This window comes from Echiichthys vipera (assembly GCF_963691815.1).
Source record: "Echiichthys vipera genome assembly, chromosome: 9".
NCBI lineage: Eukaryota > Metazoa > Chordata > Actinopteri > Perciformes > Trachinidae > Echiichthys > Echiichthys vipera.
In genome coordinates this window covers 13004871-13071575 of record NC_139834.1, presented here as the reverse complement: position 1 = coordinate 13071575, position 66705 = coordinate 13004871, and the positions used below count along the sequence as shown (strand labels likewise).

At 41.2% G+C, this 66705-nt stretch overlaps 6 protein-coding genes across 6 annotated transcripts; 3 read left to right on the top strand and 3 right to left on the bottom strand.

Annotated features, from left to right (window-relative positions):
* Positions 1-2630: 2630 nt before the first annotated feature.
* LOC310951997 (uncharacterized protein) lies at positions 2631-16542 on the bottom strand. The gene is made up of 7 exons (XM_083920484.1): positions 16279-16542; positions 14085-14159; positions 13875-13978; positions 13528-13742; positions 6156-6214; positions 4216-4374; positions 2631-3170 (listed from the first exon to the last, which is right to left on the bottom strand). The coding sequence occupies exons 1-7, from the start codon at positions 16315-16317 to the stop codon at positions 2988-2990; spliced, it is 834 nt and encodes a 277-aa protein (XP_083776610.1). The 5' UTR covers positions 16318-16542; the 3' UTR covers positions 2631-2987.
* Positions 16543-18244: 1702 nt separating this feature from the next.
* Positions 18245-23261, top strand: LOC310951147 (receptor-type tyrosine-protein phosphatase V-like). Its single transcript, XM_083919265.1, has 11 exons — positions 18245-18374; positions 18892-18984; positions 19848-19947; positions 20149-20239; positions 20328-20404; positions 20519-20653; positions 21710-21832; positions 21965-22125; positions 22278-22413; positions 22830-22891; positions 23017-23261. Exons 2-11 carry the CDS (start codon positions 18980-18982, stop codon positions 23249-23251), a joined length of 1125 nt encoding a protein of 374 aa, XP_083775391.1. The 5' UTR covers positions 18245-18374; positions 18892-18979; the 3' UTR covers positions 23252-23261.
* Positions 23262-25017: 1756 nt separating this feature from the next.
* Positions 25018-32019, bottom strand: LOC310951146 (transcriptional regulator QRICH1-like; the record flags this gene model as incomplete). The annotated part of the gene is made up of 12 exons (XM_083919264.1): positions 31846-32019; positions 30375-30664; positions 29575-29664; positions 29332-29472; positions 28446-29213; positions 28167-28344; positions 27878-28032; positions 27639-27753; positions 26863-26971; positions 26518-26666; positions 26320-26410; positions 25018-25204 (listed from the first exon to the last, which is right to left on the bottom strand). The coding sequence occupies exons 2-12, from the start codon at positions 30627-30629 to the stop codon at positions 25018-25020; spliced, it is 2238 nt and encodes a 745-aa protein (XP_083775390.1). The 5' UTR covers positions 30630-30664; positions 31846-32019.
* Positions 32020-33433: 1414 nt separating this feature from the next.
* On the bottom strand, positions 33434-40869 carry qars1 (glutaminyl-tRNA synthetase 1). Its single transcript, XM_083920390.1, has 23 exons — positions 40698-40869; positions 40238-40388; positions 39959-40068; positions 39791-39866; positions 39630-39694; positions 39447-39500; positions 38981-39044; positions 38826-38900; positions 38608-38693; positions 38430-38516; positions 38250-38349; positions 38068-38146; positions 37217-37456; positions 37031-37123; positions 36798-36935; positions 36054-36141; positions 35814-35960; positions 35612-35713; positions 35419-35511; positions 34955-35082; positions 34800-34866; positions 34180-34305; positions 33434-34017 (listed from the first exon to the last, which is right to left on the bottom strand). The coding sequence occupies exons 1-23, from the start codon at positions 40806-40808 to the stop codon at positions 33967-33969; spliced, it is 2331 nt and encodes a 776-aa protein (XP_083776516.1). The 5' UTR covers positions 40809-40869; the 3' UTR covers positions 33434-33966.
* A 492-nt stretch (positions 40870-41361) lies between these two features.
* On the top strand, positions 41362-45281 carry ogg1 (8-oxoguanine DNA glycosylase). The gene is made up of 7 exons (XM_083920809.1): positions 41362-41606; positions 41741-42090; positions 43499-43678; positions 43938-44116; positions 44215-44362; positions 44468-44517; positions 44611-45281. Exons 1-7 carry the CDS (start codon positions 41497-41499, stop codon positions 44755-44757), a joined length of 1164 nt encoding a protein of 387 aa, XP_083776935.1. The 5' UTR covers positions 41362-41496; the 3' UTR covers positions 44758-45281.
* Positions 45282-50901: 5620 nt separating this feature from the next.
* Positions 50902-66446, top strand: LOC310952226 (uncharacterized protein). Its single transcript, XM_083920778.1, has 4 exons — positions 50902-51033; positions 57928-58827; positions 58935-59231; positions 62194-66446. The coding sequence occupies exons 2-4, from the start codon at positions 58002-58004 to the stop codon at positions 64203-64205; spliced, it is 3135 nt and encodes a 1044-aa protein (XP_083776904.1). The 5' UTR covers positions 50902-51033; positions 57928-58001; the 3' UTR covers positions 64206-66446.
* The last annotated feature ends 259 nt before the right edge of the window (positions 66447-66705 follow it).

Sequence of the window (66705 nt, the reverse complement as noted above, 5' to 3'; positions counted from 1 at the left end):
AAGGCCTATTTTTTGTGCCTGTGAGCTTACACAACTCTACACCGGGTAGTGTTTGTTTACACCTACACAGAATGATCTAATCATAAGAGGAAGCTCAGCTGGCTTACACAACAGAAATGTTTACAATGATAGAGACCAACTCCTCTGATGGTACCAGGAAGTACTGATGGCTGATTTGACTACTAAATATACCGTGGTCAAGGTAAATAACATGATGTCTGTGCGTGTCTGTGTGTGAATCTATGTTACAGAGAGAATGAACAATTGCTTTACAGTTTGAAAAAGAGAAACTGTCAAAATTGCAGCGATATGACTCTTCATGTCGCAGATCAGTGATACAAGCCCTGGGCAGTCAAACTTATTCTATGTGGACAAACAACAACAAATTGTGTTGGGATAGTGAAAGTTACGTGCTAGATTCCAAGCTATGTCATTGTTTACCTCAGTGGAATCCAAATGCTGCTGGAATATAGTATTGGCTCGCTAGCCCTGTTATCACCTTGTACAAATAGTCTGTTGAACTTTGTGCTCTACATAGCCAGCTCTCCATGCTTTACCAAGGACAGAGTGCCGGACAGCCTCTGCTCCTTGATCATTCAGGCACAGTAACGTCAGGTGTGGTCCCGTTTTCTCTTCTGCAACATGCTTTGTTTTTTGAGAGTTACCCATAGATAATTAAGAACTGAAAATAATAACAATAATAATAATAATGCTAACAATAATAATGCAAATACTAATTATGAGAATATTAAAGAATAATACCTGTTAAATGTATATATAGTAATAAACTTAATAAACGAATGGGTGTAGTAATGTAAATGTTCTGTACATATGGTCTTAAATATTTATATATTTTGTAACTAAAGAATCATTATTTGTATAACATGATGTAGAGATAGGGAGACTTGCATGTTGATTTGTTGTTGTTGTCTCATACTGAAAATAAAGTGTACTTCAATGAACAACCAGTAAGTTGTATCTATAAGTTGTTCTGATTGGTCAGCTTCGTGACACATCAGCTGTGCCCCAGATTCATACTGCACACTGGTAAGGAAAAACAGTCACTATGACTTTAAGACTAGACTTTTTTCACAGCAGACATTTTGACTTGTCATAGCGGAAAAACACAAGTGAAAAACATTGAATCAACAATGGCACAGCAGGTGTCCCAGGGAGCAAACCTGCACAATACCAGGAACCGGCTCACCTAAATTGAATGCAGTCATTTTCAGTTTGATTTCAGTTTCAATTATACCTGCCAGTTTTCCTGGCATGACACGCAAAATTGTCTGTTGTGAAAAAGGTCTACTTTCCCACAGTTAAATTCTCAAGGGAAATGGAGCAGCTGCTAAGTACAACTGAGGCTGATGAGAATGTCATTAGTTTTGCAGGTGTTTTGCCATAAACCAAATACTGGAGAAATTAACATTTTGACCTGATGACGGAGCTAGAGGAATACCACCGTAAGATAATAGGATTCATCCTCTGGTTAGTATTGGTGTCTGTATCAAATGTCATGGCAAGCCATACAATAGTTTATGAGATATTTCAGTCTGGATCAAAGTGGTGGACTGACTTCAGTGGTTTTCTAAACTGCCAGATTGACCGACATCTGTGCACATTTTCCTGGTGAATGTATACTAATGGTAAAAAAGAATGGTGCTATAAACAAATAGTTTACAGTGTATAGCATGTACAATTAGTAAGCAGTATGGAATTGGGACACAGCAGTTATATCCCTGCTAACGTTAGCCAGTGATCAAATCAGAGCCCGACAGATACTGGATTCTTTACAGGGCTGATACTGAACAAATCATCCGATATTTTTCTGAACATAAGACAGTTCTATATAAAGATTCCTAAATGTGTTAGTTTAGAGGGGTACTTCCATGATTCAATAGGTCACTTCCATAAAGATCGGAAACTCTAGTTGAAAAATAAAAGTCAAAATTGAGGTATCCCAACTTTAAGGCCATGGTTTGGGTCAAGCTCCAAAAATACGACTGTCCTACAATTCCCATAATGCAACTGGACAGCATCTTATATTAGACCCTCCAAGCCTGATAAACACCCATATTTCTCTCCATGCCTCCAGTTTGTAACAAAGGCTTTCTGTTCTGAAATTTGTAGTCCCAAAGACTGAGCCAAGGTAACCCAGATGACATCACCATGACATCATCAGGGTTATTTTTTCAGACTTGGCAAAGGTCCTCTAGACCCAAAAAAATAATGATGGAGCAATGTTTACATGCCGAGTAGGACAACTCATGAGACAATTGAACTTAATGTGCAAAATCGTTGGAGTGCCCCTTTAAGAATTGTGACCAAAATATGTACAGAGCAGAAGATTTTACAGTTGATAAAATAAACTTGTCAGTCTGGTGTGTTCCTGAATAACCTCAAACATATATTTGGCATTTCTTGTTATTTATCAGCTGACATTTACACAGATATCGATATTTCTATGATGAGCCAATATTGGCCGTGCTGATGTATTTGTTGGGCTTTAGGTCATACATCAAAAGGACGTCTTCAAAACGAAACAATGTGTGGCCTACTTACCTACTGACCCATCAATGTTTTTTTTTTCATTCTTGTCTGTATGGATAAATCACTGAAAATATTTATTATATATCATATATTTATTAAAAATCAAATAATTAAAAAACAAGTGATAAAAAAGAACATGTCAGTCAGCTGTCAAATTAACTTTTGACTGCTTTGTAAAGACAATTAAAGCGATACAACCAGTGTATTTTTCATTATAATCATCAAATTATTATGATTAGAATCAGTAACAAATGTCAAAACCACAAAGTTTACTTTTTCATTTTTTTCAACTTCGTCCAGGCAGCAGACAAGAATGTATGAACGTATTACTTCTACTGGCAAACACAAACAGCAACAAAGGCAGCGTTCAATCGCATGAATTCAAATTTTCAACACGTTTACCAGTAGGATCAATGCTAGGAAGACTGTGTGACGGATTAGTGACACAGCTCCCTGGAATCATAGTCCTCTATAAATTTCTTCATGCCCTCCACACAGCGCTTGCCGATGTCCCTGAGGTTCTCCTGCAGCGCGGACTGGATGGGGAGCTCCAGGGTCGGATCCTTCGCTATCAGCATCTTTGCCACAAGGCCAAACATTTCACATTCTTGAAAGTACACCTGCAAGACACACACACACACACACGCACCGACACACCGACACACACACACACACACACACACACACACACACACACACACACACACACACACACACACACACACACAGACACACACACACACACACACACACACACACGTTTTAGGGCATTTGGGATGGAAGGGCGAAGAGTGAGACGGAGCCGGAGAGAAGGCGAAACAGAAGAGAACTTGTTAAGAGGGGAAGGAAGAGAGCACAAGTCTTTTTATGAGTCTCCAATTACGACTGAATGGATTAACAATCAGTAAAAATCCTCACATGCAAACTGTTCACAAGTATCATGTGCGCCTGTATGCAGAGTTCTGTGGACATTTTTGCATCAGCTACCTGTTGCCAGACTGCTTTTTCTCACATTGCCTCTATAATCCTGCAACCATGGAGATATGAAAAGCAAGGGGCCATCTTTCTGTCAAGTGGGTGGAAACACGCACACACACACACACACACACACACACACACACACACACACACACACACACACACACACACACACACACACACACACACACACACACACACACACACACACACACACACACACACACACACACACACACACACACACACACACACGCTCTCTCTCACACAAACACACCGCCGATGAGCAGAGCGTCATGTGATGTCTGTCACATTGACGACAGCATTAAGGCACGTGTCGGAGCCTCTTGTGATACAGGTGAGCTGAGATAAAACAGTTTCATTTTGAGTTTTTGCTCAGTTAGAGACTAAAACCCTATCAATCACTTCAAACATGAATAAGACCTTTTGTTGTGCACGGTAAAGTGAATACAAAAATGTCGCTCAAGTTGCCTCAGGCTCAGCATTTCAAGATAATGTTCAGACCACAGAAAGCAAATCTTTTTTGTTTGTCTCGTGTCTCCCGGCGCTTTCAAAGATCTTTTCCTGTCACTCTCTCTAATCCCAGCTTCTCTTATCTCTCCTCTTCCTTTATCTGTTTATAACCTTTCTCCCAAGGTGTGTGTTTATGTAATGACACTCCTCTACCTCATCTATCTCTTTCCTCTTCAGTTGGATGGCTCTGTCTCGTGTCGCCGTCTGGCTCGCAGTTGAAGGGAGCTCCCCGTCTCTGCTTCGTTCTGTGTCTTTGCTTCTCGTCCCCCTGTGATCTTTCTCCCTGCTTTGGTTCCTGTCGCTCTGACAAGCCTGCAACAAAAAAAACGAGACAGGAGTTGGATCGGAGTAATTATCAGACAGTTGGCAAAAAAACATGGGTGCAAACACTGATGATTAACACTGCAGAGTAGATTATAAATTCAATGCAGTCAATGGCAAAACATGGTAATTAAAAAGGGTGTTCAGTAACAAAAGCCAAACTAGGACACTTCCTAATGAGCCATAGTTTACAGGTTTTATAAATTGTGGTTATTTGCTTTATTCATGTTCTATACATCATTTGTTAATGATTTAGAGCTCAAGTCGTTTTTGGCTAGCTCCTCCAGAATAAACAAATATATTTACACACAAATGCAACACCCACAACTCTATTAAAGCTAGTATTTTTATTTTAATAGTGTGACAGAGATATTATCAACCGACTCCATTTCCTCTGAGCTCTATGACGCGTTTTAGCATTTTTTCAGTGCACTTTTTATCAGGTTGTATATTGCACAGGACAGAAAATAGCACTTCCACCAGATCCAAATCAGTCAGATCAAAATTCTTAAAGCTCTGATACATCATATCACAATGACAACGTTGAGACTGTGCTACCCAACATCACATCTACAGTGCTCTCATCTTGTAGAGGAGCCCTGTTGCTGCATTGGCACCATCTGGCAGGCTTGCCTCTCCTCAACTCCTGCTCGCAACTCCTCGGGGATCAGTGAACTCCTCTCTTTCCCCTGCCCCTTGTCATAACAAGGTGTTCTTCTGCTGCCTTGGCCAGCTCTCCCTTGTGCCACTGTTCCCACCAACACCCTTTGCCGTAGCTTTGACTCTGCAATGTCCACAGCCTCTGCAGCTCTCCATTTCCGCCCTGTCCTGACTTCAATCCCAGCCTGGGCAACCTTTGGGTCACTGGACTCCCGATATTGTAGGAGGTCCCTGGACCACGTCCAGATTCTGATGCCATGTGGAAAAAGGTTATATGGTCAGATGCGACCAAAATTTAACTTTTTTGGCTCAACTCCAAGCGCTATATTCGGTGGAAACCAAACACAACACACCATCCCTACAGTGGAGCATGGTGGTGGCAGCATTGTGTTGTGGGCTTGTTTCTCTTCAGCAGGGACTGGGCAGTTGGTCAGGATTGAAGGGGAAATGGATGCTGCGAAGTAAACCCAAATTCTTGGGGAAAACCTGCAGCCCTCTGTTAGACACGTGAAAATGGGCAGGTGGTTACGACCCAAAACACACCGCCATAAAAACAACACAGTGGCTTAAGAACAAAATGTGAATGTCCTAGAGTGACCCAGTCAGAGTCCTGACCTGAATCCTACAGAACATCTGTGGATGGACTTGAAGAGAGCAGTCCATCACCGCACACCACGGAATCTGACTGAACTCCAACAGTTTATAATAATAATATTTTCCCACTCTGGGTGCACAAAGCTGGCAGAGACATATCCAAACAGACTGATGGCTGTCATTAAAGCAAAAGGTGCCTCCACAAAGTATTAAATCTGGGGACTCATCACTTTTCCATCCTTGCCATTTTAGTGTTACATTTTTTCTTAATTTTCCAAAATTTTGAAAAGAAAATTCACTTGAATGTTGTAAGGTAAAATGTGTAAATCACGCTGGAAAAATATCTATTTTATGTATTATCATTTCAGGCTGTAAAACAAAAGAAGTTCAAAAGGGTATCATGACTTTCTATAGGCACTGTATATTTTTGATGGAAACTATTGGACTGGACTATTCTATTTTTATACATCATTTGAGAAAATGGAAAAGCAGAGCAGGTTTTATACTTGTGAACTTACCATGAACTGCATGTCTTTGTCTCTGCTGGAAGAGGATCTGGGAACGAAAGGCCTGGAAGCTGGAAAAAAGAAACCACAGGGTCAACACAACAACACAAGAGAATGAAGGGATGGCCTTCTTTTTCTATTGACCATCACCAGAAAAGGATTTTTTTTTCAATATACCTTCAAGCAGAATCTGCTGATATTTGGGAAGTTTACATTGTATTATTAGACTGCAGTATTCCGACATGAAGCAATAGTTTTGTTATCTCTCTTTCTCTCTCTCGCGCTCTCTCTCTCTCTCTCCCTCCCTCTCTCTCCCTCTCTTCCTCTCTCCCTCTCTCCCGCTCTCTCTCTCCCTCTCTCATATACACACAAATCAGAGATGAGTCACCGTCATCACACCATCACTCAGGCACACAAAAAAACCTGTTCTACACTCTCACATACACAAACACACACCTCCACAGTGCTGCAGTGTGCACACACATACAGTGCCTGGGTGCAAGAGAAGATAAAAACATACAGTGCCAACAGCTCAGTGGTTAGAAACAACACAGCATATCACTCAATACCAGGAAAATATCAACAAAAACATTCAGTTTGTGTTAAAAAACAACAACAAGGAAACGTGATCATAACAAATTCTAACCCCTCATGTTTACTTCCAGACTCCCACCTACAAATGGTGAAGTAGTATCTAATAAATCAACCTGTCACTAAATTACATACATTAACATACTGAGACATGCAATGTATAATGCAGTGACTACATCACATCACTACATAATCCATCTACTGAGTCCAGGAAAAGCTTCTTAGTGGTCAGCATTATGCAACACTGCTTTGTTTCTACCACAGTGTGACTACCTACCAAATACCAGATACCACAATGAGCAAATGCCCTCAAAATATTTGTAATGCAAAGTGTCCATGAAAATGTTGACGTGTGTCTCTGCTTGCTTATACTGACACCCGATGGTCATTTAACAAACTACTGCATATACACTTTTAAAGAAGATGTTTTAAATATACTTGTGCATGTACAGCCAGTGGCAACAAATATATTAGGATTTTGGATTTTATATTGTTTTTTTGTTGGAAGTGAGCCAGGGAGTTATTTGTTTATCTAACTGTGACAATTTTACAGCATTACTCCTCTAACTCATTGCAACTCATAAGTGTATAACCATGTGGCCAAGAGTTTGTTTACAGGCAAACATTGACATCTCATTCCAAAAACATGGAATAAAAAAAGGAATAGTTCAACATTATGGGAAACCTGTTTATTCACTTTCTTGCTGAGAGTTAGATTAGAAGTCTGATATGGCTCTCTTCTCTGCTCTCTAAATATGAGGATTATTTTAATTTAGCATAAAGACAGAAACAGCTAACCTGGCTTTGTCATAGGTATGTTAAAATCGGTCTTCCAGTGTCTTTAAAGCTCACATATTAACAGCTCATTTGTTTAAAAGTGTTAAGACAAGTTTAAAGGGGGTTATTTGCAGACTATTTCTTGACTGTATTTAGTCACTTTCTGGGGTGTTTGGTGGATGCCTGCAGGGATTTGCTCCCATTCAGCCACAAGAGCATCAGAGGAAAAGGTCCAGCTGACAGTCAGTCAGTGCACTTGGTAAAATGTGCTTAACAAGCAGTTGGGCCAAAGCAACTCTTATCTATCATACTCACTGTTACACTTCCAACCAGTGTGTGTGAAAGATGCTGTAGGAAATCAATATGCTATTTTGGCAGGGGGTATGGGCTTATGTGAAATCTACTACTTTTAATAGTCATGAATCAAAGTTATGGAAAAATAATCCAATGGTATTTTCATTGTGCAGGTTGTTTTTTTTGACAATAGCTTTATACCACTGCAGACATTCTGACACGTCACAGTAGGAAAGCATAGGTGTTACTAACAGCATTAAAGATAGAATCAAGCCAACATTCATTTCATTATTTATGGTTGTCACTTAATGGTAACTAAAGATTTCTTAATGTATTGCCAGATGATCAGGTTAGGTATTGGCCGTGAATGGTTAGGTTAGTAAAGATCATTGGAGAGGGGGTTGTAGTGGATTCTGTGGTCTGGACAGGGACCAGTAGTTACTGTCACTAGGGGCACTACAGTAACTGGGCTCTGGTCCCTGAGGTCGCGACCAGCTCCTCAGTGGTCTGAGCTGTGGTCCCTGTGGTCTGTAAAGCGGCTTTAGTATTTCCTCCTCTTTCCGGTCGATTTGGCAGCACTGTTAGCTGGATACATGTCAGAGATCATAATCTTTTGTCTATACAGTACGATGCGCTATTAACTACAGAAGCCCGAAAGGGTCATACACTACATCCTCTGTTTTCCAGTGATAACGAAATAATTTTGATCCGTTTTCTCATGATAACGTGATGATTAATCTGAGATCTGAGTCTAGTCTATTAAATAATTGCAGGAAAAATCATCCAGTGTATCAATGTCAGAGGAGCAGGAGAATATCGATCACCGCATCACATATCTCTTCAATCAAGGCATGACACGGTCGGAAACGGCTTTATTCTGTTACAGATAATGTTCACATTAGTGTACATTTATCATCTAAGAAGACAGTAAACAAGGCTTCGGCCTAATAAAGCTTAAATAAAGTTATTATTATTATCGGAGGCCTGAGTGAGCCTGATGTCCTCATTAACTACGTAGCTTGTTTGTTTGTTTTTTTAAAACAAACTTTATTGTCAACAATGTAATGTTATAACAACATAAATACCGGTACAAGGAGGAGTTTTACAATGTGCACATAAATATACAGATTACAGTTTAATTTTATAACAGTAAATAACCAACTGAAATCATCTGTCAGTGTCAACAGTGTTCTTCAAGATAATGGGTTTTCTTTACAAGGCATGACATGTCACTGTGATGGAAATCTTAGGCCTATCATGTTTCATTCATTATTTCTCAAATTAATCATCTTGTTATCTTGAGAAAACGGATCAAAATTCCTCCGATATCACAAGAAAACAGAGGAAATAAAATGTATATGTAATGTATGACCTTTAGGGCTCCTGTATTATATCACATAAAGTATGATTAAATATTGTTATTAGTATTATAAAGATCCATGTGGTTTCTGGCACAGACCTGTGGTCACAACCACCAAGACACTGGTCAGGACCAGTGTCACAGCCATCATGACCTTCTTACTGGCACAAAGGGCACTAAAATGACTGACCACCTCTTTTGTGACCTGTTCTGTTGTTTGGGCCAGTTGAGTGATCCGGGGAGTGTGTGTTTGTTTTGTATTCATTTTGAATACATCTTTTACTGTTTCTCAATCCTAGCAGATTTGCCATAAACGTTTGACCATCCAATGTTAATGATCACTATTATTAATAGAAATTATAATAACAATGATTACATTATTAATATTAGTCGTAATTGTATGAGTAGTACTATCGATTATGCTGGTCAGTGTGTTCATGACCTGACGCACAGTCCTGGCCAGCTCCTGGCAACCAGCTCCAACCTGGCATGGACCAGTGGTCACTACCGCTATGGGCGCTGAAGACACTGGTCCGTCCTGTGGTCCTTGTCACCTGCCTGTTGTCTTGACCAGTTACTGCGAGTTCTTTGGAGTAGTTATTTTACATTTAATACACTTTCTCCCAGTCGCACAAGCCTTGCGCTGGGCCCACGTGGTTAGGTAAGGGCAGTGCTCCCTGTGCAACACATCCCCCTCGCACGAAAGCACGACACAAGATTCCACTGCTCGTCTGACATCCTATGACTTTCTCATATAACACAGTCATGGTGCAAGCCCTTCACTTGACACAAGCCCCTGGCTTGACGGAAGTGACGTCTAATACCAGAAAGTACGCGGGAATTTGAGGATACTCGCTGTCACTGTTTGGAAAATGATGGAGATGTTTAAAAACAACGTAAGCTTTGCTATGTAGATAATTTTGCTAACTACGAGCTAACTAGCAGCTTTTGATGCAAAGCCACTGCCTTAATAAATAACACGCAAACGGCATCATTGTTTGATCGATCCCGCCACAAAAAGTCTTGGAATTCTGTCCAGAATGGTTTCAGTGTGCCATAAAGACTTTTTTGATGTTTAATTATTACCAATTAAATAGATTAAATAAAAAAAGCTATTACAAACTGGTTAATTAATTTTGCCTCAATAAAATCGAAGTAAAATAGTGACAAAATAACTGTTTTATTTATTGTTGCCTAGATGATTATTGATTATTGAATTCTAAAATTGGACCACAAATTAATATTAAAAGGCTATTAAATTAAACTTTGTTAATCCATACTAATGTGTCTGCTGGTCAAACTCTGCACGATCTCACAATTTGTCTGCTTTAACATTTACAGTTTCCATTTTGTGATTTCTTTAAAATTAACTGACCTTTCTAATTACATATAGTTATTTATTATTAATATAAAAATATTGAAAAGTTTAGCTTTAATTTGAAGCAGCTGGCATTCAGATTGGCCATCTGTTACGTATGTTTAGTCAATCAGAGCTTTCTACTGTTCTGTGGGTTGGACATCTTTCAACTTGTAGGTGGCACACTACTTACACATCTTTAAATTAATGAGTAGAAACCATGTATGAAACCATACATTTATTGTAATTTTATACACTCTGGTGGCACACTCTGTAATGGTTTGTTTAGTCACAGACAGTATTGAATTCAGCAGTGGCATTTATAATGTTACTTTGAGCAATTCTATGATTTACTCTATAAATATACAGCAGGTCTGAATTCATATATATAAATGTTTGTTTCTGCCCAGAATTAATGAGATTACGACTGTAGCAATTAAATGTCCCCATAATTTCTATAGTCGCCACATTTCAGTTCAGTGTTTATGCTTCAGTACGTACTGGATGTAGGTCATTTAAATACAATTTTATAAATGTGTGTGTGTGAGTGTTGGATGCAGCATGGTTTGCATGATTCTGTATTCAGTGTAAACGTCTGGTTGCGGTCTTTGTTCTAAACAAGCAGAGATGCGTTGTTCAGGTTGGATGTTCATCGCCTGCCAGGAATTTTTTTTTTTAATCTTGTGTTATTTTGCAGATCAGATGTTTATGCTTTCAGTTATAGTTGACCTTTCTAGAGGATGCATCTTTATTGGCAGTCACAGGACTGTTGTGCTCTTGGAGTGACTTCAAGTATCGTCCTTTTCTACAGCAGACTACTTTTATTTTGAAATTTCACGTCACCCTGTTATAAAGGGCTTTATATAAAATTTTTATTAAAGTTGCATTTAATTTTTGTTCCCATTAAAACTTTTCAGATGTCTATCTTCACTAAAACATCCACATTGTAATATTTGATTTTAAATTTAATTTTGGTAATCGTCACAATATTCAAGACTAAACGAGGGGAATTGTATGTTCTTTTGAAAAAAAACAAATACTTATTTTTGCAAAAAGGCCATTAATAAAAGGATTTCCTTTAACTGTTGCTATGTTTTGTACTTTTTCAATAAAGTAAAAAAACAACAACTATTGCGTCACTTTCGACAAGCCAGGGGCTTGTGTCAAGTGAGGGGCGTGTGTCAAGTGAGGGGCTTGTGCTCCGGTGCTGCAGCTGGATAGTATTGAATTTCTTTAATGTATGTTTATTTGGTTTCAGTAATGATACTTTGGACGTCATTAAAAAAAATCATAATCACAATTACTTCATTTTTTTTGTTTTATTCTAAACATTAACAAAAGAACATGGCCTGCCGGAAAAATCTGTTTCGACCAATGGTTGAAGAATGGTAAAAGTAACAAAAGTAACAGTCAAATCATCTTGATTCATCCAGTACCTGATCACTGGACGATAGTTCTAAGGATTTTCTCTGGATAAAATCTGGAAAAACCCTCAAATCTCACCAGGGTGTCAAGTGTGGTCTGCATAAATGAAAACATTTTAGTTATAAAAAATAAACAAGGAAGAGGACACATTCCCAGCTTTATTAATGTTAAATGAACAGATGTAATTATATTTATGAGTGATCAAGTAAATTGTCGATAGTACCACTCATACAACTACGACCAGTAATAATAATTGAATCCTTGTTATTATGATTTCTATTAATAATAATGATCAATGAACATGATTTTCAGGCAGAGAAAGGTACAAACTACATTAAAATCCTTTACCATGCCATGTCAGGGTGTCAGACAATGGAATGATCTAGATGAGGAAGTCAAAAAATCAGCAAAACTGAGTTTCTTCAAAAAAAAAAGTAAATACGACTATTCATCGTTACAGAATAACCCAGGATGAAGGTTGATAAAGGTCAAAGGCAGGAGTCAGCAGACGCTGTGTTGAGACGAAATGGGAGTAGAAACAAAAATCACTTGTACCCAAACATTAGTTGACACTGAAAAGCACCGTACGAGGCAAATATCAACTTGTGCGTGAGCAAGATGTTTTTTTTTTCTTTGGGACATGCCAGGCAACAAGACCAGACTGTTGTTCACTCATGACGGACTAATATGGACACTTGTGCATACACACTTGTAGTCTGTTTGACTGTCTAAAGCTGGACGGCAGCTCTGATTACTACCTGCTGTTGAAACATGTTAAGTCAATGTCATAAGAAAAATAGCATGATGAAGATAATGTATTTTGTGGGTAATGGGGCAGGACTAGATAGGCTTTTGCTTCTCCCGCTTTCCCTTTCGGTCATGTGAATTGTATGATTTAAACTAAGATAATGTGTGATGATGATTGATCTCACTGACGCAACAAATCTGCCAAGAGCGATAAACTGTCGTAGGCTATAAAACGTCCTGAAGCCGCACACATTGAACAACACAGAAGAGAAACAACATCTTTAAAACAAACACAAAAGCTGTGTTTTAAGCACTTCTTAAAAATGTATTTAATGTTATGCCCTCAAGGCATAAAAAGGGATGCTGTGAAAACCCAGCCTGTAACATCCCAGCTGTGAAACTGTGAGTGCTTGAGAGTGTGTGTCTTTGCATGGATTTTGCATGTGATTCGAGGTGAATAAGGCCTGTAAAATAAATCTTGCACTGGGGCTTGTCGTTACAAGTCGATGCCACTGAATATTAGTGAGGTTGTGCAGACACAGCAAGTACAAAGAATAGTTGAGGCCGTAATATCCATTGCCAAATACATTGGATGGGGCGGACGTCCAGTCAAGTTCTTCCACGTCGCTCTCCGAAATAAAACATGTCTTTATGGACCTCACATTGCGCAACGGAGTTGACATGTTGAAACCAGAAAGGGCCTTTCCCAAAAGCATATTTTTGGTCCTATAGTGAACATTTTGTCAAGTTCTCTACATAAATGTTCAAACACGATGAAGGTAGAGGGTGTATAATCATTGTTTTCACGGACTTTTGCTGTGTCATTAACTTACTGTTGTTTTGTTTTGGGGGTGAACCTCCATCAGCGCTCTCTCTTTGCGCGTACCGCTCCTTTTCCTTCTCCCATTCCCTCTCCCTCAGTGCGTTGTGATGAGGTTTAGGCTGGAAATGATCTCTCCGGTGGAAGTAACCATGGGGGTGGAAGTGATGGCTCCTCTGGTTGCCAATGCCGGGTTTGTAGAATTTATGGTGGTCATCCCTTGGAAAACTGCATAATTTTAAAGGGAAAAAAAGCTTTCAGAGCAGCCAGTATGTCCGTCGACGTAAACATTTTGCAGGTAAATTCTTGTGAGGAAAACAAAATACAAAGTGCTCCCTGGTGTCGATCCTTCAATCTTACCAGGGTTTGTAGGAATGCCCCCCAAGCTTCGGTTTGTAAGAATTGGACAGCCATGCTCTCGGTCCGGATGGACTTCTCACTCTTCTGATCAGCCTCTTCTTATCCTGTACTGACACAGGTAAACAGATTTATCATACTGTGATGCTTTACAAGAGCGAGCAGAGTAATCGTGGAGTCTAAAATTCTAAGACTATGGCAAATAGGATGTACCTGTGAGTCAGACACGTCAGTGGGCCTCTTGTCGACAGACTCACCACATTGTTCCCTGTGCCACAACATGGCGCCCTGAGGACATAAAGCCCCATGTTAATCACAGTTATTATGGTATGGTATCATAATTATTATTAGAGTGAACACAATTAGGGGATTACAAAAATAATTGGCAATTATTTTGATGATTAATTAATACATTTTTTAACACATTCCCATGTTACAGCTTCTCAAATGTGACGCTTTGTTAGTTTTCTTTGTCTAATGTGACAGTAAACGCACATATCAGCGTAATACTTGTACACAACACTTAAAGTATCACACGTACTTATTATGTAGAATGACCCATCTCAGAATAATGCATACTATACTATAATTATTGATGGATTAATGTGTTTATCACTTATATATTGAAGCTGCTTAAAGGAGGTAATTTCATTTACTTTATACCCACTGCTGGGCAGTTAAACCTATAATAATACATCGGAATTTATTAGGTGATTTATATTTTTGAGTTAATAATCTCAGTCGGCAAAGTAACTTGTAATGCTATCAAATAAATGTAGTGTAGAGTAAATATTTGGCTGCCAAGTGTATGGGAGTGGAAGTATGAAGTATCATAAAATGAAAATACTTCAGTAAAGTACAAGCAGGCTACCTCATTGAACTTAAGTAAGTCAAGTTTATTTGTATAGCACCTTTCAACAACAAGGTAATTAAAAGTGTTTTACATAAATCTTTAAATGCATTGGAAAAACGGATAAAAATGGCCTTCAGATATAAAATGACATTAAAATAATTATAAGAAATAAAAACAGTCACACAAAATGAAAATAATAGCTAAAACCAAGAATACCCAAGGAATAGAAGATGCAGTGCTATACAAGCAATTAAGCAACTGATAAATGAGTTTGTTTACTGAAAGGCAGCAGCGAACAGAAAAACATTCAGTCTTGACTTAAACTGCGGTCAAGTGAACCGCCGTTCGTCTTTTCGTGTTCAACCCACATTTCAAGTGCGCCCGTATTACAGAATGTATGCGAAATGCACGGAACAAGCTAACTTCCGGTTTTCAAAATAAAACGATTATTCGAAGGCAGTAAACATAGAAATGCGGCCTCAAGGTTCCTTATTTTGCATTGATAAAATGCGTTGTGTGCAATATTTACTCCCTTTCATCCATAATTTCTGACAAATAGTGATACAGTTGACCTCAGGACTATCCTGACTATTCACTCAGTCAGTATCAAGTATATGTACTGTATAGTTTTTGAGAAACCCTGCCTCAAGGTTCTTTATTTTGCAATGAAAAAGGCGTTATGTGCAATATTTACTCTTTTATCAAATCATGGATGAAAGGGATTTTACAGTAGAGGAAATATTGCACATATAACGCCCTTTCCATTGCAAAAGAAGGGGCTTTGAGGCAGACTTTCTCAAAAGATATATAGTAAATATGCTTGATACTGACTGAGTGAATAGTCAGGATGGTCCTGAGGTCAACTGTATCAACCTTTGTCAGAAATTATGGACGAAAGGGATTTTACAGTAGAGTAAATATTGCATATAATGTATTTTATGCCTTTCAAAAACCATACAGTAAATATGCTTGATACTGAGTCAGTGAGCCCAAACGTAGTATTAAAGTGCAAAATGTCATTCATTGTAAGGAATTAGTATGAAAGCATCAGATCACAGCATTTTAGTTCATTGACACGTCTGTTTTTGCTGCCTTCGAATAATCCACCGGAAGTTCCGTGCGTTTAGCATACATTCTGTAATACGGGCGCACTTGAAATGTCGGTGCGGCTGGTTTGACCACGAGAAGACGAACGGCGGCTCACCTGACCGCAGTGAATTAAAAGAGCTGGAAGTTGCAGCAGACTTGCCGTTTTCAGGAAGTTTGCTCCAGATGTGTGGCGCATACAGTACATTAGTAAAGGTGTTACTTAGTTACATTCCAGCCATGGTTTGCTAATGACACTTTTCTTAATCTCCTGTGATGTTAATATTTGTATAACAAGGCAGGTGTTGTTGGTGTCCCGCCCTGGCCCCGTGTTAACGATTCATTAAGGTCGAAAGTAAAAGTATACAGTATGTTGGTGAACAGGGGGGTTACAAGAGCCCATGAGGCACTGAGGATCAGTATCAGCAACTCTTTACTCCCAGGAAATGTTGGGTTGTTTTTTTTTACCTTGTTTAGCTGAGTGTCGGGCGGTCGTGCAGGGTCCATTCCGTCTTATTTGCAGCGTCCTTTGATCTGCGCGACTTTAAACTTCAAACTGCGACGGACCAGGAAGCGCGCGTGACCCGTCAAACGACTCTCTTGTGATATTTCAGGAAAGTGTGAAGTGAAGAGGTATAAGAAGCCTACATGTCTGCCCCTCACCTCGGCGTAACTGACAAGTTTAAAAGGGTTTATCTTGTAGCTGGATCTCGCATTGACCCGTCTCCTCTGGTTTCCGCTGGAAAATAACGCAACATGTGTTTACTTCCCCTTTTTCTGCAGCCACCCAATCAGATCTGCTTATCAAAAAATGAAAACGGAGAACACGCACGCGCAGTCCACTGTACATGCTTGCTGTCACACCTGTTTACACTCGGCCTGCGTGACTGGTTGTAGGCTTAGACATGTACCTATGTGTCTATTGCTGCAGGCGACACTAGTTTCGTTTTACCAAATGATGGCGCAATTTAACGTGCGTAGTGGAAAATAAGCTTTTCATCAACACAATAATTATGATTTAGACTGTGGTTGTATGAGGGAAGGCACCAAACAGTCAGTCTTCTATTCTCTGTTATGATACAGCCCTCCTGTGAGTGAAACTTGTGAAATAAAACTGATTATTAGGCATACACTCGTTTCTTCAAGGACATGCTGAAGGCAGGTCCTCAGACTCCAGTTTTGGAACACAACATACTTTATTTACATGTTTTCTAAGAAATAATTACCCACAAATCTGAATGAAAAGTAGGATAGACCCGGAGCATTTCCTTATCAGGACGTGTGTGCTCAAACTCACAAACTTGGACTAAAAATACACTAATTATACTGCTGCAGTGGTGAAATATTGCTAAAACAATAAAACATATTTTAAGATTTCAACGTAAACATCCCCCAAGCATCAACCCAACATTTCCCCTTGTACATCATGAACACTCTGCACTGAGCATTACAAATATCACACTGTAGAGACCATTTATGTATGTATTTTAGGGACAATACACATTTCTGCAAACGTGCCATGTGTTTAGCCAGCTGACTCATTTTCGTCTGCCGTCCATTGGTGAGAGGTTTTGAAACCAGTCAGGTAATGGTTCAAATTTTCAATAAGACAATATAAAGACAGTGCATGCAGAGCAAGATGTAGCAGCAAATAGAGCCAAACAGTACTGATCATTGCCAATTTACAACACATGCAGAAAGGCAAGGCAGCAATAAGCAATAGGACGTTGAAAAATGACAAGTTGGTGGTAAAACAGAACGAACACCTAAGCCACAGCGTTGTAAGACACAACTGTAAAGGGTCATACCTCATTGTTATAAAGTGCTTGTGAATATTCCATACATACATAATTTCATTTACAAGATTAAAGCAAAACCACAGGGGTTTGAGAATCTCATAAAGTTGCTATCGACAAGACAGGAATTGTGCCTTTAATCATCAAGTGCTGATCATTTAGGAGAATTGAAGTAAAACACCATGAAACATGACAGACTGATGCAACATGTCAGCAGGGACACTGGGGGTAGAGTGGGTCGTCCACTAATGGGAAGATTGGCAGGTCGGATCCCTGGCTCCTCCAGTCCACATGTCCAAGTGTCCTCGGGCTAGGTACTGAACCCCTGAAGGCTGAAGGCCATGAGTGTATGAATGTGTGTGTGAGGATGGATGAATGTGGCCTGTACCGTAAAAGCACTTACTCTCTTTCAAACACACAACACGTGTCAAGACACAAAAGTTGGTAAAGTCAACTCCTTAACTGTCAATTAAAAAATCATAAGGCTCCACATGCTTCAGTTACAGTAACTCAACATTTTGTTTTCCAGAGAAATGACATAAGAATAGTCGATGCCATCATATAATGACATCCCTCCCATAGTTTGAGTGTTCCTCTCTCCACCCACAGTCTCCACCCAGCACACTTCCTCCTCCCCTGAGAGAGAGACACACAGGGTGAGAGAGAGAGGGGAAACAAATTAAAACCAGACAAACTTAAGAGGATTTGGAGCAGTTTGGTCCTGTTCTCTTCTCTTCAAAGCATTCAACAGAGGCCACATTTAGAAAGGTAACACTGAAACAAACATACTGAAGCTGTTTGACTCTGTTTTCTCCTTCCGCTGTTGGTGTTTGGAGTTCAAAACTTGTTGGAGCAGGTTTTCTTTCTTGTCGGGTCAGTTTTACTATAGTGTTGTGTGAATGTTGGGCTGTGCATGTTGTAGGTATGCCCTTCCACTACGTGGAAAGGTAAAGTGAGAATGTAAAATCTTCCTGGTTTGACGGTAACATCAGATGAACTCAGCTACCTCAGTGCAGAAATAAACGCAAATACATTTGTGAAAGCACCAAACTCCATACATGTGTGACACAGCTGCCCTCATTTTCACAATTGTTGTTCTCTGGTGTCAAATACTTTTGTTAAGGAGGAAAACATTAAGCAGCCGGGGGAGGGGGGAATGAGAGATAGAGAAAATATGTTCTCAGCTTTTCAGTTTCAGTTTGCTTGATCAATTTCCTATTGATTGATTTATTCATATTTTATAAAAGTCTATATTATGGGATATCATTTATTGTCTTTTTCACAGCACCAACACTGAAATCATCCCGGCATCATTCAACACCCCAAGTTTGAGCTAAATTTCCGTTTAAAGTAGGTTGACCGCAAGATAAGACATGAGGTAAGGAATAAATTCTTTGAAGCATCCTGAGACTATGCTTAAAGGATAGGGTTCTTAAACTTAAAGTGAGTGCACTTTTTGATCTTGCATCGCAACGCTTCAATGGTGATGGCAAAAATAGCATGCATGCATGAATCATACATCGTCTATCTGCACGCATAATCCATGATGATGACACAGAAAGATAGAATTGTGTGGCAATAATAGCATATTGTCAATATTTTAGAGACCCCCAAATCATGTTTTTTTAAGAGCCAAGCTCCCCCTGGCTCCCCTGTAGTTTGCTACCTGACTGGGTGCACGTTATAAACTGGAAACTGAGTGTTTACTTCCATTTTTAAAAGCTAAACCAATTCCTGAAACAGCTGGGCACTGTGGATTTTTTAGAACATCGCATTTATTTGGGACTTTTTCCATCTGCAAATTTGGTGTGCTAGTGAGTATTTATGACAGCAGGATGGAGGATGCAGGATCAATCCAAATAAATAAAGTGCACATGTTCATTGTAAAAGGGGAACATGTCAGCCAGTGAAATGCTGTTGCTCATCAATGCGCTTTGCACACATACACACATACACACAATACTAATACAATACAATGTCAATTACCCACTGTCTGCATATACGTTCGCTCTATTACTCTTTATATTGTACACAGTGTTCTTTATAATTGTCTTATATGTATTTATCTATACCTCATATACATTTGTGAATTGCATTCAGAGTGGAAGGCAAAGGAGAAAAAATGTATATCAAGATTTAGGGAATACTTAGGGTTCAGTAATTGGTTGAGAAAAATTCAGCAGAATGTATGTGCATCAATGGTCTTTAAATGGTTTAATGTAACACAGTCATGTCTCACAGGGTGCAAACCTTCTCAAGGCCGCAAATACTGCAAGATTTTAGTCTGCAATGCCAGTCGCTCGCAGCCAATGACAACAGAGGCTTTAAACAGGAGTTTGAGGTAACTAGTATGTTTTAAAGCTTGGATCAGATTTGTGATTTGTGAAGCTAGAAGCATTTTCCATGTGCTGATGTTTGTTGTTTGTTGGTTTGTTTCAGATTTTGGTTATGTAAAACAACCTCTAGCAGCATGCATTGTTGAATAATTGTGTGTATCTGTACTAGAGGACAGTTATTTTTAAATGTCTTTGGCTCTTTAAAGGAACTGGAGGAAGTTGGCAAAGACCTTCCCACCAGAGCAGGGGACGCAGAGATCAACAGAGAAAAGAACAGATATCCCTACGTAGTGCCATGTAAGTGCAAAAATGACTAAAAACAGATTACAGCAAGTATGTGTGGCAAAGTATGACTTTTTTTTTTCTGCTTTGCATCTGGTTACAGATGACCACTGTCGCGTGAGGCTGTCAATCCAAAACTCCCAACCACACACTGACTACATAAATGCAAATTTTGTGCCTGTAAGAATTCATTCAACTCCTCAACCAAGTTGATTTAGTAAATTACATTACCTGGTCCTCCTGCTTTACCACCTGTCTGTCTGCATCTGTTAATGACTGTGTGTCTGTATTCAGGGTGGAGGATCAGAAAGAGACTTCATCTGCACCCAGGGTCCTTTACACAACACTATAGCTGACTTCTGGAGGATGGTGTGGGAGCAAAACGTCAGGATTATCGTCATGGTGACAGCTCTGAGACACAAGGACATGGTGGGAATGACACACTCAGTTACTATGTGTCCTGTTGCATGCTCATCTATAGACTCTCTTGTTTCTCATGTTAAAGGAATTGTTAGAAAAAAAAATTTGATTTTGAAAATTTGAATTGTACCACTCTCATGTCTGTACGCTAAATATGAAGCTACAGTCAGGAGACTGTTAGCTTAACTTAGCATAAAGGCTGGAAATAGGGGAAAACAACCTTGTAAACAACTAGTCAAGACTGTCCTCCCATCAAGAAATATGAGATTAAGTCATTTTAGCAGATGCCCAAAAACTATTTATTTCTGAGCTATTTTGGTGCCAGTATAGGCTGATTTTGTTGGACAGAGCTAGGCAAGCGACAACCACTGGAGCTAAAAAATGAAGGCCACTTGAATGAAAAATAAAGGCCACTTGAGGCTGGCTCCAAATGCGACTCAATCCCCATACCCCCATGTTAAAATGCACAATTTTACGGGAGAAATAAACATGTTTACAGCCTGGTACACCATCACACAACACATTACATTCATAATACAGATTATTATACAGCTTGGTCTTTGAACAAAATATTCATTCTTCTTTCCCAGGCTTTACCAAGAAACTTTGCTACAAAAAAGGTTCCCTTTTTAAAGCACAATAATAGTACAATTATTTGAGTGACAGGTGGGTACCGACACAGAGAAAATAGGCTTCATTCGTCCTGCCTCAGCTCCATCCACGCTCCACCTCTTTGCCTCTTTTTGGATTAGCCAGGAGTTAGCCAACGTCAGACAATGCCAAGATGGCGAAGGTCAGTGCCACCAACTTTGAGCTTCGTTTAGTCTCTTCAGAAGCCTATGGGGGATGTCACAGAGACTATGCCTATATTTCATCTTTTTATCTTACTGACATGAGAGGGGTATCAGTCTTGATAAAAGTGAATACAAGTGAATTCCCAAAATGTCAGACTATTCTTTAAATATATTAAACACATCACACTATCAGTTAAGGCCTTTTCATGTGTGACCCTGTCCCTTATTTCTTTTCTTTTTTTTAAAATTCTTTCTATTTCTGTCTGTTCAGGTCCTGTGTGATAGGTATTGGCCTCTGGAACGGAGGACAGTTTATCATGGACTGATCCAAGTGACAACAGTGACCCACAAACAAGGTCCAGATTATTTTATCACCACCATTAACCTCAGACAGGTGAGCAAAAGAAAAATCCATCATCCTCTTTGGCACCTTTAAACTGCCGCCGTTGACTTCTTTGTGCACCTGTAATCAATCAAAGAAGACGTCCTTGTGGTTGGATTGAACAAAAAGTGTTTTGTGTTTCAGAGAGATTGTCCAACAGACAGGATGATCACACACTACTACTACCCTGCCTGGCCAGACCGGGGCGTCCCTAAAGACTCGTCCTCACTCTGTACCTTCACTGAGCAAGTGCGGCAGCAATTGGAAGCACTTCCACGCCTTGGACCGGCTGTGGTGCACTGCAGGTGTGACCTCTGACCTCCAGCCCACCACCCTCTCCCTCAGGAAACACATTATTTGCTTTTGTTTAAAAATGTGACCCCCTGTAGAGCTTTCAGAGGTTTATCAATCAGATAAGACTGTGTTTAAAGTCAGTCCCCTTGTTTGTGTGGTTCAGTGCAGGTGTGGGGCGTTCAGGGACATTTGTGACTTTACTGTGGCTGACTCAGCTGTGTGCGAGGGGTATCCAGCCTGATATACGGGCTGCTGTGGAGGATCTACGGCTACATCGAATGTGGATGGTCCAGAATCTGGTCAGTGTCACCTGCAGTGGTGGAAGAAGTATTGAGACCTGTTTCTTAAGTAAAAGAAGCAATAACAATGCAAGAACATTGAAATGTTACTCAAGTACAAAAGCATAAAAATACACTTTAAGCATCATAGGTAAAAATACTCATTATACAGGTAGGTAAAGCTAATTTTAAATTTTAATTATTTTTGGCTAGTTTCACCTACAGTTTTATTATTTATAAGCTGGGTGTCATAACCCTGCTAACATAAAATGTACTTAATGTTTCGTTAAATTGACTGTATTCCTGTGTAGACTGTAGTGTATTTAAAAAACATCGGTAATTCAGTCCCATTTCCTTTGCTTTCTTACGCCATTCATAAATCTGTTTTGTTCCAAAGATGAGATCCTCATTACCTGCTTATTCCTTTGTGTACCTAGGAGCAGTACATATTTGTTCATAAGTGTCTGCTACACTGGCTCAGTGGAGGAACTTCAGCACGGTGAGAATACAGAAATAAGCTCCCAGTGAGCACCAACCTGCCAAATTCAATTCCGGCACAGGCAGCGTATAATTAGTCATTGTAACGTGAGATGACATTTTAATTAGGTGTCTTCTCTTTCCCAGCAACCCACAAATTCAGGGAGCCAGTTCAAATATTAACCACCACGCTCAAGATCAACCCCAAGGCTCATCGGGACAAGGGGGGCGTGAAGGGAGGAGGAGACATCACCGTCATCGACAGACGGCTCCATCAGACCAACCACAGAACACAATGCAGCAGATTTTAAACCCTGGGAAGCTACTGAGGAGGTTACTGCCTTCCTCGTCACTGTTTAATCCAGGCTCACACGCCCCCTGATCTCACAAACTGAAAAACAAGCAAAACCCATTTTGCATGCATCATACATCACCGGAGAAGGAAAGAGACTGCAGAAATAATGCTGTGTGCTGTATGACAACAAGCCCTGCAGGTGGAAAACTGGCCTTGCGACATGCAAACAAATGCTGGTGAAGAAACCACAGATGCAGCAGTTTGTGTTGTCACCAGGAGGAAAGATTAAGGCAATAACCCACCAGACAGGTCAAACCCGTTTCTCTACTATGGATCACTTTACATGAAATTCAGAGGAACAAAGATAAGGCTGCTCCCTGTGTATGCAGTTAAATACTGAGGGTGTACAGCTACCGGCAATCAACTATAATTGTCATTTAATCAGGAGATTATTTTTTGGATTAATCGATTAGTTGAGTCTTTAAAATATCAGAAAATGGGGAAAATGTCAATCAGTGTTTAAAAGCCCAGTGATATTCAGATATTCAGTTTACTTTCATAGAGGGTTAAAGAAAATATTCACATTTAATAAACTGGAATCAGAGAATTACTCAAACTGATCAAAATAGTTGGCAATGAATTTAATAGTTGACAACTAATCGATTAATTTTTGCAGCTCTACTACCAAATGTTTTTTAATGAACAGGTTTTTGGGAAAAATCACTGTCATTTTATATCACATACTTAAGTATTGAAGGATACATGTGCAGAATTGATAGCAGACTTGCTAGAAAGGCAGACACATGGTATAGTGGCTGTACAAAAAAGGTCATGTTTCAAAAACACACAGGCACTGCCATTCTCCTTAGATGACTGAAACCCATTACAGTACATGAAGGAGCTATGAGTATTATACATTATAGAACATAAAGGGCTACCCCACTTTTAAGAGTCTTTCATCTGTCATGTAATAAACACGTATGATACAATAGATGGCTCTTCGGGTGAGTTTGGGGTTTGTGATGCACAGGAGCGAAAGGAGGTAGCAGCAGTCAGCATCCTTCGCCCTCCCTCTGCCACGTCTCCACCATGTGGCAAGTGCTAGTAGCTGCAGGGCGAGTGGCAACACTGTTGAAATAGTCTGTGTCCTGATGTAATTCAATGCTGCTGAGCTAGTCCAACGGCCAGCAAACACGCAAATTATGTCCAGAGTTTGGTGTGTCCTTGTGTGAACTCAGTTCAAGACAGACGAGTGAAACACACACAGAAAAAAAAACAGGGGGGATTTTGCACAACTTGAAAGTGAGCTTTTAGCCTTTTGGTTACTTAATGCAGTCTTAATACCACTGAGGTATTCACTGTGACACTTAACAGTGACCAAGGCAGATGAGGGGAAGAACAGCAACAGAGTGATGTTTTATGAAAAGCAGCATAGCGCCAACCCCAGTGAAAATATATATGAAATATATTACATTAAAACAAAACAGTGGAAAGAAAATTCCAGACTATCTGTAAGGAGAACCAACAGTTAAAAAAAACATTTAAATTAGAGTTCAGGTCCAAAATAAAGATTAGACACTACATCCTTTGGCCAAACAAAAAGAAGAAAAAAACTTGGTGTTAAGGTTGAGAGATTGGCTCCATACGCCAAATTATTATTTGTATTGTTTGTATGTACAGTCCTTGAATGTAATATATGCTGACACATCATGAATATAAACATTTACAGACATGCCACCCTTAAAGACCACAAGAGGGTGTGAGAGAATAGAAAACTACTGATTATGAGCAATCAAAGGCTGGGTGTAGAGAAAGAGAAAGACTAGTCCATTGATCGTTCTCCTATGGTCCAACTAGTGCACACTCTCCGACATGTTCATGGCTTCCTGGATTTCACGGATGACGAGGATGCGAGCGAGCATCTGCTCCAGCTGTTCTTTTGGGATTGGTTGAGTTGAGTACCAGATGGGGCTGTTCGGAGCCACCACGGGCTCAGGAGTCAGGTAGAAGGTGTCATTGCGACCTTTAGCACTCTGCGGACTGACAGAGAACACAGCGTGAGCACATTGGATGTACTAATCAGATGTCAAAGTTACAGATTAAGCCTGTCTCTGCCTGAATTGCAATTTCATTAAACGGTCTTTGTCTGCAACTGAGAGAGAGGGTTGGTGGGAAAGTTTTCTGTCATAAGAGTGAATGATCGTAGCCTAAAAGGAAAATAGTTTTTATTCTTGTAGTGTTGGCCTGCATTCACTTTGTCCTACTTACACTGGGCCTGCAAATAACACCATGTTATTATGGATCCGGTAATAATTATTATTATCCATTAATCATTATGTGAAAAAAATTGTAAAAACTGGATTACATTTCTCAGAGCCTTAGACAATGTCTTCATATTAATGTTTCGTCTGAACCAAAAGTCCAAACTCCAGAAGATAGTCAGTTTATAATAATCAAATCATCACAAGAGCAGGAACTAGTTATTTGCTAGTCAAAATATTCAATATTCATTTTCGGTAAAGTCATTTCAGCCTTTTCTCCCTATTCACAAGTTATGAAGGCCGCAGATTCTTATAGACAGCTAAGGTCAAAGGAGTTAGTTGCCATAATTCCTCTTCAAATTGTTACGAAGCAGACAATTTAAAAATCATTCACCGTTTTTGAGGAGAAAAATTAAGTTATTATAAAGCATCCATGTTCTTGTCAGTTGCCCAGCAACAGTGTTTTCACAACTTTAGCCACTTGAGCACTAGAGCAATACGTGCTCTACAAGCAAGTTTTTTTTAAGATATTTTGGGGGCTTTTTATGTCTTTATTTGACAGTACAGCTGAAGGTTGGTAGGAAATGGGAGAGACGGACATGCACAAAGGGCCACAGGTCGGCTTCTAAACCAGACCACTGCGGTGAGGACTCAGTACATGTGGTGCACACTCTATTAGGCGACCTAACAGGTGACAACAAGTTTGATTTAAAGGCAGCAGCAGCACCTCAAAAAAGAAACCCTTGTTCTCATGATGAAATGATAAACTAACCTTGTTCAAAAAAAGATTTTTCTTTTTACCTTTTTTTCCCTGACAAACAGTTTCCTACATGTTGAAATATTGGAATATTATTTCATTCATAAAAACATTTCTTGATTAACACATATATTTACCATTTGAAGAGGTAGAAATCATAGAGCTTGATGGGACATCGCAGCGGGTTATCTGGGTCCTCCAGCTGCTCAGAGTACATGTCATCCGTGACTGAACAAAGAATAACATAAAAAAAGTATATAAAGTGCTATTTATTCTTTAAATTGGGTTTCCTCTCAGACAACACAGCAAAAAATCCAATTCATGTGTACTCCTACCTTTCTGTCCTATGAACCTCTCTGTGGACTTTAGGTATCGAATGCTGGTGCTTTTGTCTTTGGGGTTGTTGGGACTCTTCCTGGTGTGCCTCAGCACCTTTGAAAAGGCCACTTTTAGATGTTGATCCACTGTCTTCAGATGGAAATACCTGTTAAAGAAAATATACAGTATAATAACTAATTTGGAAAGTGTCTGGAGTAGACTTTTATTTTGATATGTGGGTTGGACATTATTTGTATACAACTAAGAATTTGCTCTTATGTACGGAGGTATGTACAGACAATATATGTCAGTTAGGAAAAATTAGTCATGCAGAATGACCAAGTAAACGCGGTTCAACTCACTTGGTGTTGAAGAACATTAGAGTTGTGAGTAGCGTTGAGGGAGAATGAGCTCCCAGTTGTTTACATTCCCACAGCATCTCCTCCGTCACATGACTGGGGATAATATAACCTGATAGGAGAGATAAAGAGCAAATTATAAAGATCCGGCAGCTGGTCAAATTGGGCAAGCAACAAAGAGTTAATGAGAAAAAAAAACATCACATATAATGTTTAGGACAGATAAATAACAAAAAAATAATATTTTTTTTAAAATATACTTGTTGGGCCTTTAAATTAACCAGCAAAAGGTCTGTTTTCTTGGGTATTTAACTTTTTGCTACAAACATAACCACATTGTGATGCAAACAAATAACAGCTACAATAAATATTTACAGTGACAATGTGTCAGCAAATAAAAGTTAATTTAAACATTTGCATTTCATTGAGAGCAGCTGCACAAATCCTGGCCAATGTTTTGTATCAAAAAAACTTAAGAGTGACACTCATCTCCCAAATAATGGATATCACAGAAAACACCATTGGATATCATACAAACCAAAACCATTACATGCAATATGTTCTTAATACCTTTTGATTACGTTTTTTTTTATTATTTGTATAAATTTTAGCCTATGTTGGACAGCTGTATTATTTAGGAAAAATTTTAATTAGTGGCACCCCTAACACAGTCGATTTGTGTGTTCATGATTGTGCACTGTATCTGATATACTACTTGATAAAACGTGAATTATAGAGGAAGCCTACACAAAATCTGCAAAAACAACTTTTGTCCTAACCTAGCGGATGAATAGATGGTCTCCAAGGCTCTAGGATCTGGTGAAGACTGTGAGCAAAGCGAGTGTAGTACTGATCCGAGAAAACATCGTCCACACGACCATTATCAAACAGATACTGGAGGGAGAATTGGACAGAGAAAGATGCGGTTAAACAGCGTTTCCGCATCAAACCTAAGTACCAATGGAGAAAGAAAGGATGTTGAACAGGGAGTGAATGTGTGTGTACATAGTGAGCTTACTTTTTGTATGCACAGAAATACATAGTAGATCACATCAGACTCATAAGACTCCCCTTCCATCCCCCGAGCCTCTGTTGTCATTAAAGAGAGACCCATACAGAGCTCAGCTACTGCACATGATACCAAGTCCTCCTGGAAACGCAGTGCCTGCCGTCCTAAAACACACACAAAGACACACAAATCAGTGATTGGACCAACAAAAAAAGAGATGATGGCAATTCACACAGGTGCACCCACAACAACATATTGTCTTAACACTATAATAAATGCTGTATATATATGTACTCACGGCCAATTGGAGCCAGTTTATTTGTGTCCGATTTTTCCAACTCTGCATTTTTCCGCTGAGCCCAAAGCTGCCACACTTCCAGCCCCTCCTCTGGCTTCAGAGTGGCAGGCAGCAGCAGTTCTTGCACATGCACCTGTTGCTGGCCATGGCCATCTACCTCTGCCACCACTGTCTGACCCTGTAAGGACACAAACACATCAACACTGTTAAGCTGTGCAATCAAAAAATACATGTCATATTGAGTATTTGGCCATGGCAACATAACACCCGTGTAAGTACCTGAAGCTGATGTGCGTCCTGCCCTGATAGCCCCTGTGTGTGCAAGACCTGCTGCTGTGGATCCCAGATAAGGGACTGTGTAGCGTTTGAGTAGCCCTGCACTGCCACTGGGATGTGGATATTTCCATTCATCAGCTGGGCAGGGAACAGTGTGTTTGCAGCCAGCGTGTGCACCACTTCTTCTTGACCTCCCATTACCCCGGAACTTGTTATGCTGGAAACGGCTTGCGCTGTCTGACTTTGGCTTTTCATCTTGTCATTTTCAACAGTAACCTGTGTTGGCATTGTAGTCATTGTTGTAGTGTTTGGCCCCGCAACCTGCACTGTTCCATAGGCTTCCTGGGGGATGGCAATGTGCGTGACCTGCTCACGGCCTCCAGAACCAGCAGGCGCAGAATAAACAGGGATTGTCCAGGTCTCCCCTGTGGGACTGGTGATAGTGCCCGTGGCACTGTAAAGGTGGGAGCTGTCCACAGTTAAGAGGTCTGGCCGCAGGGACACATAACTTTGCTGCTGGCCCTGTCCCTGAGGGATAGCCAGGACTGTGGCGACTTGCTGACCAGGCAGGGCATAGGACACAGTGATAGGCATGTCAACCTTACGCTTCTTGGCTGGCTGGAGGACACCTGCTCCCTGTGATGTGGCAACAGTGGTTCCCAGTACTCTCCTCTCAATATTGTCCTGCTGCTGAGTGGGAGAGAGGGCCCCCACTGTCTGGATTTGGATCTGTTGTCCTCCTGCAACAGCTGCCACCAATTGGGCTTGCAGCTAAAACAGATGGGAGAAAATTCGAACCGGTAAATAAATTCAAACTCTGGCTAATGACAAAATTTGCAACTCTGCCATGATGTTCAGAGTGTGTCTGTGTGTGTTTGCTCATGTGTACCTGTTGGTGCTGCTCCTCGGTGAGTTCCCCAGGCTGGATCAGCTGTGCAGTAGTCACACCTTGAAGCTGTTGATGGGAGCCAGAGGGCAATTGGAGTACCTGACCCAGCATCTGACCTTGCTGCTGACCCTGGATCTGCACCTGGAAATAGAGATAATAGGCAAAATTTAATGGACCAGGGATTACAGGAAACAAGGTATGTGTGAAAAACACAACACAAATGTATAATAAACGAGTACAAACCTGAACTATCTGTTGCTCTGTATTCTGTTGTACAGACTGCTGCTGAGAATCCTGTATCTGTTGCTGCTGCGGCTGGACCTGCACCTGAACCTGTATCAGAAAATAGTCTTTGTCAGTGTTTCCACCTGTACTTAATATCTGTCCTGAGTCATCCGATCACAAGTTATGTCTGTTCACACCTGGCAGCAGAAAGTGTCTTCACATGCGTCTTGACTGACCATTTGTGATTCGATATCATTTACCTGCTCTATATGCAAATAAACATATACATTATTTCCATTTGCATATAGACAGCCTACATATTTTATTGTTGTTGTTGTGTGTAAATTTCAGTTGCTATTCTCACATACACCATCATTACAGAAACGTGAGACAACTCAGGAAGAAGCGCTGCCTTCAGCTAAGTTACAGTCGTGTTAAGTTACTGCTGATCAACACCCAGCATTTCCTGATTTGGCTGCTTTGTAATAAAAGCTTTTGAATAACAAATTAACAGAATAAAAAAAAAATACATATTTGTGATTTCAGGTACATTTTATGAACCTAAATATAAGGTTTTTGTTGAGAAAAAAACAGCAAAATACACAGAGCTACCTTAACTCAGACGTGGTGGACAAAGCCAGTGATTGAGTTGGTAGTTCTGCTTACAGTTGAGGAGATAGCCTTTCAATTTGGCCCAGGACACATTCGGCGTACACAGCACATTTCTAAAAGAATGTGTCCACATGCGGCCCAGACCATCTCTGAATGAAGTGCAGGTCTCTTTAACAGATTCATTTGTGACCAGTGTGCTGATTTACCGGACAAGCCAGCTCCAGCAATGACCCTGCCACCTCTGTGCTGTCTGTATAGATGCAGTTCGCCTCTTGTTGGTAAACCATAGTGGTGGTGGTAGCCGTAGTATCTCCGCCTTGCTGGCCGAACTCCTGCAGGGCATCTGGACCCTTGCTGGCCAAGGACTCCAGGAACTCCTTCATGCGATGCTGAGGGATGCTCCGAGCTTTCTGCCTCACAAGCTCCTCATAGGAGCCTGTACCATCCAGGGAGTTATTCATAGCTACTGACAGTGTCTTCTTCTGTGATGAGGGATCTGAGGAAAGGCAGAATTCAGTTAGGAGTGTTCTGATGCACAATGACCATGAATCACATTTCAATAACCCTGTAAAAGCTGTTACGACTCAAACAAATATGAAAAGACGACAAAGGTCCCATATTTTAGGGGCAGCTATTGACTGAGTGGTTAGAGCAGCCGCCGCGTGTAAAGAGGCTAAAGGTCCTTGAGGCTGCATCCACGGGTTCGACTCCGATCCAATTTAGAACGTCTACATGCTTTAATGTTAAAAAAAAACACATTCTTTTTTTGTCATACTAAGTGAATACAGGTATATTCAGACAGTCTGCCTGAAACGCTCTGTTTACACTCCTGTCTCCCAGTCTGCTCTGATTGGTCTGTGTTTCTGGGTTTTCTGCATCTGCACTCTAGGCATCTCTTCACCCTCACTGCAGCCAGAGAATGACTGAAATGACACTTTCTACATATAGTTGTGACATAACTGCACAGAAATCGTGACACGTTCAAAGACACAGTTAATGAATACAGGCTGTGTGCATTTCTCTGTTGAATGAGCTTTTTGACACTTTCAATGTATTTATATTAGCACCTCACCCTGCTTTACAATAATAATAAAATAGGACGTGGACACCTAACTTTTTATAATATGGGACCTTTAAAAAGGTACGATAAGCTGACAAAAAGGCTTTACACTGTTTGCACATATGACCTACAGATCACTGTCCAGTGGCACCACAGACAGCGAGTAATATGAAAGGGTTAAATCCATCTGACTGTGTACGAGCAGGGACAAAAGCGCGGCCACTTTCCAAACCCGACGCAGTATTCAAACTAGCGGACTGGTGCATAATGATAACATGCAAGTTTTGCACAGCAGCGCAGGTTACGATTATGTGCATTGTGTAATGGCTCTACAACGGCTAATCTAACAGCTGATTACACAACAAGCTATGGTTAGCCAGGTGCACGGCTAACGAAGTAGCCGCGTGTTGTTTGCAAATAATGTCCATCCACAGCTGTTTGGTAAAGTGTTATAATGTACACAAACAACAACGCAGCCGCTAACGTTACGAAGCAGGCGGTACAGAAACGGAAAGCACCGGGAGATGGAGTACCTCTCCTGTCGGTAATGTTACACAGACTGTTTTTTTTTTCTGTTATCCCCACAGCTAGCGTGCTAACGTTAGCAGGCGCGTTACCTCTCTTCCTCAAACGGGCCGAGACTCAAACCGCCCACACGCGCTTCTCTGCCCTGGAAACGGAGCGCTCCTCTTCCAACGAGAGGGGGAAACGAAGTGCTTCTGACGTGTCTCTTGCTGCTTTAAACTTTATTTTTTTTATTATCACTGGCTGTAGTTTTTCTTTTTTCTCAAACGCTCATATTTCGCTGGGCGCCATCTTACAACAGTTCCCCTAGACCAATAGGCGGACGATTTGTAACTCTGTTTTGCTATCGCGGTATTTCCACTATGTGATATCGCGGTAACTGACGCTTGTAGAAGGGTCCGTTAAAGGCGACGCACGCAGGGAAAGCGGCGCGTCAAGAGCAGGTAGATGTCAGTCCACCTTAAAACCCAGTTATGCCAGACAGACGCTCCTAGTGGTTCACTGGCTTCTGAATCTTTTAAGGTAGTTCCAAAGAGATGCGATGAATATGTGGGTGGTGGCCGGGAAGCTCTGGGCAGTTGAGGGTTAATTCCCACGCACTACATTTCAGCATGGACAGTTTGCACCAAATACAAGGAATAAAGCAACCTGTCCCTGCACTGTTTACCATTGCACTATTTTGTATCCTTTTTTAGCTGTATACTTATTTCTATTTGTGTGTATATATATTGAGAGAAAAAAAGCCAGTCAAATCCCTTGTATTTGTTACGTTTTCTTGCCCTTGAAAGCTAATTCAGATTTTTGCCTCAGTATTTTTAACTTTTCATTGCTTATTGGTAAGAGCCTAAGAGGGGACACACCTTTCTTTTTCACCGAATAAAATCCTTTAAAAACAATCGTGCAACCTATACCTGGATTTCATTCCGTTAAAAAAATTTGCCGCACACCAGAATTGGTCCAGTATTAATTGCATGATTGCATATCATGTTAACTAATTATGCAAAATATATTATCATGATTATTAGCCTGGGATTGTGTTTTCAGAGCATAATAAAGCTCAAATATGATCTTGTATTCTTCGTATCCAAGGACACCTCCAGACTGGATAAACTGATCAGGCGGTCCGGCTCTGTGGACGGCATGAAACTGGACTCGCTGGTGATGGTGGCAGAGAGGACACTGGATAAACTGCTGGACATTATGGACAATGCCAGCCACCCCCTGCACACCGTCATCAGCGCCCAGAGGAGCCTGTTCAGTGGAAGACTGCTCCTGCCCAAGTGTAGGACCAACAGGCTCAAGAACCCCTTTGTCCCTCAGGCCGTCATCCTCTACAACTCCTCACTCAGGGGAAAGAGGAAATAAAGAGGAAAGAAGGGAAGGAGTGGGAGCCACTCTTCTCCTTTTTTGTGCAATAACTTTATCCACCACTTAAGTGCAATCATTTAATCTTACTGCTCATTTCTGTCATATACAGTCATACATATTTTATCTTATACATTTACACATTTAACTAATCTGATTTCATTTTCCGTGAATTTTATTTTACCCGTATACTTATATCTACTAAATTGAATATTGAGTGATGGCACCAATAATCATTAACTAAGTCAAACATTTGATTATCATAGTAAAATGTTATGAACTAAAATATCACTGGTAGAAACATCAGGTTATTAACACATTGAGAGGCATTGCAGGTTTTTTCAAATAGTATTTATTCTTGTCTCTTGTCAAAAGGACACATTCCCTGTGAGTCTTAAAAAAACACATGATGGTTTGGCAGTGATGTACCAACTTTGTAAGAAAGTTATGCACGGCATTTGAGAGCATCTCGTCTGTGTAACTCAGAGCAAATATAAAATTAAAATATGTGAGGTCCTTGTTAAATGATGATCAAAGTTGCATATATTCAACAAAGAGTGAATATTATTGCAGCATTTATAGAAAAAGAGTAATTGAGTTAAGTGATACTGCATGTTGTTTTCACAGCCAACAATTAAGAAATATAATTATATTTCCAAATTTCATTGTGACAGATCCATGGAAGAGACATGCAGTTTAGAAATATGGACATGTAATTATGAAATGATTTGATTACAGTCATTCTCAACCTAAGCGGTTTGTGCCGTTGCAGATATTACACATTAAGTGATGCAAACATTTTGGACATGTATCTGTGGGCTCATGGGAAGCAGCTTGATCTCAGTCAATCAGATCTTCCCAGGGTCTTCTTTGAGGGTGACTGTTCTGTTGAAGACGAGCTGCAGTGAAAGAAAGATTACAGTTACACTTCACACTCATTACGTTAGTGTCAAAACATTTTATTTGCTTAACAATTTCTCGGATTAAGCAAAACTCAGAGCTTTTCCCAAATAAGCATTTGTAATATGAAACAACTATTTCATTGTTGCGTCTTACTGTACCTTGTCTGAGGTGCTTTCAAGGTCAAGGGAGAAGTAGCCGACTCTCTCAAACTGGAATTTGTCCAAAACCTTTGCTCCCTTCACTGAGGTATCCACTAAGGCATCGCTGATCACATGCATGGAATTCTTAATGACAAAAAGGAGGAAACGCATTAAACAATCACTTTACACACTGAAACATCCCAGTTGATCTAAACAGGCTTTCTGTCTTAGGGCGCACTCACATTGTCCCTCCGTACCGTGCCCTGTGCTTTAGGGTACTTGTCCCCCCCTCCCTCTCCCCCCGCAGGCCAGCCCGTTTGTACTCACACTGCCAGGCGAATGCTTCTTGCCTGCCTATACGTCATCACACCGTAACATGTCACACGCATAGATTGACATCATCGCAACGCGTCACTTTGTTTACAAATCTCGTACACGTACTCGTGCGCGTACATGTGCAAACGTGCCTTACAAAAGCCCACCTCTCCCAAATGGGCCGTGGACGGCAAACGTACCGCTCCTAGACGCAGTACGGTTGCACACTGGTCAAAACTAACTAGACTTTAGCCGTGAAACGTCCTGGGGCACAGTATGGATGGACAGTGTGAGTGCGCCCTTAGGAGTGCAGAGGTACTCACAGGATTGATGTCAGTCAGGAAGCCATTGGGTACTTCAGACGGGTCCTCTGGATGTTTGTGCATGAATCTAGAAAGACAGTAAGAAGTTCTGGTTACGTACGTTTTCTACATAGAATACTGATTGTAAATGACAGTGAGTGGCTTTTGGGACTTACAGTCTTTCATAAAGGCGCACTTCACACACCAATGGCTGGCTGACCCAGTGGATGAAGGCCTTTGGTTTCTCTGCGGTCTCAGAACTACAACAGTTCACCTCCAGTTCAACCACTTTACCCTGAGCGTCCTGAGAAACAAAGGGAAAGTAAAGACTTCAACAGAGGAAAGCAAACGCTGCTAAGAATGTATAATACCAAGATCACACATTTAGTTGACATTTCGGTGTAATAAGCTCCATGGAGGTTATCAAACATTACCTAGACTTCAAAAAACAAATTGCATCTAAATAGAACTTTAACCCAAAGCGCTTTCCTGTGCCTCTCATTTCTGACTTTATTTTTTTAACCATGTTGGCTTCTGCAGTTCACATTTACTACTCTACCTGGGTTACTCCCTGGCTTAGCAAGAACATTTCACCCAGCAAATCTGGTGTGACCACACTTCGAAATATCTGGAGTCTTACCTTGATGACCTTCTGGACTGAAATTACATATCCAGCATGTCTTAGACCTACAGGCTGGTCTGGAGTCAGACGCTTGTAGCCCTTCTCCATCACCTGCAAAAGGAGAGATGTCCATTTTTGTCTTCTGTCCGAAATTCAAGAATTGCAAAAAGAATGTCTTTTTTACTGTGAAGGTATTTATTTTCTCTCCAACCTCTCTGAAGTCACTCTGTTCAATGAAGATTGTGCGTGTAAATGGAACGGTGTGGCTGCCCTTGGCCTCGTTGGCAGGAAAGTCAGGTACACGTACTTCTGACTGCGACAGAAGAGGACGACAACAGGAATATTCAGCACCCTTGATTTTAAATATAAGAAGACAAGAGATAAGTCCTGTCCATGTTTGCATTTGTACAAACCTTTGAGTTCTCAGAGAGGTTAGTTATGGTGATTTTGAGTGGCTCCAGCACAGCCATGGCTCTGGGTGCCGTGTCGTTCAGCACGTCCCTCACACACGACTCCAGAAGGTGGGGCTCTGTTGTTGTCTGGGAAACTGTGACTCCGACCTGCCAACAGATCACGTAACATATCGTTACAGCAGCGTCCTCGTGAATCTAATTACTAGTTCTGCCATTCATCCTTGGGTCCATTCTGCATACCCGTGCACAGAAGTTGTTGATTGCCTCTGGTGGGAAACCTCTTCTCCTCAGCGCAGTCAGAGTGAAGAGTCTGGGATCGTCCCAGTCTCTGTCATTAGAAAGATGTAGTCTACAGTTACCAAGCGGATTCTATGCAGCATGAAGACAGCTGTTGTTGTTAAAATGCTGCATGTTGGTTTGAATTTTACTAATCTATCTGCTGCAAGACATCAGTGTCCTTATTATAAGATGTGGTTATAGCTTTTGAATACACCCAAGCCCCTTTCAGACATGGAATACATAACACTGCTGTTAAAGTGGTCTTTTTGCTGTCATTCAGACATAAGTCCCCTTGACATATCGTAAGTGTCACTTACAGCTAACCGGACATTACAGCACAATTACAGAAACAACATTATTCAAATAATCTATAGTTTATAATAAAGTTTAATAGATCATTTTGTACATACCATTTTTAGTGATGGAAGTTAACCTCACATAACTTAAATAGACTGCTGCAAAATTTAAATGATTTAAGGATGATGCCTACTTACAATATTTATTATGGATTGTTTTAATTCAGTGGATTATTCACTGCTCACCCCATTATCACATTTACATAAAGAGTTGCACATTTGCATTCTATATAGTATTTTTTACAGCCCATTATTTACATTCATTACAAGACAGACTGTTTCGTAATGTAATGTAATGTAAATAGTTAAAATAAGGAACCAACAGACTGAAAAGAAATGGCTATTTTACCTGACAACGCCTGTCTCTACCAGTTTGATGATTTTCCTCTTGGACACAACAGTGTAGGTGAGATTCAAGCGCCCATATTCCCACTGAACAGGGCAGTATACATCCAGAGCGTTACACAGCCAGTAATACGATGAACGTCTGTCACAAACACAAAGGGAACCAACAAAGTTGGTGAACATCACAATGCATTTGAGTGTTGCACTAAAACAGATCTCCAAAGAATTTGTGTATACCTGGCCTGAAACTCTTTGGTACAGAGTGAGTGTGTGATATTTTCAATAGAGTCACACAAACAGTGGGTGTAGTCATAAGTGGGGTAGATGCACCTTCAAAGAAAGATAAGACACAAGTGTAAATAAAACACAGCTTGTTATTTAAAAAGGGAACTTGAAAAAGTTCAACAGTTGGGGGTTTCCTACCATTCATCTCCTGTCCGATGATGCGGCGTGTATTTGATTCGGTACGCCACAGGGTCCATCTTCCCGTCCTCCATGACCATCTTCATCCTGAGCGTGGCCTCTCCCTCGGCAAACAACCCCTTCTTCATCCTCTCAAACAACACCAGCGACTCCTCGATGGGTCTGTCTTTCCAGGGTGATGGAGGAGTGTTATAGCCCTTCAGTTCCTCCCCTTTCTGGTGGCACACATAGGCATGACCCCTGAAGGGAGACAAAAAAAAAATATGACATTGTCTGATGGCTTATGCACATTTACTAACATGTGTAATTATTAGGGGTGACCCCGAATAGTCGACTATTCGCTCCGAGGAGCCGGATTCGATTCAGAGCGCATCTTGGCTGGGCTTTAAATCTATCTGGGCGCCAGAAATACAACAGTCTGCTACTGATTAATCATCAGCATCATTTCATTTGAATATTTTCCCATTTGTTGTTTTTCATTATAGAGGTTTAATCCGACAGTCTGACACAGCGCCGTGAAAGTGAAACTAAAGTTTTAAATATACTCTCAGCTATTGTCAAAGAAAGATACAAACAAAACACATTGATGTTATGAAAACAAATACTTAATAATAAGATGCTCCTATCAGATATCACATCTCTCAGTAACCCTCTGCCTGACACGCGTGGCCGCGCAGTGCTGGACTCACGTGCACCCACCGCTGTCTGCTTCATGTCCATGGCTCGCCACCCGAAAACAGAGGGTTTTTCAATAGGGGGAAAAAACTGATTCGACGACGTGACGAATCAGATTCGACCATGAACATTTTTAGTCAGGGCACCCCTAGTGTATACTGTATTCCTACACTCACCTGCGAATGAGCTCCACTGCGAGGTCGTAGAGTGCCTGAAAGTTGTCGGATGCATGCGTCACCTCATATGGCGTGTAGCCTGTGTAATGCAGTAAAATTGATATGAAAATATCTTCATGAATGTAGAGTGTACCTGAAGCTTTTATCACATCACAAAAGCGTAAATAAACAGTCAAACTCACCAAGCCACTCCACCATGTCCTTAATAGCAGTAAAGTATTTTTCCTCCTCTTTCTCTGGATTTGTGTCATCATATCTCAGGTAACATATTCCATTGTTTGCCTGCAGGAAGACACCAAGTTTAAAGAAAAATGCAGCACCAGAGAGGAATTAACAACTTATGTGGACAGAAGGAGACGTACCTTTGCATAACCAAAATTGAAATTGATAGCTTTGGCATGTCCAATGTGAAGGATACCGTTGGGCTCAGGAGGAAAACGAGTGCGTATCTAAAAGGAATTTGGAAATGGAAATGAGAAATATCAATATACGTCATACATTTTCAAGTTATGTGTTTCTTCTCCAAAAATAAGTTTGTACCTGTCCACCAGTGAACTCCAGGTGCTTTTTAAGCAAGTCCATTGTCTTAGGTGTGACCACATAGCCCTCAGTTGTATAGTTCTCTCCTGTATGAGGGAAAGAAAGGATGAAAGATTAACATAGTCAGAAAGAAAATCCTTGCTCTATGGAGTGTGAAGAAAAGCTAGCAAAAAGCAAAGATGCAACAGCATGGGATTGGTCAGGTGGTTCCTTCTTACCTGTTTTATGAAACTTCAGTGCCTCTCCTCTGAGCTGCTCCATAAGTGACTTTCCCTCCCCGGTTATCCCCTCACCTAAACAACCAACATGCTCAGTTAAAAACAGACAAAACACCTGTCACTTCGATCTGCCGTCCACCTGTTCTGCCACTTACCGTTCACTGTCACCTCCTGTTTCTTTGCCTCTACCTCATTCTCAGCGACTTTGGCTTTCTGGGGCTGCAGAACAATCAGATATTACCACAGATGATATCAAAAGATTCAGAGCACTTGAAATAGATGGGAAATTTGGGGAAATAAACTTATTTGCATTCTTACAGAGAGTCAAAAGAGGAGCTCAATACCACTGTTATATTTGTATGATAAATGTGAAATTTCCCACGAGCCGCTTAGCATAAAGACCGGAAACAAAGCTGGTTCTGTCCAAACGTAACAACATCTTCCTATCTGCACCTCCAAAAGATAACTCATTAACTACTGCACATAAGGAGAAGTTTAAAAAACAAGTTGTGATTCAGTAGGGGGGTTATGAGTCAGGCTATTTCTTAGCTAGGCAAAGGAAGAAAATGAATTTCCCCAAAAAGTCAAACTTATTCTATTAATTACTGTGATGAGTGTTACCTTAGGTTTCTTCTCCAGGTCAGCCTCTGTCTTGGGTCCTAAGAGGTGTAGGACCTTTAAGACCAAAGCCAGAGTTAGTACACTGTGAGTTAGTACACTGTGAGACTAACCAAACAACCTCAGAAGCAAATACACAGTCACAATGACCAATTTTTGACAATATTCTCCTTTTTCAAAACACACCTGCATGTCCACCTCGTTTTTGATGACCTTTCCATCAGCCCATTTTAGGGCAGAGCGGGCCTCTCCTGCAACAGTACACAAAAGCTCAGTGAGACATTCTGTCCGTTTGTTAAGCGTTAAGGGTTTCAAACACATTTGACAACTTAAGTGTGACATCATACCCATTAGTAGTCCCATGTTGAAGCGGTACCTCTCTTTTAACAGCTGTTCCTTGTGCTTCTTAATCACTGACTCAACCTGCACAACATTCCTCTGTCAGTGAACACACCACGTGTAGTAAAGCTTGTTTTTAATAAATGACATAGCAGTTTGGGCAATATAACACTTACCGCATCTTCAATCTGCTCTGGTGTTACAACCACACCTACTCCACATACTTCTTCAAAGTCCTTCTGGTTGATGGGATCCTGGGGGTGACTCTTTACAAATTCCAGTGCAGCTGCAAACAATAGGGAGGAGAAGCTGATGGAGCAGTTCAAAAAACGAATTCATTTAGGAAATCCATATAATTGAGGCTTTTTTTAAAAAGTTGACTGAGAGATAAGCACAATAATTCCACTATGACAATAATCTCTTGAACTTGATCAGTCAAAGATGTCAGAAATTACCTGCCAGCTGGAGCTCTGTGCAGATTTTGCTCTGAACTATACAGTCTGAAAGGAATGGCAGGCGTTTGGTGTCTTTAAGGCGAGATGCCATACTGTACAGCAATGTACCCATGGCTTTGTCCACTCCTGATGACCCACGGACACACTGGGCCTATTGAAACGATAATAGAGCCGAATAAATCACAGTCCGACAGGGAAGTGATAGTACTTTCTTTATCTGCTGCTAACAGCCTTTGGAAAGTAAAAATGAAAGTATGGCGACACTGCCAGGATTACTCAAAAGTTATAAGAGACGACTCCAAAAGTAGATGTCTCTTAACCCATAGTTCAGAGACATCTACTATTCAGCTTTAAAAGCTGAATAGGAACTGAGTTTGGCTACAACAAGTGAGCTAAAACAAAAGTGAATGTCAATCACATTTCACAGCTGTCCCTCCCTCTCATATACGTTGGGTTTTACCTGAATAACTGCGTCCTTCAGAGCAGAACTCAGCGCTTCATTTTTCAATGTTTCTTTCGCCTTCTGCTCACTGAGCCCAATGGAGGTGAAAAGTGCCAACGTATCTGCCATTTTCCCACCGTATTCACCGACTACCCACCACTCAGACAAGCCACCACCGCACACGACTCTTCTTCTCGGAGAGAGAGCGAGGGAGGGGATGACTTCCTGTATAGCGCAAAGAAAAAAAGAGGTACAGAAATATTAGCCAGTAGGACACCACGGGTACAAATACCATTGACCAATCCTGAATGAGCGTGGTTGAAGTTACCGCCCACTATGCGCGAAAGAGCCAATCAGCGGTTGTGTTGACATCAGTAAGGGAGGGGCTACGGCTATTTGTGTAATGTTGCATCAGATTGACATTCCGGTAAATTGGGATAATTATTAACATGAAGTAAGGACCATAACTATTTCTTCATTACATGAACTTACATTTTGAATGGCAAGTATCTAAAGTTTTGTACTTTTTGAAATCTTTTCTTTTCTTGAATATGGGCTGCTTTGCAACGCTGTGTAAGGTCTTTGTTGGCCATCATTATCGACGATGGCTAAAATAACTCTGCGAAAGTTATTTACACACAGACTGTTATAAACGGATGTAAACATGAAGTGAACACTGGAGTTGTAGCTGTAGACTGGATCAGATCAGAGGAAATGTATAATACCTGGACACTGTGGTAGGTTTGATTATATGAACCTCTGAGCAGTCGGCAGGGCAACGTTAATTGTCCGCATCTAGCGTTAAACAGTTCACGTTATGGCTAAGCATGCGGTGCTTTCATCGGGGTCAAAAATGTGGAGATCTTTGGCTTGTGTAAAGTCAGAGGTGCGTCTGGATCTCACTCTTGCCTGTGGACAATCTTTCCGGTAGGTTGGTCAGACTCAGGTGTACTCTGTAAGTGTCATGATCAACAGGAGAGTTACACTTGCAGGACACATCACACTAATACAGTTCAGATCCTCCTATGTGTCTTAGTATCAAACACATTATCAACCCACAGATGGAGAGAAACTGCAGAAGGCCACTGGACCGGAGTAATGGGAGGACGAGTTTGGACTCTAACTCAGACGGATGACACTCTTTGGTACCACGTTTACAAAAACAAAGCCAGGCAGGGGGATGGGAGTAAAAAGAAAAGGAGTGCTGGGGTTTCTTTACAGATTGAAAAAAAATCAGAGAAGAGATTTAAGGAAGAGGAGGAGCCGGTGGCTGTGACTTCAGTGCAGGACACTGAGGAGGAAGAAGAGATGCTGAGAGACTACTTCCAGCTGAATGTGAAGTTGGAGGATTTGTACAAAGAATGGGGAGCAGCAGACCCCCACCTCAAGCACATTGCAGACATCTTCACAGGTTTGTTAGTGTGCATGCACAATGCCACTGTAGGTACTTTGGGTTTAATTGGATCAATAGTGACTATCAAATGAAATATTTGATGAGGAAAATTAATAAAGAAAAATTACTAAAAATTAATAACTTCAATTTATTAAAAACGTCACACGGAGAACCAATCAAATATAGTGCCTTGACTCACGTTCAGATTATGAGATTGAGTATTCTCAATAAACTTACCGTTAATCAAGGAAATATTAGTTATCACCAATAATTATCAAAGATAATAATAAAAATGACTCTAGTCAAACCAGAGTTCCTCGGGGCACCACCGTCATAGACGGAGTGATAACTAATATTAAAGTCTCATAAAATATATTAAACTAATAATTAAGGGTTAAACACCAATAAATATAATAGTTTAATTAGTTGAAGGATTTAAGAAGTTCTTTTCTTAGTAGAAGCTGGCTCATTCATCTTTGTGTAATATTAAATAATCAGACATATGGTAAACACAAACATTTATTAACAGGTTAATAAATGCAACAAACAAAACACAATAAACTAACTAAAGCTAACAGCAAACGTATGTTTGTGTGTATGTGTGTGTGTGTGTGTGAGAGAGAGAGAGACAAAGAGAAGAGGTGGGGGCTCGGAGAAGGTGTGAACATTCTCTTTGTTACACAAAGGCCGGAAGCCTGATCTCTCAGTTCTTATGACAAAAGTTACAAAGGTATCTAGCCGTTCATAAAGTCCTATAACATGTAGTAATGCCCAGTTGGTGATTAGTTACCAGTCCATGAGATAGGAGATGTTGCGCATTGCTTGATGCCAGTGGTTGGGTGAAGAAAGGAAGCTCCGTGGTAGTTCTTGTCTGATTGTGGCTCTTAGGCAAAAGAGGATTCGGATCGCTCTGTGCTTGGCTCAGTTGAGGATAACCGGTTGGTTAACCTTTGTGATGATCCCACGCCATAGGCCAGGTCCAGGGCCGAGGGGACAGCTGGAAGCTGGTCTCCTGGAGTTGAGTGATCAGGGAGAGAGAGCGGGAGGAAGATCCGGGAGCAAGATCCAGTAGAAAGAGTCAGTAGAAAAGATTCAGTAGAAAGAGTCAGTAGAAAGAGAGCGAGAGATGGGGGGCTTCACTTTATATAGGCTCAGGTGATGTCATCACCTGGGGGTCAATTCAGCCAATGAACAGTTTGGGTGCCTTGGAGGATTCACACCTGGGTGTGACCTGTTGTGGGGGTGAAGGCATTTTGAGGTCTTTGTTGGGTTCTACTTTTAATCAAACTGACAGTTCGAGTTAATCCAGAAAATGAACAATCATCTTTGGGCGCCGGTTGCACCTACACCACTTATCATGCTGTAAGTAGTGACTGAGCCAATATTTGTTTCATGAAATGTGTCTTATTGTTTGGTCTCTCCCCAGGTGTGCGAATGCTGCGCCAGGACCCCACCGAGTGCCTGTTTTCCTTCATTTGCACCTCCAATAATCACATCTCTCGTATCCAGGGCATGGTGGAGAGGCTGTGTCAGACTCTGGGCCCCCCACTGTGCCAACTGGATGAGACTTCTTACTACAACTTTCCTTCCCTGTCTACACTTGCAGGTACTATATTCTTTCCCCACAGACATACGCCCCTGATTATAATCACAACTTCACAACTATGTCAGGTCTCTTGGCTCTCTTATGATACTTTTTCTATAGTGTTAGTAGTTCAATGGTAGAAAATCTGAAAATCGGTCACTTTTTGTTTGTGTTTATTCTTCCTTCAAGAAGTGCCTTAATATTTCATGCAGCCGTAAGCATGCTGAGAGTCATATTCTCTAGTCGTTCGTCATCATAAGAGTGTTCTTTTAATTGGCAGACAACAGTGTAGAGGCTTGTCTCAGGGATCTCGGTTTTGGATACAGGGCTCGGTTCCTTCAACAGAGCGCAAAACAGATTTTGGACACCCATGGGGACCAGTGGCTTAAAGGTCTACGGAGCATCCCATATCTGCTGGCCCGTGATGCTCTGCGTACTCTCCCCGGTGTAGGCACCAAGGTAGTGTGAAAAAATAACTTATTTTTCTTTTTTAACTTATATGTTATTTTTTACCATTCTCTTTTAGTGATGGCATGTTATTATGTGTCTTCCTGTAGGTGGCAGACTGTGTATGTCTGATGTCCCTGGATAAGGCAGAGGCCGTGCCCATAGACACACACGTGTGGCAGATTGCTAAACGTGACTACAACTATGCTTCTGGCAACGGACAAAAGAGCATCACAGATAAACTTCACCGAGATATTGGTTAGCATTTATGCACCTCATCAGTAGTATGTTCACTCTGATTGTAAAGACTGAATAGTGGTTCTCTTTAACTTTAACACAATCCAATGTAATATTTCTACACAGGGGATTTTTTCAGAAAACTCTGGGGTCCTTATGCTGGTTGGGCACAGCAGGTGAGTGTTATCTGTCAATGTGTGTCCATGAGTTTCTGTCATTTCTCTTCCAGTAATGATTCCTTAATCACACGATGTCTTCATCTGTTTAAGGTGTTGTTCTGTGCTGACCTCAAGAAGTTCCAAAAGCTGAAAGAAATGCCACATCTGAAGCGGCCGAAGAAAGAGGAAAATAAAGCAGAACTGAGTGTAAGCTGCAAGAAAGCAAAAATTAAAACCGAAAAACATGGAACTGTGTAGAACACAAACACAAAGTCAGCTCATCACAATAAAGCAAAGACAACTCTATAGATTAATATGAGGTAGACCAGCTTCTAACATCAGCATTCACATCAGATTACAGTATGGCACATTTTTATACACACTTTGGCTTCAAATGAAACTAGCTTTATTTAAAATAAAATAAAAACATTGGAATGAAATATAAAAACAGTATATTTTTCATGGTTTATCATTTACATGTGTTTATGTTCTTTACTGTGAATTCTTCTGTGTTTAATTTCCTGTGAGTTCACTACTATGGTACAATTACAGCAAACTGGAGGCTTCTTTTTTACAATAAAGATGAAATAACTTATGTACTATTTTTCTGTGTTCATATTTTGAGAAAATCTGTATTGGGTCAGACACAAAGCTCATGAAAGCATTACTGTCATATTGGTTTGAAATCTTGCCAAAAGAGGCCTCTAGGTGGCAGTATGCATTAGAAGATATTGCTCTGCAATGCAATAAAAAATACAGTGGCCATTTGCTTTAAGGAGCATTTTTCATGTTAAATAGGAGAACAGCAAATTTTATTATTTCCCTGGGTGAATACTTTCTGCCAAGCCCCCTAGTTCCTGTTACACTTTGCACCAATGCGTAATGGCATCTGTATGCATGTCTGGAAAGGTCATAGGACACAAAAATGGTGTGTTGTGTTTCTTCAGTGCATTCCCTGCGTCGAAATAGTTTCTGTCAGATCATTAAAAGCTGTTTGACTGGGTGGCTGTGAAGTCTCTGTATGTTTATCTATAGGCATTAGTCGACTGTGTCAGCTGGTCTTTTTATAGCAGGGATTGCATTTATCTGCTGTCACTGCATGGGGGCGTGTGTGACTGTCTCTGGTGACAACATAAACATGCCTCTAGGGGCGCTTGATCATTACTTTTCCTGTACAGCAATAACTGAGCAATATTTTACCTAATAAATATATATATATATATATATATATATATATATATATATATGATTAGAAGGCATTCTAAAATACATGCATGTCTATTCCTTTCTCTTGGTTTGAAAGGCATATTTTGTGTGTCTTACATCCATAGACGTTTATTTGTGGAAGTGTGTGCAGCCATGCGTGTTAATGAACATGTGAATCAGCGTTCAGCCCCACTCTCAGTTGACCCGGACAGAAGCTGGGGCCCAGCTTGAGGGCAGAGTCACATTGAAGAAGAAAAGCGGTGCGGAGTAGAGTAAAAATAGAACTGGGACAACAGGAATAATATTTTTTTGAAAAAGAGAGGGAGAGGTCTAAGTGTGCTGGAGGTGGGGATGTGCATTTTGAAGAAAAAAGCCATTTGCACATGCAAGTTGATACGCAAAGACACAACACAACACTGGCCTGCGCATTATGTAAGAGATGGGTCTCAGCTTGTGTCGTGCCTGCGGGAATTATTCAGTTGAAAGGACATCTTGTGTCCTTTTTTGTCTAAGAGGGCTTCATTACTTCCTGCAGTCACCAGGGGGCACCACTTTTGGAGCTCCAGCAAAAGGAAGAGGCTGTTGTCTATTTCCAGATGTAAAGCAGCAGAATTGACTTTGTGACACAATGTGGGAGGTGGTTTTGAGTTTGAGTCAAGTGTGTGTGTGTGTGTGTGTGTGTGTGTGTGCGTGTGCGTGTGCGTGTGCGTGTGTGTGTGTGTGTGTGTGTGTGTATGTGTGCGTGTGTGTATGTGTGTGTGAAAATAAAGTGCTCTTTGAGTGGTTGATAGCATATTTTTTATATATTATGATACTGTAAAAATAATTATAAAAATTGTTTCTGCATAAAATATTCAGGTGGATATTTCCGGTTTTGGCTAATCCAGCTAATGAGATGCCTGAAAAAATCAGGGGAAAAAATGGGGGCATAGAGATAGATAGATAGATAGATAGATAGATAGATAGATAGATAGATAGATAGATAGATAGATAGATAGATAGATAGATAGATAGAAAAAATATAGACATAATCAAAGTAAACTTTATGGCAGAAAAATATTAAATTGCATTAGATTGTACAGGTATTCCTAACTAAGTTCTCTCAGCGTGTGTGTATATATACACAGTCATTTAAGTATGTAAAATGTAGGAATGTATGTTTTGGTATGCAATAAACAGTAAGATATTGGATACTAACAATAATGATAATTCAAAGCTGACCATAAATGTCAGTATTATTATATAGTTGTTGTTATCAATTAATTAAAAAATAATTTGATCCTGTTTTTCCATATCCTGGCTCTGAGAAGGTTTAAGCCCAAAAATGGTCTTAATACACATCTACACTTTTCCTATACTTAAAATGATGGATGTTATTATTCCTGAATCGTAACAGATGTATTATATAACAGTATCTGATACAATACCTAAGATGGATACAATTTGAAGAGAGTTGTGTTGATTCACCTTAGATGTGGTGAAACCTAATGCTGCTGGAGGCAGCCTTGAGGGGAGCCCAAGGCTGTTCCCACATGGAAGTCTGTCTTTGGGGCCCAGAGTTGGGGAGATTATTCTTTGGTGTCTAGACAACCATAGGGTGAGGGGAAAGCCACACAGCACAGGACTGGCAGAGGTATTTTAGATCTCAAGCTTTTCTTTTTTTTTTTTTTAGCCCTTATAATGTGTACAGATGGATGCTAGCATATGAAGGTCTTGGCTGTTCTTAATGAAAGAAGCTTATTTTGTGGAGAAAATGAAAATTTTCCACCATCTGATAGGATCCCCACTTGGCCGGCTGTGATTAAGGTTCAATGCCTTATAGATTGGAAGGAAGAAACAGTTCCGTCTGCTCTGGAGTTAAATTTCAGAGCACCGGCTAGGATCAATTCAAATGACTAAGTGGAATGTATTCAACACATTCCTGGACATAGATGGTATAGAAACACTATCCACAGTATGGGTGAGGAGAGGCATGAGTCCCATGTTTTTTTTTGGTGTATGTCAGTGCAGCTAACTCCCTCCTTTTTAAGAATTTGTTCATTTAGCATGCTTTAAATACTGCTCCCTACTCATTTTATTTTAAGCCAGCTAAAAATTCCCCAAATAAATCAGGAGCTGTCAGTCAAAGGCAATATACGCACGTGTAAGTTACACGGTTGACCTGCTCTGATTAATGATAAGTGGGACATGTAAATATATGGATTATGGTGACTCCCTGTTTTGATGACTTGCAACTTGACTTGATAGAAAATAAAAGAGTGTCAACTTTGACTTGGACGTTAAAGACTTGAGTTGAGACATGATCACTCAAATGACTCGAATGTCTGTGTTTGTGTTATGTTTTCGGTTTATATATTAAATATTTAACATGTTCAGCATTGTCAATATCACTAGTCGGCAGAATACAATGTTGGCCTTTTGATTGAGAAGAAATGAATAAATAAATAAGCTTAAGTTTTTTTCTTTGATTACATTGTAGTCCGTCAGTATTTCACTTTTTAAACCTGATTCTGCATGTAAGTGACTTGACTTGTTTAAACTAAGGACTTGACTTGATATAACTACTGACTGATTTGACCAAGAAAAAATATCCCAGTACTTACTTAAGACTTTGCCCAAATGACTTTAGTCACATCTCCGGGATTCGTTTCTCAATTATTTAATTCAAACTAGGAAAACAGAGGTGACCAAATGGATAGGTATTAAAAAAATCAAGAGTAAAGATCTTGAAAATCTGATAAAAGATTGATGTTTATGCTTGAGGATGACACACCCGGAGAGGCTTCAATGTAACCTACTATACTTACCTACTTGCAATGCTTTCCCAAACTGTGTGTTTGAGCTCTTGCCTTGAGTCTAATTTGGAGCACTGTTGAAAACTGGGACAGGAGGGCAAGTCATGTCAGGGCATTCATTCTGAAAAAGATGTCTAATTTCATTCAGTGTAGCGACATGAGACCACCAAAGTTCAAATATCTCACTTATCTCTTGCGCAGCGTTAGGACATCTCTGAGCACCCCAACAAATTAAACAATAAGGAGAGGTCACCTGTGCACGGAGAGTGACACACTGGGTTGTTTTTGTAGTTTGAGGATGTTAAATGAATCAGAGCCTCCTCTAGCACACCAGATTAAAGTAATCACATGAACATGACATAACTGGATAACAATTCATATGATAAACACATCACTCACAAGGTGATAGAGGTACACCCACACCCCCCCCCCCCCACACACACACACACACAATATTTGGTGAGTCTATAAATATGTCAGCTTTTCATCATTCATCCCCCATACCTATATAATATTAATCATAATCCATGTGCCAAGATGTGATTAGCATCTTGAAGTGTTCCCGCTCCTTCTGTCCCAACCCTTCAGTCTCTCTCCTGCTGGCTCAGTAGTAATGTAATGGCATTAGGACAATCCTCTGAGCAGCACAGGTTATTTTAAGACTGTGCAGTGCAGATGATCTAATGAGAGTGACAAGAGAGAAATAATGACACAGAGTGAGATGGTTTCTGTTGATATGAAAAGTCTGTATCAACGTTTGCATTTGGTCTCAGAGCTGCAGTCTCCACAGCATGCCCAAACTAGAGTGTTGTGTTTATGTAAGAAAGAGAGACAATCGGACTGGGGATGAAGGAGGGGAGGCATCAAGCCAAAGTGCGGTGCCGCATGGGAAAACAGTATCATCTTGGCCCGGGCTGGCTTGCTCCCCCCTCTACAAACCCTGGTTGGAGGGCAGGAGAAGCCAGGGAGGTAGAGTTTCATGCACAGCTCTGTTTCCAGCTCATTGTTCTGCTGCCAGAAAATGTCAGGTGCCTCATCACCTGTCTTCTTCACGTGACACTCCCTTCACCAGTGGTGGAAGAAGTACTCAGAGCTTATTTGAGTAAAAGTAGTTATACTACACTGTAGAAATACTCTGTTATAAGTAAAAGTCCTGCATTCAAAATGTTACTTAAAGCACAAAAAGTAAAAGTACTCATTATGCAGAATCATGGGTGCAGGTCCCACTTTCTGAAAAACATGAATTGCCCCCCCAATAAAAATATTATTAATATTAATATAATATTTCTATATCACATTCCATCTCTGGTCTCCTCCACAATTATGCAGCCGGTGGATCAGTGGTTAGAGCAGTCACCCCATGTATAGAGGCTGAACGTCCTCGAGGCAATGGCCATGGGTTCGAGTCCAACCTGTGGCGTCTTGATGCATGTCTCCCCCTCTCTCTCACCCCATTTCCTGTCTGTCCTATATAATAAAAGGCTTGAAAAACTGCCAAAAAACTGTATGATTTACTAATGATATAACAGTGAAGTAAGCAGTAATACGCACTGTTGGCTGTTTAAGACAAATAAACAAGAAAGTATGATTTTGAGTGATATTATAAGCCTCTAATAAGTTGTGATTTATGGTGGCATGGTATGAGTTGCATACAAATCACCTTAGTGTCCCCCCCCCCAATCCTGACATTGGATCTGCACTCCTGTGCAGAATGGCCCATTCAAGAATATTAATGATTGATGGATGAATGTAAATATCACTTTAATGTTGCAGCTAATGAAGGTGACTTATTTTATTTATTTTATGTAGCCTAGTGCTGTGTAGCTCAATCTATAACGATATATGTAATTTCATTTATAATATGTTGTAATGACAATCTGAATCTGTAAAGTAACTAAAGTTACCAAATAAATGTAGTGGAGTAAAAAGTACGATATTTCCTCTGAAATGCAGTGGAGTAGAAGTATAAAGTATGGACCTCAAAATTCTACTTAGGTACAGTACTTGAGTAAATGCACTGAGATACTTTCCACTTGTGCCCTTCACACATGCAAGCCACTTTAACAGCCGAGTTTGGAGCTCATTTTCAACTAGGCTGGTGTGAACCTGCACGCTGCTTGATGATGTCAATGCCAGTGTCGTCGCCTTTCCACTGGACACTGTCTGAGCAGGCTGCTTTCTAGATGAAGGCTGAAACTGCAGTCGGATCACAGCTGACGTGAGTTGTGTAACAGGCGTGCCAGGCGGTATAGGTTGGCAATCGTGTTGATCCGCTTGTGAGGAGGGAAAAAATGAGAGGGAGGGAGGGAGCGATGGCGAGAGAGATGGAGCGGTCGGAGGGGGCGTTCATCTCCTCACTAGCTCGTGGCTAGAGAGCTGGCGGTGGTACAAGGCTGAACCTCTCTGGATGTCGGACTGTTCTTTACTGTTTTCAGTGGCTCATAAGCGGTGAATCTGGGATATACATGTTCAATAGTCCTCGTATCCTGCCGCAGAGGACGACGCCAAAGGAGAGGGGCCGCCAGACTTGCAGGTATGTCGGTCGGTAACGGGTGGACTTGTGATAATCTGGAGTGGCGTCTATGCGGCGATACTTTGCGCAGTGACGTTGCCTCTCCACCTGTGCCGCGGTACCGGTATCGGTTCAGGTTTACGGACTGTTCATTTAACACGTCGGTCGTACCTTCACATTTTAGGCTACCTGTGCCTACCGTGGTAGCTACTAACTTCGTGTGCGTTGTTATCGAGAAGAGCCCCCGTCCCCGTCGTGAGTAGTGCAGGACAAAGCGGCGGGTTTTGTCAGTTACTGAAGCTGCCACCACGGCGGCTTCCTGCAGTCAGGACGGTGACGTTACCGTAGTAACGCCGTTACTGCTCTTCGTGACCAACTGTGAATAACGTTATACGTCCCTCCCTTTAACTGAAGGTTCATTGAATCCAAAACCCTAACGTTAGACGTAATACTATAACTAAGTATTTCACGTAACGTAACCCATAGAGGATAATACAGTCCACCAGCAGGCCTGTTTGTTTATTTAGTACTAGTAAACACTGACAGCTTTCTTGTGTGACGCATGAAGCCCACTTCACCGGACACGCGACTCCATCAGCCAGCTTCTCGTGTTGCGTACATCAAACCGAAATCCTCAAATATTCCAGGAAATGAAAGAAAAAAACTTTCACTTATCCAGAAAGTGGAAATAACTTTGGAGAAATAGCAACAGATGGTGGTACTATTTCTCCACAGTGTGTTGTGTCCGTGTATGTGTTTGTTTACAGCGTAGGGTATTTGGGAGGGTCAACATGTAGGCTGGGCTGGATTCACCTGTTCCTCATCAGTGTTTGATGGGTTAAACACATTCAACATACAGACTGAAGGCATACAGCGAGAGGGGCGGAGGAGGACCGCACCAAATGCGCCCCTCACTGAGAGCGCACAGGCAGAGCTGCTCCCAGGTGCTACTGGATTGCAGAGCTCCGCTGTGCGACTCCAATTGAAAAGAAAAACAGCACACCCTGATCCACTGTCTGAAAAGAAACAATGGCCTTATCCAACTGTAAAGGAGCTCAAAGACGATATAGCTGCTTTGGTAGTGTTCACAGAAAAGAGTTTTTGAAAGAGTCATTACAAGGGATGAACCATGACTGCATACATCAGTATTGAGTAGCCCATAAATGGCTTAATGACTTTTCTTGTAAATAAAGGTTGTTATTCAACTATATTTTGATCCAGATGCTTTTAAATTGGCTTTACAGATAAATAATTGCATACCTACCAGTTCATAGCAGACATGACACACTTTCCAGAGTGGGCAGTCCTGAACTCACAGAACAGTGGAAAATAAAGCATAAATCATAGAAATGTATGAATCACAAATCCATTACAAGCACTTGACATAAGCTCTTTTATGGCGCTGGATTTTTTGGCGATGGAGTATAAGTATGCATTCTTACATTTGAATAAAGTTGTAAATATGCACTAGTCTATGATATGCATCTATGTTTGCTTCATGATAATATTCCATTTTTTATATACATACAATCTGTCTGCAACACAACACACCAGTTAACACACTTTGTTTTATTGCATCCAGCTGTAAGAAAGTGAGAGTCTCTGGTTAAAGAGGAGCTGTGGTTAACTCGCTGTAGCAGGCAAACAGTTTACGCCTGTAATTTCTTTTCCTGAAAGTGTTTTGTGGCTTGACATGGTTTAGCAGCTGTTTCAATCAGTCAGACTCGCTAACTCTCAGGGTGTGTTTCGGAGAACTTATGAGCGCGAATACACTTCTAAATACCCTCAATTCACAGTTATTTACTGAATCTGCGGACAATGTACGTTTAAGGAAGTAAACATTCTGCCTATGGTCACCTATCATGTGTCAATATTTGTAGCCCGTGTGTTACCCCCCTCCGGTGCAGAGAGCTGTGTCTGTCAAGATCAGTGTGTGTGTGTGTGTGTGTGTGTGTGTGTGTGTGGTGGTCACAGTCACAGTTAAAGTGCCTCACCCTTTCAGGCTGACCTTCAGCCTTTGATCTATGGCTTGCATGAAGGCGGAACATCAGTCAAAGATGTTGCAGGGCTCAGCACTTTTAAGGTGGACATCCACTTCAACTGGGGATCAAAAGCATCCCTGATTGGTTCTGGAGCCATGACTCTTCCTTTAGCAAGACCCTGCTGTGTGGTCAGTTACTTCAATGGGGTTTTGAGACCCCCGACCCACCCCCCCAGGCAGTGGAGCGCCACGAGAGGGGCATCTTTAACAGGCGTTGGTTTGTGTTTAAAGTTAAATGGACAGCATTAGCTGTAATGCAGCAGTGTAAAAGTTGGGTGACCGCCTGGAAAACTTCCTGAAGAATCTGTAATACATGTCGAGAGCTCTTATATCTCCTCATATGTAAATCAACCTAGTTTGAACCAAATAGCATTTATTTGAATGTAGCCATATTTGGGAAATATTTTGGGAGCTGTTTGCAATCCATATGTTATTTCAAGGTGTGGAATTTTTTAACGGTCAAACCAGCGACCTCCCCCACTACTTGCATACCAACATAACCGCACAAACTCCCTCTCCCATTCCCCCCCACACACACTATTTCTCTCTCTTTCTCACGTACACACAAATGCACACACTGCTTTACAGTCTCACTTCTCTCCCTCTACATGGTGCAATACAAACAAGTTACACATCTGTATGGCAAGTAATACTTAACCGCTCTGTTGGACTGAGGAGCCATTGCAGTTCAGAGGTCCGCAGAGACACACAGCTGGTTTATTCCAGTCTCTTTTTCCTTCTGCCCATCTTAAATATCGCTGTCACTGCAGAAACCCTACTGTACATAGCTCGCCTTGTAATCGGATGTGTTATTATCTGTTTCTTGTCATTTGTCTTATTTTCTCCTACTTCACGTTCTTATCAACCATTACCAAGCTCTTCTTCTTAGCTAAGGGCCTCTCTGGCCATGGGTGACTTTGACTGTGAAATCTCATTAGAGAGCCACCTTGACATTGGATACTATGACTCAGGTATTGGACACTGGCCTTGTGATCTCATGCCCCAACACAAAGCACAAGCATGTATCCACATTTTAAACACAGAAAACTGATGGAGACTTTGGCTGCAGTGTTATTCAGTCAGTTCACTATTTCTTTACATAGCAGATATTTGTTCGCTGCCATATTCATTTTCTGAATGTTGAGTACAGCTCCTTTAACATTTGAATCTTTGTACTGAAGTACTGTAGTACAACTTTAAAGTAGTTGTACTTTACTAATATTTCTATTTAATGCTACTTTAAGTCACTACATGTCGGAGGCATGTACTGTACTTTTTACTCCACTACATTTATTTGACAGCTCTAGTTACTCTGCATATACACAATATAATACATTATGATGTGATGTTACAGGTTAAGCCACCCAGCAGTAGTTCCACCTTTATCAGCTACAACATAAAAGTGATGACAGGAAAGTGACACATTTACATCAGAATTTATAATTCAGTAATATTTTGAATGCCAGACTTCTACTTGTAACATATTTTTTAGCAGTGTAGTATTTCTACTTTTACTCTGCATGTTAGCATGCCAATGTTAGCCTCTCGCTCAAAGCACTTCTGTGCCTAAGTATAGCCTCACAGAGCTGCAGGCATGGCTGAAGACGAAAAACCCTTTATTTGATTTAACAAAAGAAGTGACAGTTATCAAATGTTGGTATCCAAACACAAGCAGCTGTACAACTATCTGGTTAAAGAATAAGTAAACACAATTACAAATCTGACAAAAGATTTAAATGTCTGGTCAGAATCTTTCAATTCAGTTTTCCATACTGTGTGCTTTTGACACATTTCGGTCATTACCAAAGTATTGAGGTGTAATTCCCAGCCCTGATGGAGACAAGTGTACATTAGACCAGTCTTTGTTGAAAAGACTCAGATCCTTCTGTCCACAGGCAGACTTTTGTTTCACTCAAATTAATGGAAATGTTTCATTGCCAGGCTGTCTGGAATCTGGCAGAGAAGAGAGAGAGAGAGAGAGGATTTGCAGTAAAGGAGATTCTCCAAAACTGCCTCTGCCTGGTTTCTCATATGAAGTACGGACATTAGCTGGTCATATAAACACATCATTGTAGACATGACATCATTACTGCAACGATTAACTGATTAGTAACAGCTGCTGTTGTACTGACTCATGTGATTGTATAACCAGCAGGTCTATATTGTGGGCAAGGAGTTTATAGTAATCTTCAGATTGTTGCTGGCTTCTGTACTATTGGATATTATGCGTTGGCATTTCCTGCTGTGGATAAAGAACGTATTGTGCATGAGAGAGTGACGACACCAACACAACATGCACACCCCAGTGCAAATTAAATACAGAGCAATGTGTCTTGCCCCGGGGGAGCTGAAAATGTTAAAAAAAAAAAAATACCCATCTCTCCCGACACCCTCCCCTCCCCCCAAGTCATTCACAGAGGATCGTGCTGTCTTTATTTGTGAGCATATATGTGTGTTTGTATTTCACCTCCCTGTTAAAGGGAATGTGCTATGGTGGGCTGAGAGCATGCAGATTTATATACAAGCAAAACACTAAAGCAGCTGAGTACACTGATCTGGTCTTTGTAGTGTTACGTTAGAAATGAAATCCAACAACACACATGGTTGGCTGATCCTGGCCTGTAATTCAGTCTGCTTAGAGGAGCTGCCAATCAGCCTCAATCTACTCAATTTGCTTTACCTCAATGGAAACTTGTCGTTAAATTGCCTAAACCCATTCAAGAACAACATTTTGGGAAACCGCTACTGTGTGTGTGGGCTTATGGCCCATGTGTGAAGATGAGATTAATGCTGACAGTGTTTTAAATACAGCAGCAGAGTGTTTCTCTCCTCTCCCTAAAGCTTATTTGGCCAAATGTATTTTGAGTCTCATTAATCTCTACTACCTACCACCATACACATAAGATGACTCATGCTGGATTACGTTGGATCAAGATAGTAGTATGTTTACTAAAAGTCCTTTCTCAAATAGTCAGGTTGTTTATCTGCAGTTGCCAGAGACTGCGCACCTACCAGTTAACCTCAGAGGAAAAGGTGAAACAGCCTCAGTTTCTCTGCATGCCTTCCCGGACTCACCGCCATCTCTGCGCTTGGACCACAACAACGTGTTACTACTAAAACATATTTTCCTCGTGACTCTTCCTCTTTGCTCAGATATTCTGCTTCTTAACTTTCTGTCAGTCTCTAATTTACAGTCCTCGCTACTTCTCTCAGTCTTGAATTTGTCATAGATTCCCTCAATCCTCACTCCTACCCATCACGATACCCTCCGCTGTCAGCTTCATTAACGTCACCAAGCCTCCTTCATCTTCTCCGCCTCTTCCATCCCTGTCTTTCCCCTGTTGTGAACACATTAGTTTTTCTTATCTCCAAATTCTTGCATCCACCTTATCTCCCTATCTCCCTAACCCGCACCTAGGAACATGCTGTAGGGCTGTGTTGAAACAACTCCAATTAAGTGGAAAAGTAAGAAAGGGGGAAAACAGGGATTAATCAGAGGTTGGATTGACCAAAAGCCGACTAGACTGAAAGCAGAAGAGGTGGCTGAGACAGGAAGGAAAATAAATACTGAGGCTACTGTGAGTGGGTGGAGATTGAGATATACTACCACTTATATTACTGTACTCATGGCCAGTTTTTCTCTTCAGCTGCTCTTGTGTAACAGTTGGTAAACAGGCAGACAAATAATCACTGATGTATACAAGACAAGCTCAAAAGAAAGCTGAGAGTGTATTGCACCAGTCTTCATTTTCTCACTTCCTGCTAGGTGCACACACACACACACACACACACACACACACACACACACACACACACACACACACACAAACACATCTTTTCCATACATACACAAATTTCTCACATCTTTCCTGAGCACGAAATGCACATGCCAGGCGTGGTGTGCAGCTGCAGTCATATCTCAGAGAACTACACACTGCAGCTGTGAATGGACCCTAGGTGAGTCATAAGCAGCAGAATGAATTCTCCCATAGGCACTGATTTCTATTTTCTGTGCTTTTCCACCTAATATTTCAGCTGAAGTTTCAGTATGATCCTTACTGCTCCCCAAGGTTATCTCCCACTGTGAGTCATAGGCAGAGGGTGGTTTGAACAAAGGAAGTTTATATAAGTAAGAGTCAAATAGTAAAAAGGGCTGTGTTTTTGTTAATAAGAAGTCCATGTTGATGGGATGCATCTGGCAGCTGTTTATCTAGATGACTCGTAGGATTGTGTAATCCTCGAGGGCCCGGGGGTCTCCGTGTCACCACACTCAGTGCTACAGCTGTCAGCTCCTGGCATCCATGACTCAAACAGAGCTAGAAGAAAAGGGGAGTAAAGTCATGCTGCTTGGGACAAAAAAAGTGAAGACTTTGGAGGAGAAAGAAACTGATATTCATCCAAAGAACATTTGATGGCAGAGATAATGTGGAAAAAAGTTGATGTGTCCATCTGCCACTGAATGAAACCATCTGTGACTCCTTTTGGGGTTTTTTCTGGCTTGATCATTTTGATGGTGCAACATGTTATATAACGTGAACTCTTGCCTTTGTTTGTGACTGTGTGTGTCGGCATATGCATTCTGAAACCACACACCTTACCACACCCTGTGTCTGCTGGTGGCATGCTGTTAAAGCCTTGTGGGAGTTTCATTGACCTGCCCTCTGAATCAGCACTGCAAGGCTACAACATACACTTTTAAACTATTGCACAAGTTAAATTGGCTAAAGATCATTGCTACTATATATTGAAATAGGATTTGAACTCTTCTCACCTGTGTGGTATCATACTGTTAACATATGTACAGTGTGTTTAGTAGTGCTTGTGTGGTTTGTTTTATTTAATTTAATGTAAAATTGACCTGTTTTTCTCTGCAGCAGTGTAAGGATGGTGTGACTCATAGACAGACAGCTTGAGGGACCAGTCACAGCTCGCCACTCTGAGGCAAACCATGGCTTCCATTCCTCTCCTTTTCCTGGGCTTCATCCTCTCCTTCCTCCATCCTTCAGATGCGCAGACCATCATCGGCTCTTCCTCCTCATTCTCTTCTCTGGACCTGCCTATTAATTCTTCACCTCATCCAACCAAGCAGACTGCTAGATTCTGGCCCTCTTTGCCTCCCAGAGGGCGCAGTGATGTGCCTATCAGAGCTACAGTCCAGGATAGACTCGCAACTACAAATGCAGTGCAAGAGGGTCGAAGAATAATCCGTCCTACTGCACAGTCTACTCCTTTTTTTATATCTGCCCTTTCTACACAAAACCTCAGCAGCGGGCCAATTTTAACTCAACCAACTTCTTCCAGACCCAGGACTGATACAGCTAGTTTAGCATTCAGTAGGGCTTTTGAAAAGGGAGATGCTACTACAAAAGGCTCAACTTCACCTCTGCCCACTTTTCCCTCCGCTGCTGTCGCTGAGTCTGCAGGTGAGAAGACGATGACAGCAGAAAATCCGGAGCAGGGGTCAATCAAAGAGACCACTGATGATGATTTGCGGGAGTTGGGATCAGGTAGTGTTCCAACAGTGATGCCTGTAAAGGAGGAACCACCTGTTCCTCTGGCAACAGATGGAGATGAAATGGTGCAATATCAGGCACAGACAGCAATATCTAAAGTTTCTGATGTAAAAACAACACCGCCGGACAGTCAGACTGCGAAGCCTCCCCTGTTTGTGCTTACAACTGCCGCTAAAATCTCGACGACACCACAGACTGAGACAAGAGCCACACCATCCCCCATGGTAACACAGGCGACACCTCGGACTGTAGTATCAAGAGGTGAGATATTAAATATATTAGATTGAATTTTTCATGAAAATAAGCTACCGTTGGGGTCAAAGTCTTTACACTGTTCCACAAATGAGTCTTTCCCTCCATTGTTTTAGGTAAACAGACAGAGAACACTCCTTCCACCATCAGAGATACTTCAAAGCAGGACTCTGCTGCTGTGGCATTACCTCAACCCACAACTACCACCACTGGCTCTAACTATAAACAGTCACAGGCTGCAGAACAACCATTAAACACCACGACACAGCAAGTGACAACCACATCTACAACTAGTAGGCTTACTACTACACAGGCAGTTGTGAGAACGTCCTCCAAAACAACAAATCAACCTAACAAAACAGTACAACTGAGAAGAAATACAGCTAGCACAACTGTGCAGTCATTAAGGACAGGTAAGCAATGAGTGTATTTTGTTCTGTATAGTTGACTAGTTTTGAAGTACCGTTAATCCTTTTGATAATTTTAAATGGAATTATTTGTGCAGCTGAAACTTTTTTACTGGAAGAATCTGGAAAAGGCTTCAAACTAGTGAAAAAGCAGAGACACTTTCCTTGTTCCATGGAAAGTGGGGTGGTAGTTGTTTGGGGCAGACACAGCGAGGGAAGAAAGTATGAGTAGGAGGTGAGTGGGAGGGTTGAAGCGGGGGCGGGTGGAGTGGCAGTCATGCAAAGAGATAGACAAGAGGAAAGTAGGGTCTGAAAAAGAGACAGCTGGGAATACAGATGAGAGAGTAGACGGGGTGGGTGAAAGTGTGATGGAAGAAAGATACAGGCATAGAAATGCAGGGAGTGCGGATGGTAATGAAAACCAGATGTACGGGATGAAGGAAGGGGAGTTTAGAAGAACTTAGATGGAAAAGGAAAAAGTATGACACATGGGGCGCATGAGCCAGTCTCTTAGATACAATGAGAACAACATATTAATGACTTTTAAACATTTGTCCTTCCATGAGCACATTTAAAGTCTTCAACTAGGTTCAAGGCAAGCCATTGACATTATTAATGTCTTGTATCCATGGCAATACCAATTTGTACTGTATGAATACATCTGTCCATATTTGTATCTGGGTCATAAACACGATTATGTGTCCAACAACATGGCACGGGATATTTATTTTTTAATTCATTCATTGCAACGTTGGGGCATACAAAGCAGTGTAAGTAGAACGTATGTGTGTGTTAGGGAGAAAACTCAAGGGTAGGGGTAAGTGTATCCAGCTGTGAAATGTGATCAGTACATCTGGAATGTGTCTCAATCTTGCTCCTGTAAGGAAAAAAAGGGGTTTGTGGGAAGGAAGTAAAACATACCTTCATATAAATAAAGAAGTGTGTCTGTGATCTGTATGCAGTGGGAGTTTGAAAGTGAAAGAGTGTGTGTGTGTGTGTGTGTGTGTGTGTGTGTGTGTGTGTGTGTGTGTGTGTGTGTGTGTGTGTGTGTGTGTGTGTGTGTGTGTGTGTGTGTGTGTGTGTGTGTGTGTGGATGACTGTCTGCGTGTTTTACCACTGATCATGTTGTTACACCATCCCTCAAGTTTGAAAGGTAAATGTTATATAAGCAATAATTCTAGATAGATATACCTTAGTTACAACTGTTTCGTAGTTTCCCATCAATCACAGAGTCGTTATATAAAGTTTGTGCTTTCTTCTTATAAATAGTTACTTACTCAGTTCATGGTCCTAAAAGGAATAAGTCAGATATATTGATGTGGGGTCACTGTGTTACCTACATTAGATGGCTGTTGTCATGCCCCCAGTTTGGAGAAGCAGGCACGATGACAAGTACGGAAGCTAAGCAATGTACCGCTGTGGACGGTGGCAGCAGCTAAATGTATTTTAGCATGTTTTTTGTCTACTGCTGCCTCGATCAGTTAGTTTGATAGTTCCTAGCCCTTTTTAAACACTAAAGTCACAGCATAACACAAACAAACTAATCGAGGCAGCGGTAGAACAACCCCTAATATTCTGTGAGGTAGAATAACTGTTTTGGTCAATGGAATTTGGTTGCTTTGACGAAATCCTAGAATGGCTTCAGTTCAGGTCTGATAACTAGGTAAACTTGAAAATATAGCAAATACAGCTGTTTTGGTGGCTTAGGTGCTGCCCTCCATCAGCAGCAGTACATTACTGCCATCTACTGCTGTGACTCACTGACTATGGAGGACTATGTACCTCACACAACCCCACTTCAAAGAATTCTAAACTATCCCTTTAAAATGTTTTACACTCTGTGTTATCTTTACAGCTGAGTAGGTCACATAGCACTCAGTGATGAATGGCCTCATGATTATAATGCTGTTGGGTGTTTCCAAGGTTTTGCAGGAGGGTAAGGTGGAGTGCCTTGAACAAACAGAAGTATGTGTGTGCATGCCTCAAATGAGAGAGACAAACAGTAAATGAGATGCCAAATTGTCAAGGTGTTGTCTTATAGTTATGTATTGTATAACACTGCAAATTTGAGCAGAGAGTTTTCGTGGCAGCTTTGTGACACTGTTTGGTGTTACATCATGAAGATGTTATTGTTAATTACATAAACAAATCCAATTAAGCCATGCAATTACTATACAGTTAAACTGAAGACATTGCTCGGTACAATGTCTCATGAATGTAATATAAAGTGGATTATGTGGTGACACATATTCAAATCTTACTGATATTTATAGCATGCTATGATTGCTATGGCATTGCATGGTCTCCCTTACATAATTGTCTTTTTTAAATACTTTGATGACAAAATTAGTCTTTGGTTCGAATATGTAAATATTTTCCTCACCTTGCATGTTGGCATTGACTGGTGTGTTGTTGTACCTTGTTTTTGGATTACATGTGCAGTTCTGCATGCTTCATTGAATACATACATTATGTGTAATCTCTACATTGCTGCTCACAAAAGGGAAACTGTCTGTAGTTTAGGTTTGTTATTTTTTATAATAAGTGATGTTTTTGGATATAGTTTTATCGCTGATGGGTAGCAACACACTAACCTGATACTTGCAGAGGAGAGAGGAAGGGAAGTGATGCAAATTTAATAAGATTTCAAATATAGACGTTATTGAGACTGTACAGTCTGGCTAAATTTATTAAACCTTGTCTTCGTGTTTATATTATATATAGACCTGGGACAATGTATCCATCTAGAACCGATTAAGTTACAAGGAATAAGTGAGAGGTGGTTGTACCTCATGATAGCTCTGATGGTGAGCTACACCCCTCTAGTGGCTCTGAATAGTATTTCATGTACATTTATACTATTGCTCTGCTTTTAAGATGAATGGCATTTAGAAGTCATTTTACTTTTAACATTTTGTTTTCATATATTAAAGAACAGAAAACCAAAACTCTGTTTCTCCATTTGCAGAGACTTCTTCCTCCCTTGCCACCGGTGTCGTACCTGTCGCACGAACAAGGTTAAGCCCCACGTATCAGACAGGTATTGGTCGGAGTAACCGCTCCATTCTCCTAGGACATCCTCATCAAGCTCCCTATTCTACTTCTGATCCAGCCCTGTCTCCCAGCAACAGTCCCTCCACTAATGGAACACTTCTCTACTGGGGCGACCTAAGCCGGACGCTGGCTTTCGCCTGGGAGCTGCATGTCTACGGCTCAGCAAGCCTCTTCCTCCTCCTGTTTGCAGGAGCTGCTCTTGGCCTTACCCTGTCCCCTGGAGCAAACTGTCCTAATAGGGGGGCTCTTGCACTCACCAATGCTCTGTTGTTTTTGGCTGGAGGCCTTAGGGCAGCTTTCTTCCTAATCGACCCCTATGGCACACGGAAATTCCTTCCTCGCCCTGCAGTCACAGCCCTCTATAACCTGCCTCTACACTTGCTGGTGTGGGCACAGGCTGCCCTGGCACTCCTGGCATTGAGGGTAGCAGGAGTAAGTGTGTTACCTTCCACTTTGGAGCGTCCTCCTCTGGTGGCTGTGTTGGCCGTGTTGCAGTGTACCTTGCTGTTGGCAGCTGATCTGCTCTCCTCAGCCCTGTCCCCTGTGGTACCTGTCACCCTTCAGGTCCTGTCCCTATGCTGGGGCCTGGCTCTCTGTCTGGGCTTCCTCTGCTATGTGTTTCCACGTATACGCTGTCCTTCCATTCCCCACCCTGGAGTCCCTGAAGAGGCTAGGAGGAAGGTTTGGACAGGGAGCAGGAGGATGGGGGTGATTCTGGGGAGAGTACTGGCAGTGTGTGCAGTTCTGGGGTCACTCTGCTGTGGGCTGCATGTTCATGCCACCTTATGGCTCTATGGACTACTGGGGAACTGGACGCGCTTCAACTGGGGATGGTGGCTGGTGCACTTCTGGGCCCGTCTCCTGGAGCTGGCCTGGGGGTTCTCCCTCCTACTCCTGGGTTCCTGGGTATTCTGGAGGCCTCAAGGTTGCAGTGGAAGTGAGGAGGGTGGACCAGACTGTAGAGCAGCAGGAGACCTGCCATCCCCTGGCCAATCTACAGGCTCCACCCAAAGACATACCTGCTGGTCCAAGATAGTCCAGAGCCTGAGGGGAAAGCCCTGTAAAAAGTCTGAAAGTAACGGGGTGGGAGGAGGAGGAGGAGGAGGACCACCAGGGGAGGTACCTAACAACTGGGCTGGCCAGGAGCGTCCGGGAGCTGATATCAGCAAGAGTCTGATCAGGAACCAGAACCACGAGCAGGCCACTGCCCAGCCACGTTGCGTAAAAGACAGCAATCGGGGACGCAACCATAGAGGCCACTCTGCAGAACGAGGCATATCGGACGGGTCCACAGGCTCCTTGCTGAGACTGCAGGCACTGGGCAGGCTTCCACAATGCTCAGTGAGTGGCAGTCTGGATCAGGAACGGGACACTTCACTGTCTCTTTATGAATTTGATCTGCGACCCCCATCTCCCATTGACCTGACTCGCAGCATTGATGAGGCCCTGCACAGGGAACACCTGATCGTAGGAGGAAGCTTGTTTCATCCTTCGAACCAAAATTCACAGTCCCCTTCCCCGGGATCAGGGGTCAGCCAGGGGCCCTGGCTCCGCAGGAACAGTGATCCTCAACTACTTTCTGAGAGCAGCGAGGCCCCGACAGAGTCTTCCTTGCCACTGGGGGGCAGCGTTCTCAGCAGTGTGCCCAGCAGGCAGGTGACTGCTCCACCCACGCCCTCCCACCAGGGCCACAGGTGGGCTGGGAACGTCCCCTCATCAGTGTCTTGCCCTGTGTCACTTCGTCCCTCCAGGACATCAACAGGGTATCTGGGGGAGGATGGCGTGGACGACACGCGGCCGTTCATCACTCCGGACTCAGAGAGGGTGCGGGGAAGGGCTGGGAGGCCGGTTGGGTCACGAAGTTACCTGGAGGTCAGCCGACATGATGACTCTGCCAGTGTCAGCAGTGAAATTATTGATCTATGAACCAAACTTGGACATGAGGACCAATTACCGTACATCAATCACACACAAATACTATTCCTGATGAAGACTTCAACAAAATATGGGAAAATTTGATCATTGAGCTACCTGAACTATAAAATGAATTATATTTAAATGTGTCTCTTGGTGATGACCTTAGAGGATATCACCTAGTTGCCTTTTATCTTGTTAAAGGGTGTAATAATTACTGTGTTTGTCGAACACATATGGTATACCTTTGACTCTGGGAGTAAAACTGGGAGATATAGCACAGATAAAAAACTACACACGCTAACTACTAATGACTCTCTTTCCTCACAAACACACACACACACACCTGCATGGACTGCATTTATAAACCGCTTTAATTCAAAGCGCTATACAATTTTAGCCTCTCATTCACACACTCAACCAGTACGCTCAGTATGTTGCCCAAGGACACTGCCAACATGCAAACAGGAGGAGCAGGGGACCACAGCCACCCATAACACTGGTATCACTTTAAATACACTGGGACCATATACATTTCAACAATTATAACAACAACAATCATGGCTCTTTAGTAGGATGGTGATGAGTCTCATCCTCCCATGTGTGGGAACAGCATCACCGAAAGTTTCATTTGAAGGGTAAAAGAAAAAATGTGGCTCCAAGGTCCCATTTCTGTTGTTTCTGTAAAAAAAAAAATGTCTGAAATCAACAATTGTGAATACCATTGCTGTCATAGAGTTTATTTGCTGTCTTGCATATTTCAGTTTGCATTGTGATGTGAAGATGTGCCATACATAACCATGGTTGGTTCTGTGCTATTTTTATGGATCTAAAAACTCTTACCAGTATCATAGTAACTTGGTCATGGATTACTACTTCAAAGCTCTTAACGTGCTGCTGCTGTTTGTGTCTGGTTTGCCTCGTCTGTAGCTGAACTTCACAATGAGATTCAAGCATTCACCTGTGAGGTTAATGCATCTCATTTTCTTATTTTGCTGTAGGGTAAAGCTTTTGCAATCAATAATTATGTACAATTAAAGCCTCTGACTGCATTTTTACTGGATTTGACTAAGAATATTAAACATAATCCTGTCAGTTGCATTAAATCAATTCCAACAGTTTGATATTTTAACTGTTTAAATGCTATACGGCATTGCAGGGCTGCACCACATGAAACCGGCTTGGCATGAACCTCAAATCTCTTATAATAGACCTAACTTGGTAACAGAGCACTTAGCTCTAAGCCTGAGCACCAGACTGAAGTATTTTACTACTCAAGAGGAAAATATCTTTCAAATATATGATGTATAAGCAACAATGTAAATAATATTATTTTTGATGTTCATGAATAAAGGTGTATTTGAAACGTAGTCGTAGTTGTTACTGTGAAAGACAATCTAAAGTGGTATTGCTCATGTGTCTGAGCTATGCTGACAGTTATGATATTTAAGCATCAGACTGTGACCTGTTTAGGACATACTGTGACAGTACTTCACTGCAGAGTTTGGGTCAAGAAGATTCTGGGCTGTGCCCTGGATTATAGTGATGCCGGTTTTGCTAAATTAATAACAAATGGCTGCAGTCTGCAGGACTTTTAGTTCTTTATTTTTTCTGTCCTTAAACAACAGCAAAAGTATAGGGAAGAAACACAAAACACTTCATATGGAACCATATTTATTCTAACTTGAATCTGTTTGGCGATCATCAAAAGTAATTTCCTCCAGTCTTACATTTGAAAAGTTTTGTTCCAGCATGATATATCCAGTGTTGTATTTTAAAAACTGAGCCTTGTTCTCACAAAATGATCACTGGAATATTATCTTGGGTTTATTTTGTTAATACCTAATGATATATTGATACAAGCAACATTTTTCCAAAGTGGATAAACATAATTTTGGATTAAAAGTTAACTCATGCCACTGTTCCCAAGTCTGACTTGTTTTCCCGTTACCTCAGGGTGACTTGCAGTTCCTCTCTGTTATGTGAGATTCTTGACTTGTTTAGTATTTACAGTCATTTACAGTGCAATGGACTTGTGTTGTTGTCTACATTCCAAGGAACCCATAAGATTTTTACTGTATCAGTACTCACTGTTACCTCTTTTACTTCATGGCCATAGTGTTGTCCCCTTCACAAAGCAGTATGTGCCATAGAAAATACAATCAATTTGCCCCCCAGTCTGTAGTCACAGTGCAGAAGTACAGTGTTAGTTTCATGCATTTACTTTGCTCTTTGGACTTTTGTTCTTGTATTCCTCGCTGCATTTCATGCCTGGATTCAAATAAAAATGAGAAAACATTAATATTGCTGTTTGTTATTTATGAATATTTTTCACATCAGAATGAGACTAATGAACTACAGAGCTGTGAAATTGAAGATACATGTTTTTCCTCGTTTTCATCAAACAGTGAGATTATTCTTCCAGTAACCAACTTTTCATGGAAAAAAAGCAGTAATTTTACCAAGTAACACTATTCAATAATTTGATTAGGGATTACTCATTAACTAATAA

What these genes read in the sequence shown, in the direction of transcription:
- LOC310951997 (XM_083920484.1), bottom strand. Translation starts at nt 16,317, where the DNA reads ATGGACCCTGCACGACCGCCCGACACTCAGCTAAACAAG. An exon ending in CCGACACTCAGCTAAACAAG is followed by an intron (nt 14,160 to 16,278) that starts GTAAAAAAAAAC and finishes TTATGTCCTCAG; the next exon opens with GGCGCCATGTTGTGGCACAG. An exon ending in AGAGGAAAGAGATAGATGAG is followed by an intron (nt 3,171 to 4,215) that starts GTAGAGGAGTGT and finishes TGTGTCTTGCAG; the next exon opens with GTGTACTTTCAAGAATGTGA.
- ogg1 (XM_083920809.1), top strand. Translation starts at nt 41,497, where the DNA reads ATGGCTAAGCATGCGGTGCTTTCATCGGGGTCAAAAATGTGGAGATCT. An exon ending in TTCCCTGTCTACACTTGCAG is followed by an intron (nt 43,679 to 43,937) that starts GTACTATATTCT and finishes TTTAATTGGCAG; the next exon opens with ACAACAGTGTAGAGGCTTGT. An exon ending in ATGCTGGTTGGGCACAGCAG is followed by an intron (nt 44,518 to 44,610) that starts GTGAGTGTTATC and finishes CATCTGTTTAAG; the next exon opens with GTGTTGTTCTGTGCTGACCT.
- LOC310952226 (XM_083920778.1), top strand. Translation starts at nt 58,002, where the DNA reads ATGGCTTCCATTCCTCTCCTTTTCCTGGGCTTCATCCTCTCCTTCCTC. An exon ending in TCGGACTGTAGTATCAAGAG is followed by an intron (nt 58,828 to 58,934) that starts GTGAGATATTAA and finishes CCATTGTTTTAG; the next exon opens with GTAAACAGACAGAGAACACT. An exon ending in TGTGCAGTCATTAAGGACAG is followed by an intron (nt 59,232 to 62,193) that starts GTAAGCAATGAG and finishes CTCCATTTGCAG; the next exon opens with AGACTTCTTCCTCCCTTGCC.
- LOC310951147 (XM_083919265.1), top strand. An exon ending in CTCTGAGACACAAGGACATG is followed by an intron (nt 20,654 to 21,709) that starts GTGGGAATGACA and finishes CTGTCTGTTCAG; the next exon opens with GTCCTGTGTGATAGGTATTG. An exon ending in CCGGCTGTGGTGCACTGCAG is followed by an intron (nt 22,126 to 22,277) that starts GTGTGACCTCTG and finishes TGTGTGGTTCAG; the next exon opens with TGCAGGTGTGGGGCGTTCAG.
- qars1 (XM_083920390.1), bottom strand. Translation starts at nt 40,808, where the DNA reads ATGGCAGATACGTTGGCACTTTTCACCTCCATTGGGCTCAGTGAGCAG. An exon ending in ACCAAAGAGTTTCAGGCCAG is followed by an intron (nt 36,936 to 37,030) that starts GTATACACAAAT and finishes TGTTTGTGACAG; the next exon opens with ACGTTCATCGTATTACTGGC. An exon ending in TCAACAACTTCTGTGCACGG is followed by an intron (nt 35,961 to 36,053) that starts GTATGCAGAATG and finishes ATCTGTTGGCAG; the next exon opens with GTCGGAGTCACAGTTTCCCA.